Below are 72,089 nucleotides of genomic sequence, written 5' to 3' on the forward strand. Positions count from 1 at the left end.
ACTCATGTGGATGAAAAACTTTGCTACCAAATTCTACATGAATACAAGATCCATAATGCAGAGGTAATCTAAGATTTTTTTTTTTTTTTTTTTTTTCCGAGTAAAGTGGCTGAATGGGTAATGATGTCTGTCTGGATAAAGTAAAGTGTTGTATACATAAGGTCTGTGTCTTTTCTAGACTGAATAAACCGTCTGAAATGACCATTTTACCCTCACATTCCAAAAAACAAATAACACAATATTCATTAACTTTTAACGTGAGATGAGTTTGGAGGCAAAAAGAAGGGCAAATAGGTAAAGGGTTAGTGTCTTAATACATTAAGACAAATTTTTTTGCTTTACCCACTAAGTCAAAAAAGTCAACAACTAAAGTGGCTTTACCTCAAGAATCTTTTTTGATTACTGAACAAAAAAAAAAATTTATTTATTTTTTCAGATTTTGTTTCGTGAGGATGCGACTGTGGATGATTTGATTGATGTGATAGAAGGAAATCGAAAGTACATGAAGTGTATATATGTCTACAACAAAATAGATGTTGTGGGTATTGATGACGTGGACAAACTAGCACGACAACCCAACTCTATTGTCATCAGTTGCAACTTGAAGGTATATTTTGTACTTGATATTCATATTTTAATGTATGATCTGAGGCTAAATTACTGATTTGCCCTTGGTATTATGTTGCAGCTGAATTTGGATAGACTGCTTGCAAAGATGTGGGATGCAATGGGGCTAGTTAGGGTTTACACAAAGCCACAGGGGCAGCAGCCTGATTTTAGTGATCCTGTCGTTCTTTCTGCTGTATGTATATAAATAATTTATTTATTTATTTAAAAATTAATTTGGAATAAATGTGATTAAAAAACGGAGTAAAAATTTACAGGATAGAGGTGGATGCAGTGTGGAAGATTTTTGTAACCACATACATAGAAGCTTGGTGAAGGATGTTAAATATGTGTTGGTGTGGGGGTCAAGTGCAAGGCATTACCCACAGCATTGTGGCCTCAGTCATGTTCTTCAGGATGAGGATGTTGTTCAGATTGTCAAGAAAAAGGTATGATTACATTTTTGAAATTAAAATATAAAATAAAAATGAGAATTTATTTGTTTAATAAATTTGTTGATGTGATATTACTTACTTACAGGAGAGGGATAGTGAAGGAAGAGGGAGGTTCAAGTCGCATACAACTGGTCCTGCTCGAATAGCTGATAGAGAAAAGAAGGCTCCACTCAAGAATTAAGTTATATATATATATATATATATATATATATATATATATATATATATATATATATATGCATGCATGCAGATCAAAAGAATATTATAAATTTTGAGAGGAATGTTAGTTATATTACGTTTTGCCAGATGTTTAATGCATGCAGCTTAAATGTTTTTTGTATTGTTTTGATTGAAATTCAGACATAGGTTTTGTTTTTCAAATGGTATTATGATATGTAATGTGGACAATGGAGGAGACATGTGATATTATGTGTTTCTGTTGGTATTTCATATTTGGATGTTGGTTTCTTGTTTTGAAAAGATTTGTGCAATCTCGGTAGATGCCTTACATTTTGACACATCTGTTTTGTTGAATTATGTTAAGGGCTTTTGAGTTTTGACATGAAAGTCCTTAAGTTCCAGAGTTAGCACGTCACCCCCTAATATTTGCAAACTTTTATTCATATTTGCCATGCCATCTAGCGGTTCTGTTGAAAAAACCGAACCAAACCAAACTGGAGAGGCAAAAAAAAAAACATTTTTTGATCAATTATGGCTTCTGGAAACTAAATAAAGAAATTGAAACCGGTTCTACCTTTTTGATCGATTCTTCACCAAAACCCTTTTTTGTGATCTTCCACCATTAATGGTAATAGAAAATTGGCCTCCCTCATCCATGGAAGATACTCAAACTCAAGTAAGCCCTTTATTTATTTATTTATAATGTTTTGATGTTGTAAATCTTGATTCATGTTGTAAATCTTGATTCTTCAATGTCATTGACCTTGTAATCTTGATTATTGATGTTGTAAAATTGCAATCATGATTCTTAAATGAAATTTATGGTGTAATTTTGATTCTTGAATCTCCTTAATGTTGTAACACTGATTGTTGAATGCCTGATGATGTTATACTGTTGAATGCCTAATGTTGAATATCTCATTGATGTTGTAGTCTTAATGCCATTGTTGTTGACTTTATGTATTGTGATATAGGTAAATGTTTTTTATTTTATTTTATTTATATTTATTGTAATATGATATATTTGTTGAATCCACCCCACCATGTTTTTGTTGATGATGATGATTCCGACAAGGGAAAAGAAGAGAATATGCCATTGTTATATAAGTAAATGTAAGTTTTGCTTACCTATCCTTATAGCCGATACGGACAAAAACATAATGTCTACTTGTCTAGTTTAAATAAACACGTCATGCAAAACAAATCCGAAAAACGATAAAGGGCAAACCACTTTGCAATTTTCAAAAAACAAGCTTGTGAGGATGGTAGTAGTGTCACAACTTGGAAACATGATGTTAGGATTAAGAAAACTTTACTTAACCTATTTGTTGTAGGTGAACTACCGTGTAAGTTTGTAGAAAATGAAACTTTTATTGAGTACAAAAGTGCTTTTAACAAGAAAATTACTATAGTGGTGATGTTTCTAAGTATTATGTTTGACGAAATAAAAAAAAGTAGTTACTTACTTTAGTAATCCAAGTAAAATAATACACTTGACTGCATATAACTGGATTTTCTCTTGTCAAAAAATGAATTATATGGTTGTAAGTTGTAACAGATCATTCTGTTGATGATAATTGGGTAATGCATAAAAGAATTCTAAACTTTAGAACCATATATAGCCGCAAAGAGGGAAGACATGGGCCGCTTGCTACTTGATTGTATAAGCGGGTTGAGGATAAAAAATGCGATGACCATGACCGTCAACAATGTCACTTCAAATAATAAGGCAATAGAATTTTGATTAAAAAAGTATCCAACTTGTATGATGGTGGAAAAAATTTATCCACTAGGTGCATGTCCCATATTTTGAAGCTAACCGTCAAATATGGGCTAAAGGAACACAACTATCATGTTGAATGTGTTTAAATAGTCGTAAGATATATTAGACACTTAACCGGTAGAATTACAAAATTAAAAAGTGTATGAAAAAGTGACTTAGAAGGGGAATAAATTATTGTGTGGTGATTATCTAACGAGATGAAAATCCACATATGTGTGACCACATTCGGTTTGAGAGAGACGTTTTTCAAGTATTAAGTTCAAGGTAAAATGTTGTTTTTTTTCTTAAAAAAATTGTAGTTCTTTTTTTATATAAAAAAACTTTTTTTATAAAAAAGTTAAGTGCAATTTTCTGTATTTTTTTCTATTTTTTTTTTTATAAAAAGTGTTATTTTTATATAAAAAAAATGTTTTTGTAATGTTTTTATTAAACAAATTTTTATTTAGCTTATGTGTTTTATATGTTAATAGGGTTTGTGTTCTATTTGTAAATACTTCATATACATAAGATTTTTAGGTAGAGTCCAAGAGTCTGCCGATTTCCGTATCATAGAAGATATCGTATAATTCCTTGAAAATTTTAAAACAAAAACAGAGAATATGTCGGCTTCATCAAAACCATTGTACGAGAATTTTTTGTTGTTTACAAACATCTAAGAGAGTATTCAACAAAAGTGAGAATTTGCCACATGATCCCGGAAATGCATTCGAAGTACGACAAGTATTGAGATTCATTCGACAAAATGAACGATTACATGCCAGCTTCATCGTATTGTTGGACCCACAATTTAAGACAACATTTTCGATTTTTTATCACGTCTTTAAAAAGATGCTCTTATACATGGTAACGGAAGAAAACCAATCATCGGATTCTACCGTAAACTTGATGGTAATATCTATGCTTCAGGAGGTTGAGTAAAGGATACAACTTATAAAGGAAAACATGACAATGCCAGATTGTCTTAAAAAGAAAAAAGAAATCGTGACTTTTGATGTCGATAACGATTTTATGAATGATTTCTTAAACATAGAAGGAACCAACTCGGTTTCAATGGAAATCGAGTTAAGAAGGCATATGAGTGAACTAAAGTGTCTTTCAGTAAATAATTCGATATCCTAGATAGATGAAAAAACGCATTGTGTTTCCCTATTGTTTCTTATGGAAAAATATAATTTCTAATACTTAATTTAGTATTTTATAAGTTAAATTATAAATTAACTAACTAATAATTTTATAATCGTTTGTTATTACTCCCCCCGTCCCATATTTATTGTCCAATTTTGATTTTTGAAGTATCTATTCAACTTTGATCTTAATATCTTTATTTGTGTTATAAATTACTTGATGAAACTTATAACAATGAAAAGACATTTAAAACATAGTCCATTCATATATTTTACATCAAGTATTGTATATCAAAAGGGCTTCTAGCCCAGCGGTACCGGGTGTTGCCCTCTCCCTCTTAGAGGTTGAGGGTTCAAGTCTCATTGGAGACATATGTGGAATTATGAGTAGTTTAGGTCTAGAGTAGATTTGCCGTTGTAAAAAAAAAGTATTGTATATCAAAAACAAAAACATTTAAGGTTAAAATTGAAGAATAAAAACTTCAAAAAGTCAAAAGTGGACAATAAATATGAGACGAAGGTAGTACATATTTTGGTCATACAAGCCATCCGAATCCGTATTTAGCACTTGCGGTTGAGTTTTAGATGAGTATCAAACATGTTTGACAACACCCGTTGTAGAGGCGTTGACGTTTACGTAAAATTGTGGAGGTTTGGAAAATGATTTAATAGGCTGGCACATAACTTAATGGCTAAAAACCAATTTCAGAACCGAAAAGGCGAAACCCGACACCGACATCGAACAAAAACATTTAAGGTTAAAATTGAAGAATAAAAACTTCAAAAAGTCAAAAGTGGACAATAAATATGAGACGAAGGTAGTACATATTTTGGTCATACAAGCCATCCGAATCCGTATTTAGCACTTGCGGTTGAGTTTTAGATGAGTATCAAACATGTTTGACAACACCCGTTGTAGAGGCGTCGACGTTTACGTAAAATTGTGGAGGTTTGGAAAATGATTTAATAGGCTGGCACATAACTTAATGGCTAAAAACCAATTTCAGAACCGAAAAGGCGAAACCCGACACCGACATCGAACTGGTTTAGTCCATAACAATGCGGCCAATTCTTTTAAAAATAATTCTGATAAGGCTGCAAGGAGTGACTCATATTAGAGTTCGACACATTCGATGTGGCTTCAGCGCACACCGTGCCACGACCTCGACAGAGGCTACTCAACACTCCTACTCAACATATGTCTACCAAGTTCAATTCTCAATTAACCCCACCCACTAACCAATCAACTGCTATTTTTTGTGATTTTTTTTAATTCTCAAACTCTATAAACCACCCCTCCTAAATGACAAAAGTTTTATATAGTGTGGCAAAGATGATATGACGGCTATGTATTGTGTGACAGTAGTGACATCATCCCCTCTATGTAGTGTGTGTGTGTGTGTATATATATATATATATATATATATATATATATATATATATATATATATATATATATATATATGAGAAATTTTCACAAAAATTATTATTTTTTTAGAAAAAAAACATTCATATTTAACTTATTTTCTAAAAAACATCAATTTTTAATAAAAAGATTTTTTTTTCTTTTGGAATACAATGTAATTCTTGCTATAAAACATAACTGCTGTTTGGCAGGATCTGAATTTTTAAGATCTGAATTGCGAGGTGAGAATGATTAGATTTTTTAATAAAACCAAAACCGAACCAATGATTTTTTCGGTTTTAGTTTCTCTCTCTAGGTATTTTGTTTTTATTTTTATTCGATGATTTCTTTATCAACAATGTTGCTAAATTTAATAAAACACATAATATAAGACGATGTCAATATATGCTTAATATTTTAATTTTCATAAAAACATAAACGCATAATAATTATTTTATAGAAACACGAGTGGTTTTTAGGAAAATTTCCAAAAAAACATAAATGCATAATATTTATTTCATAGTGACATTCAGTAGCTTAAATCAAATGGTTATTACTTATAACAAACTGGTTTACTTTGATATCAAGCGTGCGTTTGGTAAGGAGAAATAGAATTGGAGCGGAGAATGAAAATGAAGAGAAAGAGAAAATGAAGAGAAAGAGAATTGATTCTTCTATTTGGTACAACATAGAATTCACTAATAATCAATTCTCTTGTTTAACTTTAGTAAGAAATGGACTAGAAATATTTTTTTCCGGTGATTTATCATTTTCAACCAACATTTCAAATGGCAATTATGTTTTGATTAACATATTAATTTATCAAGTTTTAATTAATTTCTAGCAATTAACTTTTATTATCAATAAACATTTTGTCTTATTTAAAGTGTAAAAAAATTGCATATCGAAACATAATTCTAACATGCTCAGTATCGTAGAGGTCATTTACATGACAGTTTGAGGCCAATTTGCACCTACATGTAATCATAAGCACAACAGAAAAGGTACATTTACCTTTTCAACATGAACCGTAATCTGTAATGGCATTTTCTATGAACCATAATCTGTAATGGCATATTCTAGCTTTTGTTCTTTTGTTTTGTTTGAACGAGAAACTGAATTAAATTAGAAAGTCAGCAGAAAGCTGGACAAATAAAGATTCCATTTCTTTCCTTTCATTTCACTATACCAAACATGCCCCAAGAGTCATGCATGATACACCATAAACTTAGCACATTTGGAGGAGGTAAATAAACTAAATCACAATTCACCATTCACCATTCACCAATGCAAATATGAATAATAATACTTCACTTGAGAAACAGCTAACGATTCAAGAACCAGAGTTATATAAAATCCTGACCAAACATTCTTCCAATTCATTAAAAACATAAATCACAAAAAACATTAAACCAACCCAACACAAATCTAGTCACGCTCACTGATGGCAGTCAAATGTTCATCAATTTCCTCAGTTGACAGCACACGAAAAACTGCATTCTCTTTTCTAACAACTCCAACCTATTACCATAAAACATACCAATTAATGTGTGTCAAAAATCATTTTCTTTTATTTTTGAACAAAATTTGATTTTCTTTTTGTTGGCATACCTCAATCTCATTGGCCTTGAAGTCTTCTTGTAGAACAGATTGCAAAGCAGAAATTGCAGTCTGCACTCAAACATGAGATGCATCAAGCATATGTCAATGTCAAATACAATTAGTACAAAAAAGTTGCAACTCAAAGAAAGTGTAGTAATTCACCTGTACAGTTTCATCATAAGTAAATTGAGGGTCATTTTTCATTTTCTTCTCAAGGAAATTAATTGCCTCTTGCTCTTTCAACCCAGCACTTGTTGCCTACAAACAAAATTGAAAAACTACATCAGATAACAGATTTATATCTTTTTCTAAATCCATTAAAAAAATTCCACACACCTTATGTCCAAAAAAGTGTCCTGCTGGATCACATTTGAAGAGTTTAGGTCCATTCTCATCATCAATACCCAACACCATAGCCACTGAAGTTCAAACAAATCAAAAAAATCATGCACATTCACAAAAACAAGCATCAAAGTTAACTCCATAACAACTTCACATGTAGAAACTAACCTACTCCAAGTGGTCTCATGTAAGCATGTTGAGTATAAACTTGTGATTTGTCAGCAATCCTGCAACATATAGATTTATCAACATACAAAATGATATGACATAATCTGATAAATGGAACCCAGGTAAAACAATAGGATTAATACCATCTTGCCAATACATCAACAGGCATCTCATAACCATATTTATAACGAAACTCAGCTGCTTCATTTCTTGCTTGTTGAACCAATGTCCTTGCATCAGCTGGAAAGATGTATAAAACACTACTTATTAGTAGTCTTGGATACACAAAATATATTTGATTTGATGCTGCAAATCATTGGAAAAACAAACCTGTAGTGCCAGTAGCTAACAATCCAAGGAACTTAGTAACGGGGAAAAGATGTGTAACGCTGGTTGGATCCAAGAGCTTGTCCTGTTTGTATCAAGAAAAAAAGTAAAAAAAAAAAAAACGTGAAACTCTTAGGATTTGAAAGCGATTTCATCTCAAACTGAGTCGCAGACACTCACCGGAACCTTCTTCTGGGTCACGACACATACGGAGTCTTTGCCTCGAACACCGATTGAGGTGACTCCAGCTGCTTTAACAGCTTTAAAAGCATATTCTGTTTCAATTCACAACATTCAACATAATTCATAAGGAAAAAACCCTAATTCAAATCAGAATCGTATAAAACTGAAGTGAACCATACAGAAACGTAATTTCCTTATCCAATGATCCATCGTAGAAGAGCATCAATTCTTAATAAGAAGATATATGGAGACAATCGTGGTGAAATAGGGTTTAGGAATTCATACCGACTTGAAAGAGACGACCTTCGGGCGAAAATATAGTAATGTGACGATCATATCCACCTCCACTTCCACGACTCATGATGATGATGCTCGGATCAGTGTTCTTCGGTGAGTATTAGTAATGATCTTCTTTGCCCTTTTGAATCAAGAACACGAACACTTTTCTTTCTTCTCAAGACAAGATCCTGAAGGAGGACTAGTAACCTCTTGGGGCGGGGTAAGTTGGACCGAAAAGATGAAACGACATCGTTTTGCAGCCCAATAAATCTTTCACGACATTGGGCTTTCGATAGTAGGCCACGACAACAGCTAAGGCTCAGGATGAAAACTCTTTGCGCTTGTTGGGCCTCCTCATTAGAACACTATTAAAAAGTTTTTGCCTTCAAAATCAAACTGCAAATCTAGGGTTTAGAATTTCTCCATTTGTGTGCTCGAGCTCGACGCCAACGCAAGAAGAAGAATGGGTCACTCGAACATCTGGAACTCGCATCCTAAACTATACGGACCTGGTTCTCGAACTTGGTTAGATTCATGTTCCTTTTCTCGTTTTTTTGCTCAATTTTAGTGTTCGTCTAATATACTTGAAGCTATTTTTATATAACAAGAAGGTAATGGTTATTCAAATCTCGCATCAAATAAATGCATCATTTTCAATAGATTAAATCTAGTTGTTGATGTTTTTGGTGATTGTTTGTTAAATTTTATCGATCAAATCTGAGTTATGATTGCACTTGGTGCATTTGAAGATTATGTTTACCTTGGTTATATCGGGTGAGTTTATGATCTGATATGATTTTGGTTGTGGTATATCAGCCGTGTATGTGGTAACTCGCATGGACTTATCAGAAAGTATGGGCTCATGTGCTGCAGACAGTGCTTCCACAGCAATGCCAAGGAAATTGGCTTTATTAAGGTTAGTTTTGAATCTATGACAGGTTTCGACTTTTGAAATTATCAATGATTTTGATGAAAGTTAAACATATTGTTCAAATTCTATCCTTTTCAGATTTTTGCTTAGTTTTGTTGTTAGCAAAATCTTGTTTTGTAAAGTTGTAACTTTTCTAACAGTATCGTTGATTAATGGATGGTGGAACAAGCGGAGGTTGCAATTTTCAAGCAGAAGCATGTTATGAAGTAGCTGTCTGTAATCTTTTAGCCTTGAAAATTTGGCATTATTATTTCTAAACTAATGTTATGTCTAGTGTAAGACTTTGTTGATGAAGTTTGGTAAGAATTGTTTCAATTTCACTGTTTTTCTTTACACATTTTTAACGCCACAACAATCAAATTTAACCTAAAGTTTTAAAATTGAACTGTTCAACAACCTTTGATTTTCAAACTGTCTTCATACTTTAAAACGTTCAAAAACCTTCTTTTAAATCATATCGTGTTTTAATTGTATTTTTTTTATCATGTTACTAAAGCAAAATGCGACGTTGTGTTATATTCGTGGTATATAAAAATTATTGCATCGTTGTAGCTAAATACTTGCTACCCCTACCAAATATAATTAATATAATTATGAACATTATGTTTTTCTTTTTGCGTTGTGAGTGCATTTTATAAACAAGAGAAATTAAATTGGCTCATAATTTTTTATGTCTATAAATATTTCTACCCATTAAAATTATGACAAATGTCACTATGGATTGTGTCCATGGACGTATTGTGTTAAAGAGACGAATTGTGTTAAAGAGCAACGGATTGTGTCATGGACGTATTGTGTTAAAGAGCAAATGAAGAAAGTTCAAATTTCCTCTATAGACAATTTAGTAGTCCCTCAAGGCAAGTGATGAAATCAGTTGAAATTTCCTCTATAGACAATTTAGTAGTCCCTCAAGGCAAGTGATGAAATCAGTTTAACCATTTCAGGAGTTTTGTTATGCAACACTTCTAAATGAAATTGACACATTTTAAAATTCGACATGTTTCAAGCTTGGGTTGCCTTGCCTTTCAAAAAAAAAAAAAAAATACAGTCACGGTATAAAGAGATTATGGCAAAGTATCGGGAAGACACATTCAAATCTTATGTAATTATCAAAATAAATTTTATTCGGGTGACTTAATTCTCAAAATAACTATAATTGTCAATATTTGAGTATGATGATGTGCCTAGGGCAGCACAACAGAAGCACGAGCCGGACACGCCAACCGGCCCTAGCCCAGCAGGCTTAGCGTCCGCTGGCACCCCCGGGAGTGGAAGGCACAGGCGAAAGGCTCACACACGCCAACCGGGCCCAGCCCAGCAGGCTTAGCGTCCGCTGGCGCCCTCGGGAGCGGAACGCACAGGCGAAAGGCTCGCGCCCGCCTAGAGACGCTCCCAGCTCCAAGACAAAAGAAACGGTCAGGAGACAAGCAGGAGGATCAGACCATTACCGTCAGAGCCAATAAGAGCGCCCTAACAGTTAAAGGCGCATGACTCTCCAATCAGCGCCCCTGATCCTGTCTCCCCAAAAAGCGATCTTGTCTGGTACGGATCAGGCAAGGGAGCTAGATATAAAAGGATACGCTCTCAGACCTACGAGGTAAGCTCTCTGGACTCTCTAAGAGCGCACACCCAAAGACCCTAAACACTCTCTAACTTGACCGACGGAGCGTTCTTCCGGGAGCTCCTCCCGGAAAGCGGCTGACGGCCTTCTTTCTTTGTGATCTTGCAGAGGCAATCGAGAATCCAAGTGAACAATACCGATCGAGCCAGACCAAGGTCGCATCAGAGTAAATAATCAAATGATGATGTAATTATCAAATGGGTCTATTAATTATCAAAAGGAGTTAACTTAAACGAATGATTATTAACAAACCTTTTATCATTAGATTTTTTACATTCCTTACGTGCCTTCGCTTCCTATACCCAACCCTCATAAACGTTGCATGCGGTTTACAACCAATTCAAATTTGGGTTTTTGACCTTTTTCACCACCTAAAAGAAATTGGTTCATCTCAAACCTTTATTCGAGTTGAAAATTCTTGAATCGAAAATCCCCGTATTATATACCTTGACCTTTTTCTTGACGTTAATGTTGATTTAGTTGTGTAGAATAAGGCAAACTGGCAAAGTATGGCAGACATTAATGAGACTTTCCGCCATGAGTAGTCATTAACAATCAATGCTTCTTATTTGTTTTAGAAGTTATTATAATTTATACAATATAATTTATTACATTAGTTTTAGTTCGTACGTATATTTTCTCAAATTTATTCTACAAAATGCTATAATGTATACAATAGTAACTCAATTTTTTTTACCGCAAATCTAATCTACTTCTAATCTAAGTTATCACATTCAATAAAACAATATTATAAGCTTGACATGACCTCAAGTTCAACAAAAATACTTTATTATTTGTAAATTTTTTTTATTAAATTAAGACTATATATAAATAAAAACCTTGAAATTTAAGCTCAAAATTTCTAATTTTAAATACAACTCTTGATGGTCAACATAAAATAAACTACCGGACTTGGTAACGAGCTGAACCGAGTGAAATTTTGTTACATGAAATTTGATATTCTCAACGTAAATAGTTGATACAAATTACAAAGTCACACATCCATTTTATTACAAATTACTTTAGGTCTTTGTAGCATAAGGACATGGTTCTAAAAGAATATCATAGGACCTAACAACAACTAAAATGCTATGATACTATACAATTTAGATAGATATAAACACCAAATTATATTAGTTTTCAGTTCTGTATTTATTTTTGATCAAACACGCATAATTATGATGGGACTAAGTAACGATGTATCACTGTTGATAAAGACAAGAAGAAGGATTATGTCTAAAAAATATAGACTTTTTGGTAGGTGAAATTAATTCATATCATGCATTTGTCAATTTTTCATCCTAATGTCTTGTTTATAAATCAATGAGAGTTTGATATTATTGTGTATGGAGGACTCAAATAATGAGGTATCCCTTACTCTATTATTCGAGACTTGGGAATTGTTATAGTTACTGTTATATTCTTGTGGACGAGGAGCATGCACGTCGTATCTAAGAGAAGAAATTATTGATTAACAAGGAGATGTTTTGTATAACCTTCATGATTATTTTTTCTAGATTAACTAAGCTCAAACACTTACAAGATTATAATCATAAATTGATTTCCTAAACAAAAACAATAATCGAAAGAAAGTAGTTGAAGTTTGTTAGATGAACGTACATTTGAGTTTTCATCACTTTCAAAGTCGTAGTAGGTTGACCGATTTTCAAATTAAAGTATATTTGAGTTTTGAAAATAACCAAAACTTTGTTTGACAAGTCTACAAACTTAGTTGATGAGTTTTAGTTTTTACAAAATCAGGTTTTAAAACATGGTAAAAACTGACAATACATCAACATGTCAAATTAACATTCTTTTTCTAGTTTCTTTTGGATTTATATCATGAAATGAAGGTTTTTTTAACCTTACAAAAATGTTTTACCATTATTAATCTTAACCTTTTTTCTATAAAAATCTAATTATATTATAAAAGATTTTTTTGAAATAAAAATCTTGGTTTTTACAAAATATAACTTCAAATCCTTTTCCGTCAAAAGACAAATGATAAATGAGTTAAATTGCCTCCAGAAAACGAATTATAATACAAAGAAAACGAATCATAATACAAATAAAGTTATCTGACGAAGACAAAAATGATGCAAATCTTTGTGTCGGTGGACGGACACCCACGAGTGCCCTATTCATATGGTCACATCTTTTTCTATTATTATGTCAAGGTCCTTTGTACTATCTAGGCATCTAAAATGAACGTTCTCGTCAAATATCAAGTCATTTTGGTACTTTATTTGAGTCTTTTATGTCGGTCGGCAGAGATTCATGTTTTAAGCTTTTGCATATATATGTAATAACTCAGTTGTAAGAGATATCGAAAAGAACAAAATTGTAAAGGAGGTTTTCGTATGTTGTAACGACCCAATTTTTTTCAAATGTAACGACCCAATTTTCAAAACAAAATTTTCATTTTTAATTGTCCAAAATGCATGTTTACCATCCACAAAACCATTTACAATTGTTTTCAAAACATATCAATTACAACTTTGTGTTAAAACATCAGAGTGTCCCGTAACATAATAATGAGAGATAGAGTGCACGCCGCGCCATCAAACCTTGCCTTTGCCCTTGGGCTCAGATGTACCTGAAACAAATCCACAAACTGTAAGCGAATGCTTAGTGAGTTCCCCAGAGCATACCATACATACAATTCAAATATCATATATCATACTAGCCCTAAGGCTACATACATCACGTAAGTCATGCATACAACCGATAAGGATGTCGTGGGCTCGTCCCCAGGGTCTTACTCCAGGATGCCATGGGCTCTCCGCATGGTCTTACACCTAAGTGTCATGGGCTCTCCCATGGTCTTTGATAGGAAAGCCATGGGATCTCTACATGGTCTTACATCCAAGTGCCATGGGCTCTCCCATGGTCTTCCATACAACATACCACATATATCAAAGCATACTTCCTAGTTCATACCAACTAACATGTCACATAATACAATCTCAGCTAGGATACTACACATCATAAAATGGGTCGGCCTTGGTGCCTTAGACCCATTGGTATGGTGAGGAGACTCACCTCTGTCTGCTGAATACAAAGCTGTTCTCCTAACAGTCCGTAACCTCCCGCGCTGAATAATAATATTAAACAATGTTAGGACTTTAATTAATCAAAGGAAACCCAAACTCCAAACCCTTCCATAAGGTCCAATTATCCATCCCTTGCTAATGGGCCCAAAGTCCAAGTCTAAAATCCTTAATCGGCCTCTTGGCCCAATAAGGCCCAATCAATATGTCCATGGCCCATAACCGATGATATGACTCATAATTCCCAGAAAACAACCATGCCCAATAATCAAATGAGGCCCAATAGCTCTAAGGCCCAAAACAGATTCGGCCAAACTGTGATGCGTACGCTCGGCATACCACCCTGGTACGCGTAGCGTACTGGGGTGTTGGGACTACGCGCGGCGTACACTGGGTTACGCCCAACGTACAACCAGTTTAAGCACTTTCTCCATTAAGTGCTTAATACTCGTTTCCTTTACGTCCAAAAGTGTCACACCCCCAAAACGGAACGGCGGAAACGTTCTGGGGTGGAGGACGTCATGTCAAGTATCACAACACATGCATTATAGAAATCAAAGTAACAACAACCATTGTATTGATAATATAATATTTACATTATGTTTAAAACATTACTTGAAATACATGAAAAGTACAACAAAAGATAAGACGTAAAGCTCCGTCTTCGCAACCCTTGGGAGAGAGTACCTGTCTACTTACGACCCTGAGAATACAAGTGAATTGAAAAAGTGTCAACATTAAAGTTGGTGAGTTCATAAGTATTTTTGTTATAGAAAGTATATCCTTTATTCTTTTGAAAAGTTCATCAGTTCCTCCAGAAAATCTTATATTTTCTGCTGTATATGAATGATAAGTAAAACAACTCGTGACTATCCCTTCAATGTGTACTTAGTGAATACAAGTCATATACATTTAGATCGAACAGATAGTCGATTGTGTGGTTCTGCCCTAAGCCCACAACCAAACAAGGAACAGGAAATGAGGCGGAATCCACACATCCCACTATCTGTCGGATCTTCATGTATCTAACTCTGATGTATTTACTAAGTACATTAAGTTTAATGATCCTTTAATTTGAAAACGTTCCCTTAAGAAAATCCTATATTTTCTTAATAAGTAATATGATTGTAGTTAATCCTTCTGTAATCATTCAGTGAATACTAATTATATATAATACATATCGATTAGACAGTTGAATGGGTGAATCTGCCTTAAGCCCACAACCAAACAAGGAACATAAAATGAGGCGAAAGTCACACATTCCACTGTCTACCGGATCTTTATTATATATAATCCTAATGTATTCATCAAGTAATTACATAATTAACAATTATGAATCTCCGGTAAAATGGTAACCACAATAGTTCCTTCTATTATTTCTTGGTTTATACTAACTATATATAACCTAATATCGAGCAGACAGTTGAATGTGTGGATCTGCCCTAAGTCCACAACCAAACAAGGAACAGGAAATGAGGCGGAAGTCACACATTCCACTGTCTATCGGATATTATTTAGATATAATTTGAATGTATAAACTAAGGAATTATAAAATTAACCATAAAGGTCCTTTATGTAATATTAGTTTAATAAGAAGTATTAAACCTTTTGTAAATAAGTTTCTAGTTTCACTAACTCTATTGTGAAACATTGATTTCGGAAAGTTCTATCGAAAACTGTTTATCTTCCAAAATAACGATGTAAACCATAGAAAATCCTATATTTTCTATAAAACCGATTTGTAGTCTTAAACGCTCCAAGACCGAGAAGCACAAGTGTAATTACCATACTTAGCTTAATGATACCCAATTTTGTTTATCAGTAATCCCATCTGAACATGTAATTACCCTGAAAGTTCAACGTGACGATACTACCCTCCTATGATCACTTAGTACACACGAGTTGTATAATACCGAGATCGAATAGACAGTTGAATGGGTGAATCTGCACTAAGCCCACAACTAAACAAGGAACATGAAATAAGGCGGAAGTCACACATTCCACTGTCTATCAGACTTCAATTTTATCTAACCCTATTGTATATACTGAGAAATCATATAGTTAGTATCCCTTGGGAAAGTTTGGGAAAAGTATATCTTTATGTAAATAATTAGTTAATACTATTGTGAATATTCATTATAACCATACTAATACAAAGTTAGTCCCGTATAGATATATACACCAACTCGCGCTCTCCCTTATGAATACTCTGGTTATAATTAAGATTCGAACGGGTACCTGAGTGGTACATCGAGTGGTTCACAATCCTGTATTAATTATTTACATAAAATGTAAAACCTTTTTATAATTAACAAGTAATTTCGTGAAAGATTTCCTTTTGTTTCCTAAACTATACTTATTATAGTTTATAAGTTCATTTCGATGTTTTAACCTGGATTTTTGTAAAATAGTTCCTACGATCCATAAACTATACCTATAATAGTTTATAAGTTGATTTCCCTGTTTTAACAAGTTTCAAGTTCAAATACAATTAAACGACAAGAAAACATAATAAATAAGTTATGTTTTTAAACACAAGCGATCTTGTGTTTTACTTGTATTCCCCCCCCCCCCCCCAAAACATTTTAAAAAGCTTGAAAATATGGGGGTATGAACTCACCTTATGTTGGAGATTTGATTGAAGATATGATATCGGATATTTGGTATGCCAAACGAAGTCCCGAGCACAATTGGATCCTAATTGGCATATATATGTGTATATAACAACTAATTATGATAGGGAACCACCTTAGGGACTACGAAACACTTGAACTAAGTGTTACAATCATATGTGATTGATTAAAAGGGGTTTATGGCCACACAAGGGAGTGTACGGCCAAGGGGTGTACGGTCATGGAGTGTATGGTCGTACACTCATGGGAAAACATGCAAAAAGAGGGTGTTTGATCCATGGGGAAACTAGTGTGACAAATGCACAACAAGAGGATGAACAAAGTTTTCATTTTGGAAGGACTTGAGGTGTGTACGGCCGTACACACTCTAAAATGGATGAATTTTTGGGTCTTGATTCATAGGGATTCAAGGGTTCAAGAGTTCTAATGGATAACAAGTGCCTAGCAAGTGTTTAAGGCCTTAGGTTATGAACTTAACAAGGGTATACGGCCGTAGATAGAGTGTACGACCGTACACTCTTGATGTTCTTGAGTTTGATGATGTTTCATGGATGAAATCATGGATCTTCACTAGATAAAGCAATGTATCAACTAATCAATGGAAGGAATACTTACGTTTTTGAAGATCAAGGTGAAAAGTTTGATGTTAGTTGAGAGAGAATTGACTTTCTTGACTTGGAAGTGTGAAAGGTGTGAAGAAATGAAGGGATGGCTTATATATGGGCATGGGTTCACGGCTACCTTGGGTGTACGGCCGTACACCCATGTGTGCGGCCGTACACTCCTCTTGGTGGAGTGTTTGGCTCGAGTGCAACATGAAGAACCTAAGTTAACTCATCCCTAAACTCAAAACTTGAATATACTATGCTTAGAACACTCAAACAGACCCTAAACAATGCTAAAAGATAGCAGAAACGAGCCTGACTGTGATTGAATTGATTGACTTACAAGAAGAAAATAACGGGGTGTTACAAAAAGTCAGATCTAAGTTTGTTAAGACGTCCTAAGGCATAAAGTTGGCAACTTTATGCCTTTGCATGCCTCATAAACACCCAACAATTCCATTAAGACCTTTCCAAGGTCTTTAACCCATGCATGAGGCCAAAACTCCCATAAAGACTCAATTTTTATGGTTCTAAAGGACCAAGGGACCTCAGATCTGTCATTCCCATCTTTTGGAGTTACTTAGCTGACAAGAGGAGGTCCAAAACCAACCAAAGGGACAAAACTAGAAAACCCTAGCTAGATCTATTGATTTAAATGGAAAAGTGCAAACTTTATACCTCCAGAAGCTCCTCAAGGTCGACAATATGCAGGTTTTTGAAGCCAAATGACACTCCAAGCTTCCTTGCCAACTTCTTCTTCTTGGATGAACACTAAAAGGACCAAAAATGCACTCACAAATGATATTAGGGTTCTCAGAGGCGTTTGAAGGTGAAGGAGGCTGTTAAGGGTGATGCTCAAAAGAGTTAAGGGTGTTTATATCAAGTCCGGATTTTAGGGTTTGAACATCCTGGCACGTACGCCCAGCGTACTCCTGGTACGCCCAACGTACGTGCTGCCTCTCCGCGATCCTCCTTGCCAAGTACGCTAACCGTACTCATAAGTACGCCCAGCGTACTTAAGGGTCTCTTATGATATAATAGAAATACTTCAAGGGTTACAAGGTCATATCTGATTTGGAGTGTTACATATGTATATCTAATTAAGGGGATGTTTGGGATTTCTTATTTAAAACAACTTATACCTATTCGTAAAATGTGTTTATTAGCTTATTTGGTGTCAAAACGTAGTTTAAAAAAATGTTTGGATTAGCTTATCTAGTTTCAAAATGAAATAAATTGATAAGTTGTTTTTAGTGTTTGACAACTCTTATTTATTTATAATAAAGAAACAACTTATAAAAAATTTCTTAATAAGTCAATAAATAAGTAGAAAGTGACTTATAAAAAAATAAGTGTTTATGAAATCTTTTAATCCAAACACTAAAATTCTTTATTATCGGCATCAAAATGAAATAAAAATAATCATTTTAAATAAGTATCCAATCACCCCTAAAATAAAAAATTTAGGGCTCACAAGCACACAAGAATTTAACAACTTGGTGGTTAATCCTTGAACTTGAAGCTCCACATTTAGTAAACATGTGCACAATTGAGTTTGACCGATTTAGATTTCAATAATATAGTTTGACCGGTAAGCTTATCTTTTTACTCTTTATATTTTTACATAGGAGACCAACTAGACTAAAACAAAACAGAAAAAAATAACAGAAGAGGCCCCCAAAGCTTTAAAGAAGTCATCAACATACATGAGGGTCAAAACTATATATGTTTAAGCGGTTATTTACGTAAAAAGAAAATAGTTACTATATTGCTATTCAATTTAATCTCAAATCTATAAATAAACAATTAAAGTGTACTTAAAGTTCATGAGTATTTTTCTTTTATATTTATTGCATAAACACCGGTATATTACAAAGTTAAAACTCTCCACAAGATGAATCCCAAATCACCCTAGCTATATTGACGCACCATGATCATCGTTCTATCATTTGACTTGTTGTGTGCCAATCACTCTACTACGCTACCTTTTAACCAATTTTTTATTTTCGAGCAAATTGCATTAAAAATATTTTGACAAAACTTCAAAAATGGTCCCTGTGGTTTTCGAAAATATCAAGTTTAATCCCTAATTTACAAAAACCTCACGGATGGTCCCCGTGGTTTCAAAACTTTTGACAAATGGTCCTTTTAGCTGACGCCGTCATCTTTTGGTCGTTAATAAAATAGCATTTCCGTCATTTCACAAAACAGGGACCATTTATGAAGTTTTTTGTTAATTAAAAAAAAATAAAAGAAATATAATTACTTAATATATAAACTCTCTCTCTCTCTCTCTCTCTCTCTCTCTTAATGCCTGCATCTTATTCCCATGGTCTTATTCTTTGTGTTCACCTGCATCTTTCACACACATACACACTTGAAAGACCTTCACAAAGCCACCGATTTAACCCAATGAATCTTTGTTTAAACCCACGATTACAAGTTCATCAGCAAAAGAATGTTCATCAAGAAGAGAATGACGAAACATCATCTCCAAAATATTTATATGAATCCACGATTACAGTAACAAAAACAGGGGAACTAAGTTTAAATGAATCAGGAAAATGATTTATTGGCTAAGCAAAAAATATTTATATGCACTAGGTTTGATTTATGCTCAAGCATTTCAACAAACACATCGTGTGCACACGTTATCTGACCAGTTCTTACCCGCTCTGCACCACCCATTGACTAAATTGGTACATGACAACAGACAATATTTGATTTAAATTATGCTTTGTTTCACTTATACTCTGTTTAATTCGATTTTGTAAACCTCCTGTGAATGATTATGTAACAGTAGTGAAGAAGACAACTTGTGATTTGTTTCACCAGTTAGGACAATGTAGTAAGTTTTGTTCACCAGAGAAGAAAGATAGCAGAGAACCTCCGACTTCCCTCCTATTTTCGAATCCCAAGCAGATCCCTCGCCATATCCTGCTTCATCCATCGAGTTTCAGGTGAGATTTTACTGCGAAATCACAGGGCAACAACCCCTCTTGTTTTCCCTTTTTTCACTGATTCCCCAGAAAGCCAAAACAAAACCCCTCACCTGCTGATGCTGATCGTGTCGCCCCGTCAAACCACCTTTCCCCTCCCCTTTCGCATTCCTTTCCGAGGCAGAAAGAAAGTAGCCTCGCTGCTTTGCCCCTTCACTTTTCTTCGGACCAACTGAGCAAATGGAGGCGCTCCATCCTATTTGCGATTAAATCCCTCCACGGATCCATCTGATTGGGCCTCTGGGTTCCTCTTCCCCTTTGCACGAAAGATGAACCACCGGAGCTTTATTTTTTTATCTTCTTGCAATTTGATCGATTTGGGGATGAGAGAGAGAGAGAGAGAGAGAGAGAGAGAGAGAGAAGTGGATGGGCCCCCTTTATATTAAATAATTGTATATATTTTTCTTTTTTTTAAATGAGGCTAAACTTCATAAATGGTCCCTGTAGTAGTGAAATGACCGAAATGCCCTTCACTTAACGGCCAAAAGCTAACGGCGTTAACGAAAAGGACCATTTGTTAAAAGTTTTGAAACCACAGGGACGATCCGTGAGGTTTTTTGAACTTAGGGATTAAACTTGATATTTTCGAAAACCACATGGACCATTTTTGAAGTTTTGTCAAATATTTTTTTTGTATAGTTTTATTTTGACAAAAAAAAATGTGTATTCTTCACCGGAATTTCTATAGTATATATGTTTCTAATTAGGGGTGTCAACTCTCGACCCAACCCGTAACCCGACACTGACCCAACCCGAAAATAGACGGATTTGGGTTGAGATTTTTAACCCGCCAACCCGTCAACCCACCAACCCGTTTATTTCATGGGTTGGGTTGGGTTATCTGTTTAGGTTCGCGGGTCAACCCGCCAACCCGTATATATATATATATATATATATATATATATATATATATATATATATTACATTTAAAAAAATGATATATTTAATTATTAATGAAATTTGATTTCCATCCGTATTCGTAATATTCTGTATCATTGTATTCCTTTCGTATTCGTATGTGACTAATTTGTATTTGCGGTTCGTTAATCAAAAAAAAGAAAAAATACATGTCGTTATTTTCACGAGTCATGAAGGAAGAACACATCCACTTTCTATGAATGTTTTCATTTTTCATTTTTATTTGGATGTTATTGACTTCATGAATTTATGTTGAAAACCTTTTTTTTTATGTTAATTACTTTAATCATTTTATGAATTTATGTTGAAAAAACCTCATTTTTTAAAATGTGTTGCTTATTTATTAAACGAGTTATATGGGTTGGGTTTAACCCATTAACTTGTGAACCCCCGAACCCATATACTTAAATGGGTTATATGGGTTGGGTTGGGTTGAGGTTTCCAACCCACTAACCCGTGACCCGCCAACCCGTCAACCCATATATTATATGGGTTGGGTTGAGTTTATGTTTTCTGACCCGCCAACCCGCCAACCCGTAACCCGCCAACCCAAACCCAACCCAATTGTCAGGCCTATTTCTAATGTTAAAACTGATTTGACAACGTGTTTACTTTGTACACATATTTTGGTGACATTTCAATGTAAAGTGTTTTTATGGTTTCATTACTTGATAAACAATGTTTATTTTTATGATTGTTAAAGAAATATAAATGAAAGATACTTTAGCTACCTTAGTCTATTTTTATATAGCTTAATACAAATGACACTAATTAAAAATAATAATTAAATAATATATTTCAACTTATAGTTTATAGTTTGATAGCCTATCAAACACTTACAAATAGATGTGCATGATAAAGAATTATAACATCAAAAGTCATACACATGCATCCAAAAAGATATTGAAGTCTATTACCAGTACATAACATGGCCCCCAACACCAATCATCATCATCATCATCATCATCATCATCATCTCCCTTCTCTTAAAATGATCTCTTTCCATCTGTCATTCACACAGTCACTCTCTCGCCCTTCAATCTAATCTTCAGTACTCTCCCTCCGGCGATGGCAGTTAACGAGTTTTCCAGATCAGTCGATATGGGAATCAGACTTTCCAAGCGGATATACTACGGAAAAGACAGCCCTTCCCCTTCCAGGTCTGCTCCGAAGCCGCCGTCCATGGAGAAATCGTTATCGACGTCTTCCTCCGCTTCCTCAGTTCGGATGCCGCAGAATCACCATCCTACATCGCCGATGGCCTACGCCGTCATAACTGAGCCTCTTGTTGTTGAGAATCCGGATATTCGGAGCTATCAGCCGTACATCTACGGACGCTGTTATCCGCCGGCGTTGATTCCGTTGCACATGGTCGGAGTAACGATGGAGGTTGACTGTTATTTGGACACGGCGTTCGTCACCGTTAGCGGTGTTTGGCGCCTTCATTGTGTATCTTCAACCACATTATGCGATTGTCGTATCGCGATTCCGATGGGAGAGCAGGTAATTACTGATTATGCGTTTGAAATTCTTACGACAATTTTATCTCATAATAGCTAGCTTAACTAAGCTCCTTAATTTCGATTAAAAGTTTTCATCCGAATACTTTGCAAAAGTTTACATATCGTATTTAAAAAGTATAATATCTAAAATCAAAGATTTAATTTATATTTTATTTCTGTAAAATCGTTATGTTTTCGACTATTAATTAAAGAAGGGGAAAAAAGGTGGTGCAGCTGCACCATTTATCAGCAACAGGACCATTTCAAATCATCAACCATCTCATCTGTACTATTACTATACATATACATTATATGTTTCTAATTAAAATTATAATTTAAAAAAAAATCCATGTATTGTGTATTTTGTCAAAAAGCTTGCATGTAACTTCCATAAATAAACTATTTAACCGTGTAAAGAATGCAGGTGTACGAGTGAGCATCTATGATTTATTTTAATATCATTTTATAATGAATTTAATATAGTTCTTAATTATTCTCAAATTTATTATATGATTATAAGTCATTTACATTTTATAATCTATATTCCATACGTTCTCCAGCATTTATGAATAGTGATATACCGTGTTATATTATTTGCTTTTCATCGAACTATCGAATTTGGTTTGATACACAAATCGTGAAATAAATATTTATTTAGTATTTGAATTTAAAATACTTATCATAAAACATGTTTTTACCAAAATAAATAAAAGATATATTCTATGATCAGTATGATGTATGTTTTTGTAGGTAGTTATTTTGGTCAAATGTTATCATTTTCTTAATTCTTAATATATTATATATTTTATTATTAAAATATTAAAGATATATATTCTATGACGTATGTTTTTGTAGGTGGTTATTTGATTTTGGTCAAAGCTTACTTTTTTTCTGATTTCAACCATAGATCGAAATACTGTTTTTTACATCACTTCTTGAATATTTATGCCATTTCTATACGATATTGGCTCATCTTTGATGTTTAAATTTCATGTTTAAGTTCTAAAAAATGCATGAATTTGGCTTACCAGGGTTCACTTCTAGGTGTTGAGGTTGACACCACTACGAGATCATACTTTACTCAACTCATAATCCCAGAAGATGAAAAAAACGACGTCCAACGAGAAAACAAAAAAGATGGCTTCTTAATGAAAGGCAACACCTACACTTTTCAAATCTCACAGGTTCCCCCCAAAACTTTTCAGCATTAAAATATTTGTAACCTTATTTATATCACCAAATAAATTACTTACTTACATTTTAATTAACTCTTAAAATTCCAAGGTTGAAGGAGGATCCAACATCCATGTGAAAGCTAGATTCTCTCAGAAACTATTGTATCAAGACCATAATTTCTGCCTCAGCGTTCCTTTCACTTTTCCCCCTCATGTATTTCCAGTGTTCAAGAAAGACTACTCTTGTACAGAAAAAATACTTCTAAATGTCAATTCTGGTACTTGCACTTCCATTACATGCAACAATGCTAGTCATCCTTTAAAGGTATATTAACCTTTTTAATTAATTATTCTTTCATAATTCATATCATATTTGGTTAAAATTCTATACTAATAGTCATATTACACCTCTCTTTGTTTTTAAAGGAACTAAAACGACAGGCTGGCCAATTAGTCTTTTTGTATGAGGCAGGAGTTATCAAGTGGTCTTCTCAAGATTTCTATTTTTCATATTCGGTAACATCATATCTATGATCTTAATTATGTCTCAAATTAAACGTAGTTTAGTGTTAAACTAATTAAGTTGGCTACATTTAATTAATTATCAGGTATGCTCAAATGAGATATTTGGTGGTCTTCTCCTTCAGCCTCCATCTTTACATGATTATGATCAGAGAGATATGTTTTGTTTTTATCTATTTCCAGGGAATAACCAAAACATAAAGGTGGGTATATATCAAAGATTGTAACATGTTCATTGGTATATTGGTAATAAATTGATACGGTGTTTATGGATATGTTAAATAGCCTTTCAGAAAGGAAGTGGTGTTTGTAATTGACATAAGTGGCAGCATGCGAGATGACCCTCTTGAGAAAACAAAAGATGAAATCATAGGATCACTCTGGAAGCTCAATGAAGGAGATTCATTCAACATTATAGCTTCGAATGAAAACATTAAATCGTTTTCATCTTCGTTGAATTTGGTAACAGAAGGAATGATTACAACTGCAATTGAATGGATGAACACAAATCTTATTGCTAATGGAGGTACCAACCTCATGCTTCCCCTAAAACAGGTAATTTAATTTGTGCGAGTTTTGGATCACTCTTATATGAAACTGAGATTGAAGAACCCGATGATCATAATATTCAGGCAATTGACATGGTTGGTAGAACTGGCGATTCCATTCCGTTCATTTTTCTGATTACTGATGGGTCTGTTGAAGATGAAAGAGAGATTTGTAATATGGTGAAAGGTCATATTGTGGATGGAGAACTAAAATCTCCTCGGATTTGCACATTTGGAATAGGTTCATACATCAATCAATATTTCTTGCAAATGCTTGCAAATATTGGAAGAGGACATTATGATTCTGCATACGATGTAGGTCAGTTTCATCAACCACAAATCCATTTGTCAAGTTATATGAAATATCCACAATTAATGACTCTTTTTGTTACCAGATTCAATCAGCATTCGTATGCGACAACTGATTGACAATGCTACATCACCTCTGTTTTCAAATGTAACCCTTGATGCTCTACAAAATCTCGAGTCATATGAGGTATAAACTATAAACTGCCTCATTTTTGGTAATGTATGTGTTTTCTAGGCTCACGTTCTTTTGTGATTGGTGCAGATATTCCCATTTTGTATTCCAGATTTATTGTCTGGAAGTCCTCTAATTGTATCAGGCAGATTCAAAGGGAGCTTCCCTGACACTGTTAAAGCTAGAGGTCTCTTAGCGGATCTAAACACTCATGTGATTGATGTCAAAGTGAGCAAAGCAAACGACATGCCTTTAGAAATGGTAAACATTTTGATCCGGATTTGTGGCTTCTCTTTTCGTTATTAAATTCTAAGTTTCATTTTATATATCCTGTTTGAGGTATGTGCAAGGAGGGAGGTTGGTATGCTTACAGCACAAGCATGGTTAGACCAAAACACAGAACTAGAGGAGAAGGTTTGCTTTTTTGTTCTTGAATCCTGATATCGTTTACATTTCAATATTCAATTCAGTTGCTTGAACTAATATCGTTATTCTAGGTTTCAAAAATGAGCTTACAAAGAGGGGTTCCTTGTGAATATACTCGCATGATACTAGTTCAACATGATAACCTAAAACAAGCAATCGAATCAGATCCACCAGAAGAGGTACACCAATTTTCATAAACCATTGTTTTTAGGCAAGTGAAATCAAATAACCAGGTTTGATTTGATTGCAGAAGTATACGAAGTTGAAGAACGAGAAGATAACGTACCTCATGAATCTAAACTTTGGATTTGGTAACTTGATTGCGACCGTTGAGAATTTACCTCCAAGGAACGAAGAATTGAAGCTAAGTGAACCACCTGGAAAAGTTGCGCAAGCAGCTTCGTCTTGCTGGATTATGTTTGTTGATCGATTTTGTTGCAGGTGCATGATTCAGGCATGTAGTCAAATGAACAACCAATGCTCCATTGTAATGACGCAACTATGCGCTGCCCTTGCTTGCTTTCAATGCCTAGAATGTTGCTGTGAGATGTGTTACCCGTGTTTTGAAATGTGTTTGTGCCTGTTCATGTAGAAAGTTTGTTTAAAAAACACTTACGATGGTTTAAAAAGTGTGTACCTATATAAATATATAAATGATACATTATATATAAACATTGTTAGAACTTGTTAAACTTGTATATTGTATGTGCTAAGTGCTAACGTTAACGTGACTAATTAATACAACTTGCTTTTTATTATTTTGTCTGCAACGATCATTTGTTAACATTTTCCGTTATTTAGAGAGGCAACATGTAGACAACGACTATTTTCAACCATCTTTTACTTGTTGAAACTAAATTTATTAAAAACATGTATACGATATTTGTTGAATTTGGTAATGTAGTTGATAGGAAGGAACTAGTTTAGATCCATAATTCCACATCCGTGGACACGAATCGGAGATGGATTAACCTGACCCGATTAGAGTATCCAAATACTTGACTGTACAAAGTTGTGTTGCCCCCACCTTCTTTCTAATTCACAACATTTTGTTTTCTAAGTTAGTTTTATTTGTTTGAAGTTGTCAAAGTAGTAAGGTAGTTATTTGAATTCCACAAGTGTATGAAACGTGGGGTAGAAGTGTTGATGTCGTGTCTTTCTTTTCACAGTTATGTACTGAAAATTTGAGGAAGGAGGACATATTTGATTTTCATGAAATTTATTCTCTGTAAATTGGAGGATAGTCTATTCCTTGCTATTCTAATTTTTGGCAGGAAATTAGAAGGTGATCTTGGAAGGCTAATCTAGATTCTCGTGGTGTAACTGTATCGAGAGTCCTGATTAGAGAATTTTGCTTATCAATAGTTTTCAAAGTAGGTGTAACTGTAACTCGTTAAGAGCTGTTGACATCGGCTTTCTGAATAGGGTTTTTGCGATCCTAACTGGGAACTTCATTTACCCATCATTTGGTATCAGAGCAACATGGAAACCCGAAGTACTACTGATTTGAAGAAGATTTTAGAGACAATGGAAGCAGATAAGAGAGAGATGGTTGTAACATCCCAAAATTCAAGACCAAAAATTTCGTTTTTAGTTTAACAATTCATAAACCAACAATATAAAAGCATTCATAATAACAACACATGTCAAGACCAAAGTGTCAATAATCAAAACATGTTATCATAAAATAATATCAGAGTGTAATCCCAAAGATCTCATGTGCAGAAAACATAGTGTGATGCGCTGCGATCAAGCCGACTCATTTCCTTTGAAAATGAGTACCTGAAACCAAAACTGTAAACCGTAAGCACGAAGCTTAGTGAGTTCCCCCATCATACCACATACAACATAATACCCTCGGTATCTTTCAACCGGTAACTGTCTTCTTCCAACCGGTAACTGCCTTCGGTATATTTCAACCGGTAACCGGGGACTATTTCACCCCCTACCACTATCATATCATAAACATACTGATCACATAATAACATATCGTAAACATACTGCTAGGCATGCATTGGTTCTGACGACCCCTTCGGTATCTTTCAACCGGTAACCGGGAGCTAACCTCCCCTCCGGTATCTTTCAACCGGTAACCGAGGACTATTTCACCCCTACCACTACCACATAATAACATAACATAAACATACTGCTAGGCATGCATGGGTTCTGACGACCCCTTCGGTATCTTGCAACCGGTATCCGGGGACTATTTCACCCCTACTACTACTAACATGTATCATAGAGCATCCTAGCACACAAACATAACAGATAATGGCATACCAGATAATTATCACAAAGACAATCATCTAACAAACAACTCCTACTAGTGGGCCGGCATTGTGGCCGTAGACCCACTTCTACTAGAAGGTAACTCACTTCACACTGCTGAAGTCCCGTAGACAAAACTCTAGCTGCTGGATGACAGGTTCTCGAACTGTCAATCATCAAAATAACACCCAATCAGCAATTGGGTTCCAACATATACCCATAAGTCCATGCTTGGGGTAAAAGACTACTTTACCCCTATCTTAGCTTGATTCAAGCCCAAGGCCCAATCCAAAGGCCCAAATTCAACTATGAGTCAAAGCCCAACATAGGGCCCAATTTTCCAAATTGGGCCCAAACTTCTACATGGTCATACTCTGAGGCCCAACCATTTAATCCAGTCCAAAAATTTGGCATTTCTAATGGCCCAATATCTCATAATCATAAAGGCCCAATTATGGCCCATCTATGGCCCAATTTTCCAAATTGGGCCCGAACCTCACATATGGGCCTTGCCCTAAAGCCCATCTAAATATTCTAGTCCATATGATTATTCTTGGATGGCCCATCAATAGCCCAATCATCAAAGCTCAATAGAAAGGCCTAACTTAAGGCCTCTCGTGAATTCCGACCAAACATCACCACATACATCACACAAACAAACTGTTTTCATTCGCAAAGGAACCCCGCCACCCACCTGGTGGCGTATGGCGATGGCGGCATCACGGGAAGGCGGCCGAAGCAGCGTTGACGGCGGTAATGGGACAGTCGGCGATAGTGGCAGCGAATGGAGTGGAAGAAGGAGCGAAGAGGGTGGGCAACTCCCACCGGAAACTACCGCAACGACGACAACCCACAAACGATTCCCTCCGGTCACCCACTACCATGGTGGCTGATGGTGGCGATAAAGCGGCGGCCATCGGCAACAGAACGAAAGGAAGAAGGAAAAAGAATGGCGGCAGCGAACGACGGCCACAGTTGCGCCTACAGCCAGCGGCAACAACACGAACATCGACAATCCCGACTACAACGACGCCTCAACGGCGGCATTCGGATTTGACGACGATGGCGGCGACTGGTCACGAGCGACGGTGGCAACAACATTCTTGTCGGCATCCACAGTTTGAGGTGGTTGGCGACCTCAACGGAGGTGGTGGTGCGGCGCCGGAGGTCGAAGAAGCGAGTAGCGGCTGTAGCTTCATTTAGGGTTAGGGTTTCCGGGGGGGGGGGGGGTGACGGTTATATACCCGGGTCTCAAAACTTAATCCCATAATGACATAAATAGTCCCTCCCTTCAGAAATATTTTCAAAACTGACCCATAATTTACCCTTTCAGCCCTTAGCATTAAAATCCATTACAATTTAGGTACAATATTTACCAATTACACCCCTGCTTCCATAATTCCTCTCAAATTTGATCCCTAATTTACCAAACAGCCCCTTAGCCTCCAAAATTTCTTCAAATGAAGTCCCAGAAGTTGCCATTTAGTCCCTGCCTTCATAAATACTTACAAAACCAATCCGGAACTTACACTTTTAACCCCCAACTTCTAAATTATGTGAGTTAACTCCTCGAAATCAACACCTTGTTATATAATTATTGATTTTAGGGCTATTATACATTCAATAATTTGTTTATTTGTTTATTTAATAAACGGGATGTAACAATGGTACAGAGGATGCAGGAAATGCAAGAACAGATTCAAGGACTGATTATTTCCCAGAATCGAGAAGAAGATTCCACGTCTAGCGGATCAGTTAACAAAAGAAATACCGGCAATTGGCATCCAAACGAAATCAAAGTTGATATTCCTGAGTATGATGGTAAACTGGATCCAGATGAATTCGTGGAGTGGCTACGAACGGTGGAACGGATCTTTGATTATAAGCAAACGACGAAGGATAACAAAGTTAAAATTGTTGCCCTCAAACTTCGAAAATACGCATCGACATGGTGGTCGAACACTTGTTTGAAGCGAGAACGTGCAGGGAAGGAGAAAATCCAAACTTGGCCAGAAATGAGGGCAAAGATGAAGCAAAAATTCTTACCCACATTTTATATTCAAAACACTTTTTCACAATTGCATTCGTTAAAGCAAGGAACCGGTACTGTTGAAGAATATTCTCGTGAATTCGAATATCTCTTGATGAAGTGCGACGTACCAGAGGATGACCCACAAAATCTCGTTCGCTATTTAGGGGGACTCGACCCTAGAGTTGCTAACATCATTTAATTGCATTCTTATCAAACCCTAGATGAGTTGACTTTATTATCCCACAAGGTGGACTCTCAACAACGATCCAAAGGAAAGTTTGAGTCCATCCGCCAACCCTTTAAGCCCACTTCATATTCTAAACCCACTTTAGCCCATAAGCCCACCGCTACTACCAATTCACAGTCATCCATAACCATCAATCCTAAATCTGAAACCCCAAAAGCCCCTCGTCGTTGTTTCCGATGTCAAGGATTAGGACACATCGCCTCTGAGTGTCCAAATAAGCGCATGATTTCGTTGGCCGACTTCGAATTGGCAGGAGGATACGAATTTGAGTCTAATCTTGAATCAAATTTCACTGTTATCCCAGAGACGTCGCTTGAAGATGAAGTAGAAGTAATCGGTCCTGATGAAGGTTCGTGTCTGGTCGTTCGTCGAACCCTAAGCACTACGCCAGTTCAAGAGACAGAGCTTCAACGGGAATCAATTTTCCATACCGGATGTACAATTACGCAGAAGGTGTGATATGTGATAATAGATGGGGGTAGTTGCACCAATGTCGCTTCCCAGAACTTGGTCACGAAGTTAAACCTTCCCACCCAACCACATCCTTTCCCTTATGTAATTCAGTGGCTTAATCAGGGTAAAGGTATACGCGTCTCCCATCGAGTATTATTATCTTTTAGTATTGGTAAATCATACAATGATGAACTGTGGTGTGATGTTATTCCGATGGATGCGTGCCATGTATTACTTGGGCGTCCCTGGCAGTTTGATAGACAAGCAATTCATGATGGCTATCTCAATACGTATTCTTTTACTCATAACAACCGTAAGATTGTTCTTACTCCGATTACCCCTTCTGCAACCTCCCCAACTACCTTGAGTACATTACTACAATCTGAACACCATGAATATCAGTCCATCAAAGAATTTGTTTTATTGGGACTCGATGAAGAAGAGAACCAGCACCAACCAATTCAGTCCCCCCCTTGTGCAAGCCTTATTAAAATCCTATTCCCAGGTCTTCCCCACCGAAATTCCCCCTGGATTACCACCTAAACGGTCCATTCAACACAAGATTGATCTCATACCTGGTTCAGCTTTACCCAATAAACCCGCCTATCGAGCGAACCCCCAAGAAACCATCGAAATCTGAAAGTAGGTTGACAAATTGTTGGAAAAGGGCCTTATTCGTGAGTCACTGAGTCCATGTGCAGTCCCCACTTTACATGTACCGAAGAAGAATGGTGAGTGGCGGATGTGTATGGATAGTCGATCAATCAATAGGATCACTATAAAGTATCGATTTCTCATTCCGAGACTAAATGATCTGTTGGACGAGCTTCATGGTTCAACAGTGTTTTCCAAGGTCGATTTACGAAGTGGCTATCATCAGATTCAAATTTATGAAGGGGACGAATGGAAAACAACTTTCAAAACTAAGGAGAGGTTATATGAGTGGCTCGTTATGCCTTTCGGGCTGTCGAACGCACCAAGCACTTTCATGAGGCTGATGAATCATGTGTTGAAGCCATTCTTGGGAAGATTTATTGTCGTCTACTTCGATGACATCCTTGTGTATAGTAGGACCACAGAGGAGCACCAATCCCATCTTTCATAGTTGTTCAAAGTTCTCGATCAAGAAAGGTTTTACGGGAATTTGGATAAATGTGAATTTTTAACTAACCAAGTCACTTTTCTTGGTTATGTTGTTTCTGAAGAGGGTATACAAGTAGATAACAATAAGGTTCAAACAATTCGCGACTGGCCGGTACCCCAATCCATTCAACAAATCAGAAGTTTTCCCGGCCTCACTTCTTTTTACCGGCGTTTTATAAAGAATTTCAATACCATTGTGGCGCCAATGACCGAAGTGACCAAGTTCAAGACTTTCACTTGGACACCACAAGATCAAAAAGCTTTTGACGAACTCAAGCAACAACTATCTTCTACACCGGTCTTAGCACCACCCTGTTTTCAAGAAGTGTTTGAAGTTGAATGTGATGCATCTGGGGTAGGAATTAGAGCTGTACTGTCTCAATTAAACCGTCCCATTGCATATTTTAGTGAAAAGTTCAATGACGCCAAGCGACGATACTCGAACTACGACAAGGAGTTTTATGCTATCATTCGGGCCTTGGATCACTGGCAACATTATATGATTTCTAAGGAGTTTATTCTACATTCGGATCATGAGGCGTTAAAATACATCCAAGGACAGCATAAGTTACAACCTCGTCATGCTAAGTGGGTGGAGTTCCTTCAAGCATTCACCTTCACTATTAAACACAAGTCTGGAAGATTCAATAAAGGAGCCGACGCTTTATCTCGCAAGTACTCCTTACTTACTTCACTTCTGTCACACCCCCAAACCGAAACGGCGGAAACGTTCGGGGGCGGAGGACGTCATGTACAGTATCACAACAATTGAATAATAGTAATCAAAGCAACAACAGTCATTGTATTAATAGTATAATGTTTACATTATATTTGAATCATACATGATTGACTCCAAAAGTAAATAACAAGTAAAGACTCGAACTACTATGCTCCATCTTCTTGAACCCGGTGTGTGTACCTGTCTACTAATGTCCTGAGATTACAAGTATGTTTTGAAAGAGTATCAGCATAAAGCTGGTGAGTTCATAAGCGTTTTTCTTTGGAAAACAGTTCTTTGTTCTTTCGAAAAGTGCATTATGTTTCTCCAGAAAAACCTTATATTTTCTGATGTAATTAAGTAAAAATGATTCTTACAAGTTCTTCCTGCGAGTACTTAGTGTATACAAATCATATACAATCCAGATCGAACAAACAATCGATTGTGTAGTTCTGCCCCAAACCCACAACCAAACAAGGAACAGGAAATGAGGCGGAAGCCACACAATCCACTGGTTGTCGGATCCTCATGTACATAATCCTGAAGTATTCACTAGATACTTACAAAGTTGATTATATTGATCCTTTGATATCTATTGAAAGTGTTCCTCAAGAAAATCCATTATTTTCTTATTGAATGCATGATTAACCAATTCCTTTTTATAACTACTTAGCTCATACTAGCTATGTATAAACCAATATCAAACAGACGATTGATTGTGTGGATTTGCCCTAAGTCCACAACCAAACAAGGAACAAGAAATGATGCGGAAACCACACATTCCATGGTCTATAAGATATTCTTCATACATAGCCTGTATGTATAAACTAAGAAATTACAGAATTAACAATGAATGTTCATGAATGAAATGATAAACCGGTTGTTTATAAAGTACTGATGTTTACCCTGGAAAATCCCATATTTTCCCTAAATGTAAGTTATTGAATTATTCGTTCTAAATCGAAGAGTACAAGTATCTACCATACTTATATTGTTAAAGCATTGTTCTTTTTGAAAACCCTGGCTACCTCCAGTAATGTATATTAGTCTTATTACATAAATAAAACATGTTGAAAATGTAGTATCCTATATCCTGAAAGTGTTGTTAATACCCTCCTGTGATCACTTAGCACATACGAGTTATAGAAATCTAGATCGAACAAACAGTCGATTGGGTGATTCTGCCCTAAGCCCACAACCAAACAAGGAACAAGAAATGAGGCGGAAATCACACATCCCACTGCAAGTCGGATGTTAATTTCATATTACCCTGATGTACATACTAAGTCATCACATAGTTACTAACCCTGTTGACTGATTGATAAGTACATTATTACGTGGACGAGTCGTTGTTTCACCTGTGGATTCTTATAACCATACTATGGACAATCAACATTACGACGTACTCGAACATACGTCGTGAAAAATGACATTTGACACCCTAGGTTGACTGTAGCTAATAGTCAGGGTGCGAGATTGTCACTCCCGTATAGATCTATACACAAACTCACGCTCTCCCTCCAGGAGACTCTGGTTACAAGGCGTCTCACACTGTAGTTCTCTCAACGAATCCACGAATAATACTATGAAAACCCTTTTTGTTATTAACATGAATCCTTATAAAATAATATCTTTTATTTCATAATTCATAAGTTCGTTTCCTTAGTTCTGAAAACTGCTTTTGCAAGGTTTGTATCCTAACACGTTTTGTAAAACTGATTTCTATGTTCGATGTATACTAATGATGGAAAAATATATTAAATCAAATAATATTTTCGAACACAAGATTACTTGTGCTTTTACTTGTATTCTCCCTGAAAACATTAAAAACTTGGAAAGTATAGGGGTATGAACTCACCGTTAATTGTGTGCAAGCGTCGAATCAATGAACTGGATACGAAGACCCTTGAGTTGTTGTACGTGGCACCCTACGGAATCCTAATAACAATTTAATACATATATGTATCTAAATTAGCGATTTCATTAAATAAAGTGTTGGAAAACACTTGCTTTCGGTTAAGGAATGTTACCGGGACTTGATTGAATCGAGGAAAACGGGTTTTCAGCCTAATGTACCACTTAAGGAGTGTGTACGGCCGTGAAAGGGAGTGTACGGCCGTGAACCGTGTACGGACGTAAACTGCCTTGAAGGGGTGTACGGCCTTTGAAGGTGTACGGCCGTGGATGAGTGTGCGGTCAACGATCTTGAAGGTGTACGGCCGTACACTCAAGAACAAGAGTGCTGGAATCGATGAATACGTGTCGTAGATGCTCCGAAATGAACCCCCAATGGTGTTTTTCGATGTTTTACGGAAGAATAAAGGTGCTTTAAGAGTGTACGGTCGAGAGTCTAGAGAGAGAAGTAGAGGGTGTTCGGCCAGAAAAGTGTAAATGAGGGTTAGGGTCTCGTATTTATAGGGGTTTTTGTGGTCAGTGGAGGGGTCCACCCGACATGGGCCGTAAACGAGTGTACGACCGTACACGGGTGTACGGCCGTGAACCCAAGTCCGGCCATGAATGTTGTTTTGGTCGAAGGAAAACTCGAAATTTCGCGTAGTTTTGGTCCCGACTCATATATGAAGCTAAATTTTATAAGAAAATGACTTTCCAGACCAAAGGAATTCGACGGAACTCAATAAATTAAAATCCAAATTTTATTAACGGAAATGGAAAAAGGTTTGGGTTGTCACATCATCCCCCCGTTAGAGGGAATTTCGTCCCGAAATTCGGATTCCGAGTGGATGGTTAAGGATAAGGAAAAGAGACGGTTACTTTGGTTCCATTCAATCCTTGTGTTCTTTTTAATGAATTTCGATCCTCGCTGGTATTTCAGCGGATCATCACCGTTGTATCTGTTGTTCTGATCTGTGATGGGCGTGTACGTTTAGTTTGCTCAACTATGTTCATCCAAATGGTAGAATGTCCTTTCATAGTTCTAAGCAGCCTTTGTCCTGAACTTCATGGTAGGACTCATACCTGGTCCATCTACCATTGTCTCATGTACACAAGTCGTATATAATCAAGATTGATATGATGGTCGGATGGGTGACTCTGCCCCAGGTCCACAACCAGACAAGGAACAGGAGATAGGGTGGAAACACACATCCTAAGTCCATAGAATCTTAATTATATACCACCCTCGCGTGTACATTTAACATCGATAGGCTAACCGTATCTGTCCCTAGCCTCTGTGCTTGAACTTGACTTGCTGCGCGAGTGGTGTTTCTAAAATGGTCTGCTGGGAATACTTAAGGAAAGTTACAGGTGGATACCATACTCCTCGCATGAGTATTTTCGAGGGTTTGAAGCGAGATGAAATTTCGAGGTTCGCATCTAGTTTGTCGTTATGAGTGACGAGAGTTTTGTTATTCGGTCGGTTTAAGGCAAAAGAGTCTCTTTGGTGACATGTGGGTTTGGTATAACGTAGAATCAGTCAGACTAAGCGGAATGACGTCGTGGAATTGCATGTTAAGTTAGTTCAGAAAGAGTGCTTTGTTAGAACATCGGTGCATCTGGGTGTATGTTTCTGGTGCTTTCTGTTTTGATCCTGATATTACTACTACGATAGTTTTGCATTGCCTTACGATTGTATTAACTGAAAGATTGTTCTAGTGACTGATACTTGATATTATGGTCCATATCCAGTCCCTCTATAATCGCTTGGTGTCTACAAGTCATATATAATTAAAGCTGATAAGACATTCGACTGAGTGACTCTGCCCTAAATTCACAACCACACAAGGAACAGGAAATAAGGCGGAATCACACACTCTAAGTCTATTGGTCCTTAATTATATATGGCCCTAATGTTTACACTTTACACCAAATCATTATAGCTTACCAGAAAGAGTATTTAGTTTCTACATAAACTATGTGCTTGTTTAGACGAGTAAGAAATTATTATGGTTAGGATTTAGTTGGGAAACGTACCGCTGTTCTAAGGTGGTTCTGGGGTAGACTCTCATGTGGTGATCATTAGCACTCTTCCTTCTTAACCGGGGTTTCTGGCCAATGGACAATCTATCCTGTTGTTGGATTAGTGTCTAAGCCCATAACTATTTTGGTATGTACTTGACCCGATTGCGAGCATGGTCCTTTTGGGTTGCCTTCACCAAAGCAACTTGATAGGATGATTTATGGAGAAAAAGATTAATTATGATTTATTAATATATTATATGAATAATATATTAAGAGAGAAATCATATTATTTAATTAATAATAGTCAAGAATTAATCAGAATTAATTTTGTGGCTAAAAGATATTAATTAAATAAAGGGGACTAGAACTGTCAATTGTGTGATAGTTGGATATTGGGCTAATGGACTCCATAGAGGATGGAGTGGACGAAATCTATGGGGAAACCCATTAGAATTCGTCCAAGGCCTCTAAAGGAGGAGTCAATGGGCTGCTTAGGGCCTAAGCAGTCAGATTAGGGTTTACTAGTTCAAAACCCTAATAAGCCTCACATATTTAAGGAACCCTAGGGCACCAAAAACATGGCTAACTGATTCCTTAAGGTTTCTAGACGTTTTTGGTTTCTTCTCTCTCCTCCTTCTTCATCCTTATTGCTTATGGTGTTTGTGAGCCATTAGAGGAGTGACACTTGTGACTCTAAGCTTTTAGAAGCCAATTACAAGAAGGAATAGATTGTTATTACTACATAACAATCAAAGGTAAGATCTAAACCCTATTCTTATGTTAATGTCGATTATCATATGCTAGATTTAGGGTTTATGGCTTTGGATGATTATTGCATGTTCATTAGACAAACTAGATCCAAAGCTTTAGGGTTTGTATGTACACCATAGGAATGTTGTAGTGCACAAAAACCCATCAGTGGTATCAGAGCCTAGGCTGTTTGTTTGATGTATTTGATGCTTAATTGTTCATTGTTTGCTTGAAAATCGAAATTTTTTGGTTTATGACTGGCAGAATCGCCGAGTCCATGAATGGACTCGACGAGTTCCATTGTGGACTCGACGAGTCCAGGGCTCTGGTGCCGGGATTTTCGAATTTTCTGCCAGATTTTGTTGAGGATAATTGCCAAAACTCGTTTTTCTTGCCAAAATCCAAATTTTTTAAGTTTGGAATGATTATCCTCATCAAAATTAATGGATTTGGTTAAATATGGATAATATATGATTATTATTAGTCAAATATTTGACCTGGTAGGTTTGAAAAGTTTCAATTTACACCCCTTAGGTTTTATAGTTTAAATTTGAACTTTAAAAGTTTTAGTTTTGAAATTTAAATAGTTAAACCTTAATATTTTGAAAGGTTTCAAAATTTGTCCTCAAGTTTTGGAATTTAAATTTTTGATTAAAAGTTTAATTTTGAAATATTTAAATTCTAAACCCTAATGTTTTGAAATGTTTCAAAACTTGCCCTCAAGTTTTGGAATTTAAATTTTGATTAAAAGTTTAATTTTTTGAAATTTTAAATTCTAAAACCCTAGTTTTGAAAAGTTCAAATTACACCATTATGGTTTTATTAAGTTAATTAATAGTATAATTAAAAGAGAGCTAATAAATCCATAATCATATGGTTTATATTTGATTAAAAGTGTAATTTATTAAATTAAACCACCTAGTATTTTAAAAGTGTAAAATACACCCTATACTATATATAACATTAAAAGTCTAATATTATATATGTACAACTTAAACTGCTAGTCTTACCGTTAGTAGGCCTCATTCACGAAGCCGATCTATAAGGGGGGTATAAGGTTATGGCCTATAAAATGGTCGTTTAATGGCTGTCCACTCTCACCCACCGCTTCCTTGATTGGTAGAGGGTCGTTAGCCGAACGGGTAGGATAGGGCAAACCCTCTCCTCATTAAAAGTATAATAAAGTAACTAAATGTTTTACAAAATTCACAATCTTAGTTACTTTAGGAAAAAGTGAAATCGATGCAATTCCATGGAATTACACTTTGTACCCTTGTCGAGACAATTAGTGGGCCGTGTGTGGTTAACCGACACACTAAGTTGGGTTTGGCATTGGTAGCGAAGGACGACTCGATGTTTGTCATAGATCGATGGAGCGTGTGTGGTTAACCGACACGTCGATTAGGTGACTGTAACATTGAGGGCACCACGTACATTCGCATGGTTATTCACACCTTATTTGTGATCCTCGGCATCCCAGTCACAAATGAAGGGCATAATCGAGATTAAACATGACATTGAAAATTTCAATGAATCTCAAAAGATCTAGGAGTTTCAATTCATGTAAAACTTAACCTTCTTTTCGTTTTTCATGGTGGAAATTGGTAAATCGTCATTTACCTACCTTCAAATGTTCTGCGAGTTGGATTACGGCATCCCTCTTCCAATTTGTAGGATATTGTGTTGGGTCCTAGCCTTAATATCTCATTTGGGTGTTTTATTAAGGACTCAATCAACTAAACTTGAATTTTCTCCCGTTTCATAGATGTCAAAGTCTGACAACTATGGTATTCCTAAATCCGTTGGCAAAAGTTTTCCACGTGAAGATGATGTTCCACGATTGTATTGTGGAAATGGAAATCATGCTTCATTTCCTCCACCTCCTCCAATAATTCTCCCTGAACCACGTGTTCGAAGACTTGAAAAGTTCAAGGTCACTCAAGCCCTATTGGCAAAAGACATGAAAATGGAAAGTCTATATGTGTTCATGTCTTGGATAAAAGGTTACATATTGATAGATTGGGATTGTTGGGTGTCGATGTTTAAAGGAAGTTGGCTATTGACTTGGTTCTTCAGTCACTTCCCGAATCATATGGTAAGTTCGTTAGAGAGTACTATATGATGGACCACGACATGACCCTTATTGATTTGACTTATTTGCTTATTGCTGCTGAATCAGAAATGATTTGGCACACTGGTCAGCAAATTTGTCTGGTAAATCAATATCCCAGCCCTCTATGGGCAATGGTAACATTGGAAGTCCAGAAAAGTTTTCTCTACGCAAGAGAAAGGTTGAGTCTGAGATAGTCCCGTGTACCATTCCATAAGAATCCATGTGTTTCTACTGCCAAAAGAAGGGGCATTGGTTACGAAGCTGCCCTGACTACCTGAGAGATCTAAGAGATGGGAGAGTCAAGATGTATGACTCTGCTTCAGGTAAAATCCACTATCTAACTCCATTAAGTTCCTATTTGGAGATCCTTAATACATGATGTGATAAGATTACATTTTGATGTTTTGAAGGATCGAAGAAAGGAAAGGAAGCTTAGAGGAAGGAGCGAGTTGAGTCTGATCGTGAAGAAATGGATTATGATCGCATGGATTCGATGATCGGATTTTTGAGCTGCTACTTAGAGTTATGATAGATTGCTTAGGAATACGTAATAGCATAGTTTTTGTTTGCATTGTAAGGATATATTTTTTCCGCAATAAAATAAATTTTGATTTTATCTTATTTATATTTCCTTGCAATGACAATTGTGAAAATTGATGTCTGTGTGTTTCTATTATAAGCAATATTAAGTGGATGTGATTCTTATTTATGTTATTTATGGTAGTGTCGTGATTTTATAAGTAAGGAAACATTCCCATCGCCCAAGTTTCAATTGGACAGAAGCTTGGAATCATATGATTTGAATCATGTGATGTATGGAAATCTTGGTACTTAGAAACTTTAAAGGCCAATTCCTTGACAAAGAGTCAAGTTAAGGACTAGGAGATCGAGTTCACAATGATGTGCACTGGTTAAGTCCACCATAAATAACAAATGAGATTATTCGTTATGATTTACTAAAAGTCTAGTAAATTTGATTATGCTTACAAGATTAAGTGTAATTCTGAAGCATTGAAAAGTTTCAATGAATGGCAGAACGAATAAGAAGAATCAAAGATAAAAGTTTCTCCAATCTAAGAAGAAGGGAGAGTACTTTTGTATCATGTTTTATGATCGTCTTAAGAACCATATTACAATTCATCCTCTAAGGACATCTTAGTGCACTAGTATGGCTAAGAAGAGGAGTCGGGAATTGTCAAAATGGGTTAAGTAAATAAGATGAATCGTACTTCGTTCCAAAATCAAGTCTTAGAGTCAAACTCCAAGATTGTGACTTGAGTGACATAATCTTAAGTAGGAATGTTCTTACATTTGCACATTTTGGTAAGTTGTGATGTCTTGAATAAGACAAAGACCAGCTAGTACCAAATTGTGTGTAGGTTTGTCTTGATAAAGACACACACACTAACTCTTGAGTATTTGTTTGTCAATAAATGTTTCTTGACAAGAGAATATTATATGTCAAGAGGTCAGTGGGAGTCTAAAGATCTTGAAAAGTTTCAAGAACAAATCAGGAAGTAAACCTATTAAACACTAGCACACGACTTGAGGATTGTAACCTATCGTGTTGACAAAATTTTATTTCTATGCCAATCCAGTTGAGTGATTATGCATATGAGTTCTACGAGTTCTCAATTGAATGCATAAGGGCAAACACCTTGATCAATGAAAGTACATTGACTGACATAGGTAAGCTGCTAAATAACTTGGAAGCAATGGTGGGACCCTTGATGGCAAGAAATTAAGAATGAACAAGTTCTGTCCATAAGAGTTTGAATTTGTCACAAACATTATCTTACGATTATGCTTATAACAAATTTGCATGGATAGGAACACATGCACCATAAAATCTAAGTGTCATAAGGTTTCTCTCCTTCATGAAAATGAGTGTGAGGAAACGCTTTCACTAAGAGAGATTTTAAGGAGATAGCGATTATGTAAATTGCATTCTCAAATTCGATTATGATTACGGCATCCCTCTTCATAGTTCGAATTGTGAGATTTGGCAGTTAGTCTGAACATTTAGGACTTAGTAATATAAGTTCTGAATTAGTTTAGACACACATGTGAGCTATCTAAGGAAAGGTGTGTGAATTTGAGAAGCTTAGATAAAGGCATATCGAAGTACATCGTATTGGAAATATGAACTTAAGAAATTCAATAAGCATTGTTTTCTAGAAGTTCAGCTGATTTCTGAATACATGTCAAAGCTAGTGGGAGCATAAGTGTTATGCTAGTAAGGAGATAATCATCATGTTAGTGGGAGCATGATTATTATTGCAAGTTAGCAATATTAATTATAGAAAACAAAAGTTTCACTTTGCAAAGTTGCATAGGTTGAAAAGTTGTTTTGCTATAATTAAGGGAGAGAATATTATACTTCGTTTCAAATCTAAAGGTTTAGATCAATAAATTTTGATCAAATTTAGTCAAAAAAAGAAGATATATGAATGTTATGTTGAAAGGATTCAACGTAAGAGAATTCTATATATGGAAATAATTGTTGCGTTCTCACACTCGATTATGATTACGGCATCCCTCTTCATAGTTCGAATCGTGAGAACATGGCAAATAGAAATAGAAATATTATAGCAAAAGACTGGTAAAGTATCATGTCGTTGTAATATTCGACCGTTCTAAAAATTTCCAAATGCCTAGGGTATTAAGAGGGAGAGAGGACTAGAATCGGATTTGACTGAATTAGTTAAACAACTGTCAAGGATAATCTAAGGTTCGCCAAGGATTAGTCACTTGTGGACAGTTAGAAGTATAGTCATGGATGGACCATATTGACATTATTATGAATAGATAAGATTCTATTTAAAATGAGTTGTCATATGGAAAATATGGAAATGTTTCCATATTGGGAGTTGGACGTTAAGAGTTTATGTCTAGATTAGAAACTTTATGCAAGAAGGATGTTCAAAGGAATGTACCTTGAATGTGAGACTTCACATCTATGGAATTGTCTTGTAACAATCTCCAATAGAGCATTTTGTAATTTCATTGGCCGAGTCTTGGTGACTTTTGTGCCGTGACATTACAAAAGGACCGTTGCATAAAGTGTAAGAATATAACATATTCTAGTAGTGGCGAGAATTTTGTAATCTTACACTAATTGATAAGGATTAGGAATTGTGAAATAAGTTTTGTTGAAAATGTTCTCAATAGATCTATTTCACAGAGTAAGGACCATAAGTAAACAAAGTGTGCAAGCTAAGAGCATGAGACAATTGTTGTTATAATTCAAGTAAAAGTTTATTTCCCGAAACATTATACAATGAATAATGTGTAATCAATATGGTGACTAAATAAAAGGAGTTTTATTTATACTCAAAAGTTTGGGGCCATATTGGATTCGATTATTATTGTGTTTCACTTTGCATGTTTTGACTTCCTGAATAATAAGATTATTCGAACGTTCCACAGTCGCTCATACTTTGGGAGTAGGTATGAAAGAAGATTGTCATGAATTGGTTGTAGATTGTCTAAAGTGTATTAGACATAGCAAAGGTTTGCTGCAACGTTCATGAGTGCTTACGAATATGATTTGAGCATTGGATTAAACCCACGCTCACTTGGATCGCTTCATGGATTTTATCACGAGTGATTGGTGAGATGATAATATCTTATGTTCTTGAAACCGAGATGTGTGAGTTGTATCTTGCGAGTCGGTTACACATTGATAATATGTAAACGCACCAGTAACTTGGTGTTATAAAACATATTGTTGTGTGTGATTCGGTGAGTAAGTACAAGCGAGCATTGAGTCGAAGTTTATCCGTTCCTTTTACCCAATGTAGGATAAAAGCGATATATGTGGGCCCCTCGATGATTTAGTGATGACAAACATAAAGTGCTCGGCCGGGCCAGGACTGATTTGATTTGTTCAATTAGTCAGTCGTCATAAATCAGAAATTGGGAAACAACACATAGACTGAGAGAATGATTTCAATCCATGTCTCACGTCTATACGATATCTAGAATGGAGGAATATATGATCCCTTATCTAAAGGACGCGTATCTGATAAGATCAGAGTTGACAGCGGCTTTTGAAAGCTATGATTGCTGATCAGGATTTGAAGTCATACGCAGAATAGTTATTAGACTTATCCAAGTGGGAGACTGTTGGATTAGTGTCTAAGCCCATAACTATTTTGGTATGTACTTGACCCGATTGCGAGCATGGTCCTTTTGGGTTGCCTTCACCAAAGCAACTTGATAGGATGATTTATGGAGAAAGAGATTAATTATGATTTATTAATATATTATATGAATAATATATTAAGAGAGAAATCATATTATTTAATTAATAATAGTCAAGAATTAATCAGAATTAATTTTGTGGCTAAAATATATTAATTAAATAAAGGGGACTAGAACTGTCAATTGTGTGATAGTTGGATATTGGGCTAATGGACTCCATTGAGGATGGAGTGGATGGGGAAACCCATTAGAATTCGTCCAAGGCCTCTAAAGGAGGAGTCCATGGGCTGCTTAGGGCCTAAACAGTCAGATTAGGGTTTACTAGTTCAAAACCCTAATAAGCCTCACATATTTAAGGAACCCTAGGGCACCAAAAATGTGGCTAATTGATTCATTAAAGTTTCTAGACGTTTTTGGTGTCTTCTCTCTCCTCCTTCTTCATCCTTATTGCTTATGGTGTTTGTGAGCCATTAGAGGAGTGACACTTGTGACTCTAAGCTTTTAGAAGCCAATTACAAGAAGGAATAGATTGTTATTACTACATAACAATCAAAGGTAAGATCTAAACCTTATTCTTATGTTAATATCGATTATCATATGCTAGATTTAGGGTTTATGGCTTTGGATGATTATTGCATGTTCATTAGACAAACTAGATCCAAAGCTTTAGGGTTTACATGTACACCATAGGAATGTTGTAGTGCACAAAAACCCATCACCTGTAGTGTCCCGTTTCACCACATTCATAGCAGGTCTGGCTTACTTCCTCAAATGGGACCTGAGAGATTGGTCGTGTCGGTGCCCTACAGAAGCGGATGGTGTGTCCTCTTCGGAGGCAGTTCTTGCAATGCAACTTCCGACACCTTTCGGTATGATGGAAGTTACACTTATTGCATTTAGGAAGGGTTCCGGCGTAACGATTGTCGGGTGCTGCTGTGGCTGGGATCGTGGCAGTATAGGCTGTGCCTGTCTGTTGTTCCTCGGAGGGTTCTTGTGTTGATTGTCTCCTCTTTCTGTTCCCGGACCTTTGATTATCATCACCTCCTTCGGTTGACCCATGAACGGGGTCCATTATGCCTTGGCGGATCCCATAATCCACCAATGTTCGAGCCAGGCGTTTGGCACTGTTAAACGTAAGAGGTTTCGCTGCCAACAACATTCGGTTGGTAATTATACAGGAAGCTCACGAAGGAGGTTTAGCAGGCCATATGGGAATTGATAAAACAACTCAGATTTTGCGCAGTCATTTCTTTTGGCCCCGTATGCACCATGATGTTGAACATTATATTCGGCGTTGCCTGCAGTGTCATAAGGCCAAAGGGAAATCTTCGCCCCATGGATTATACATGCCACTTCCGGTCCCGGTTGTTCCTTGGGAAGATGTTAACATTGATTTTATCACCGGGTTACCTCGTACCCAACACCAAAATGATTCTATCATGTTCGTGGTCGACCGCTTCTCTAAGATGGCCCACTTTGTTGCATGTCACACGACTTATGATGCTGTCCAGATCGCCACTTTATACTTCAAAGAAATAGTCCGTCTTCATGGGATTCCAAAGACTATGGTTAGTGATCAGGGCGTTAAAATTTTAAGCCATTTTTGGTTGACGTTGTGGAGGAAGTTAGGCACAAAACTCAAGTTTAGCACATCGAGTCATCCTCAAACTGACGGACAGACCGAAGTAACTAACCGAACCCTTGGATCGTTACTAAGAGCTCTTATCACAACTAACTTGAAGCAATGGGAAGATATATTGCCTCGAGCTGAATTCACTTACAACCGGGCCCCTAATAAGACAACAGGAATCAGCCCTTTCATGGTTGTTTATGGTTTAAACCCAACCACACCACTTGATCTTGCTGTCCTTGATACTTCCACAAAATTTAGTAAGGAAGCTAGTGATGTAGCTGCTGATATCAAGTCAATACATCAGCGTATTCATGACAAGATTGTCAAGACTAATGACCTCGTTAAGTACAGACGTGACCGGGGGAGGAAGCATGTCCTTTTTAAACTAGGTGACCTTGTTTGGCTGCATTTTCGAAAGGAAAGATTTCCATCTAAACGTCGTTCTAAGCTAAGCCCTCGTTCTGATGGACCGTTTAAAATCCTTGCCAAGGTGAATGAAAATGCATACAAAATTGATCTCCTAGGAAATTCATCCGCTTCAGCCACCATTAATGTCGCTGATCTTCAGCCTTACTACGATCCTGATGCACCCCTTCCAAGTTTGAGGTCAAACTTTTATGAAGACGGAGAGGATGATAGGAAGGCACTAGTTCAGATCCATAATTCCACATCCGTGGACCCGAATCGGAGATGGATTAACCTGATCCAATTAGAGTATCCAAATACTTGACTGTACAAGTTGTGTTGCCCCCACGTTCTTTTTAATTCACATCATTTTGTTTTCTAAGTTAGTTTTATTTGTTTGAAGTCGTCAAAGTAGTAGGGTAGTTATTTGAATTCCACAAGTGTATGAAACGTGGGGTAGAAGTGTTGATGTCGTGTCTTTCTTTTCACAGTTATGTACTGAAAAATTGAGGAAGGAGGACAGATTTGATTTTCATGAAATTTATTCTCTGTAAATTGGAGGATAGTCTATTCCTTGCTATTCTAATTTTTGGCAGGAAATTAGAAGGTGATCTTGGAAGGCTAATCTAGATTCTCGTGGTGTAACTGTATCGAGAGTCCTGATTAGAGAATTCTGCTTATCAATAGTTTTCAAAGTAGATGTAATTGTAACTTGTTAAGAGTTGTTGACATTGGTTTTCTGAATCGGGTTTTTGTGATCCTAACTGGGAACTTCGTTTACCCATCAGTAGTAGTATAGTAACAAAATCGTTCCAGATTTATATAACTAATGGCAATTAGATGCAAGGAAATGGGGTATCCTCATGGTCAATCCACCTCATCATCAAACCATTTCATAAGGTTGTAGAACAGTAAAAATTAAAAAGAGAAAAAAAGACATATTCATTCACCGAAGATCCGTGACCACTTTCATTCCACATGACACTTATTATATTTTGGGACAATTTTCACTAATATAAACCACCTCAACATCGGATTTGTGTAGTTGTGCGTTTGCTTCGATATCGGATAGCCTAACCGAAAATAATAATTAAATAATTAATCAAATAACATATTATGACAACAAAAAAACTTATAGGTAAAAGCTTTGTTATTATCAATGTTATAATCTTGTCGCAACCATGGTTATCAAACTATAAATCAAAAATTGAATCGAACAGTTTAATTTTTTCAAAACCAAAATCAAATAACACATTACATATCATAAAAACATTTTGATTTGGTTTTAAAATAAAAAAAGAACACTTAAATTTTAGTAACCATTGTCCATTTGTCCTCAAACTTTTTCCTATAAGTTTTTTTTTTTTTTTTTTTTTTTTCACGTGAGAAAACTAAAAATCTTAAACTATATCCAATGTATTAAAGTTTCTTTACAAAAAAGAACTTTATATTATAAAACTCATAATACCTTTTTCTTTCTATTTTACAAAGTTTATTCAACAAAAAAAATATTTTCCAAAAATTTGGCACGTGCCTAACGCGTGCAAGTTCCGTCAACAGCGTTTCTTCCGGTCCTTCACTACTCATTCCCGCCTATTCCTTCCCTGAATCGACACCCTATCACGCTTCCATTGCACTCGCAATTACGGTTCGTCGACTCAAAGGTTCCATTCAGTAACTCTTAACTTCGTATTGTTCTCCTTATGTTTTCTTTTGCAATTGTTTTTAAATTCATATACGGTTTTCTGTCCATAAGTGATTGACAACTTCGAATTTTCATCACTTGATGTATCTGATAGCTGATTTTTTTCTTCATTTAGATGCTTATGAATCTCCGTTGCGGCCTTTGCTTTGGGGATGCTGTAATAATTATCCTTCTGGCCTCTGTTGTTGCTCTATCGCACAGGTGAATCGTGTTAGGGTTTCTAATTTCTGAATGATATGCTTAATGAATTTCAATGAAATTACAAAATTGAAGTCTATAGATTTAACTAATTTATTCAAGTTGTTGCATAAGCTGTCTATTCATAAATGTGATCTCAGGTTGAGTAGTTAAACAGAATAATATTAGTAGAGCTGCTATGTATATCTAGTAATTGACGAGTTGTTGATGCCAAGAGCTCCCTTCTCTCTCACTGTACTTGCTTATAGAACTTGCTCTACTGCTGTCTTATTGCATATACTTTTAGATCATTGGCAAATGTTGAATTGGAAACGGAGAGGACATTAGCAATAGTGAAACCAGATGGGGTTTTTGGTAACTATACTAGCTTGATAAGGAAGATTATTCTGGATTCTGGCTTCAGCATCCAAAGAGAAGCTACAGTACACCTTGATGAAGATAGTGTGAGAAGTTTCTATGCCGAGCACTCAACAAAGAGTTTCTTTCCGAACCTTGTTAAATACATGACAAGGTATTTTCTTGTCTTCTTAAAACAATCTGTTCAGCTTTCATAAAAGTTACAATCTAAGCTCATTATTCTTAATATTGGTCTCTTGATTTTTATAACTTGTCAGTGGTCCAGTTTTAATAATGGTTTTGCAAAAAGCTAATGCTATTGCTGATTGGCGTACTCTTATCGGACCAACTGATGCTCACAAGGCTAAATCTACTCATCCTGACAGGTTTTTTTTTTGTGTTTCTCTTATCATGTTGTATTCTTGTGATTTAAGCCTGAAAACTTTGTATCATTAAGGAATATATAGTTAATGGCACCTTTTTTACTTTCCATGGTGGTGTTGTTAATTGTTATCTAAAGTTTTGTCTTGTATAGCATCAGGGCCATGTGTGGGCAGGATTTGGAGCGGAATTGTGTTCATGGTTCAGATTCACGTGAGTCGGCTGCAAGGGAAATTTTATTTTTCTTCACAGAGACATTTTCAGGTTAAATTTTTTGTCATGTTACTTTCGTTTAGCTTATGAACTACAATTATCACATGAACATAAATAAATTATATAAAGATGAATGTTTTTTTATAATAGTAAAACACAAAAAAAAAATGTTTGATGGAAGATGAGTGACTTATGCTGGTTTTTGTAATTGTGTAACACAACAGAAGGAACTATTCTGAAGCATGACGAACTCTAAAGAAAAAAGCATATACATGCTTTCAAGAACCCAAAATGTTGTCATGAATGGTAATCGGGGTGTTAGAGCCTGTAGCAGATAAATTATTATTTTTGTTGTTTAAGTTATGTCTATGATCTATTTACATATTCTTGCATTTTCATTAATGGTTTATGAAAAAAGTTTATTTAGAAATTTATTGATTGGTGAATGGTGACAGTAGATATCATTAGCCCTTTTTTTCTTTATTGTAAGAAAAGAATGAACTTCCTAATTAGGAAAGTTGGTTCCACCAATGCTGATATAAGTAGGCTGTATTTATTAACCCAATGACAATAGCAGGGAGCCCCATCACATGCCTTTATTTCCTCTTCTCTTCTGTTAAAAATTCAAATTACTATTAAGTCCTTGGTTGTAGTGATAAGTGATTGCTACTGTCCTTTTTTTTTTTTTTTTTTAACATGCATCTCGAGGGAAGATACCAACTCTCAGTAAAAAATCTAAATCCCAAATTGATGATGTAGGGCATGACGTTTTTTTTGCATGCAACAAAACCATGTCTACTACACAGTTTCTATTCTAATCACCCCCATTATCCAAAATTATAGACCCCATTCCATACAAAAATCACTTATGATTTTCTTTTAGTTTTTGTTTTATGAGCCTTTTCACATTATATTTTATAAATAAGACGCAATTAAAAAAAAAAAAAAGTCGTCAGTCATCAAAATATATGGATGTTAGATAGCATTGATTTATAGAAAAATCTATGGTTGTAAGGGGTGGGGTTGATCCATTATTAAAATTACTGTATTGTTTATGATATCTTATTATCTCCAAGAATATGGGGGGTGGTTTAAGTGGAAGCAAGAAGCGTAATGAAGGGACGATGTAGAAGATAATTTAATTGGATATGGAGGTGGAAGAAGGAATAACACTTGTTTTAATCATAATTAACTTCTTAATAACGCTTTCGCCTAATCTCTAGAAAGAACCTGCTGGAAGACGTTCACTTATTCCCATTACTACGTGTCGTCCAATTATCCATTAATCCATCCGGCCCATGCACTAATTAATATTCTAATTGCCTAATTATATATTAATTCTTCTTTTCATAAGTCCTTGGAAGTCAACACACACACGTCTACATTTACATTCATCGACACACCTGCTTATCTAAATGCCTTTACCCAATAAAATACTACAATTTGTATCTTAATTACTGCTATCCGTATTTCAATCATATGATTATGAGCAACATTAGCTAAGCAATGACATATTAGGCACCTTGCTTTGAGATTAACTTAATTACGATTTACGACCGATCATTAAAAAGATATACAAACTGTTATTATCCTAAAAATATTACCGGAGCTACAAGTAAATGGGTTTTATCCTATATACAATTTATACTTGATTATTATGTTTAACATATATTTAAGAATTAAGGTTGCTTCAAATGGCTAAAAAAATATGAAAATATATAATTTGTTAAGAGCTCAAATAGCTTAATTAAGCCATATCTGTTTTATATTAAGAATTAATAATGTTTAATAAAAGTATTGATTAAACCTGAAAATCCCCGAGAAATTTGAAGATGGTCCCTACGATCCATGAGAGGTCAAAAGTTGTTACAAACGGGAGTATTTTGCAGAGAATTTTTAAAATAATAAATAAAATGATCCACGTGTTGTCCGGTGGGAGTTGATTTGCTAACGACGTTAACACTCAAGTCAATGTTTTTTTCGGTTAATCCCTGAGATGAGTTTGCTTAATTTTCCTCATCGACCCCTTTTGATTAATAATAAGTTCCACTTTCCGCTATTTTTTTAAATGTGATTTTTGATAACTAGGTTACAACCCATGGGAACCACGGATAAAAAATTTATAAAACATAAAACATTTATATTATTAATAAGAGTTAAGTTTGTTTAAAACTTTTTGTATTGATTATTTAAAATTGGAGGACTGAATTGGGTATCTTTTTCAAACGTATCACATTAAATTTAAATAGAGATCATATACCATAAATACCATAAAAATCGGATATTAAATGCTGATTTATTTTGACCTGGACATTATAGAATGTGAAATCAAAGAGGGGCAAAAACGATATTTAACATTGAATGAAATTAATGTTTTTGAAAGAACACATGACAATTTACTTTTGTTTATTAGTTAGAGAGATGCATATAATGAATATTATTATTTCAAATAATTAGAATCATATTAGCCAAATATATCATACAGTTCCCTTTGTTATCTTTTAAAAATAAAATAAAATTTATTATGAAGTGGATCAATGCTTTTTTTTTAACGGCAAAGATATATTAAAGAAAAAGCATGCAGAAATTTGACTTATCAAGCTAATTATATTTTTATTTTGTTCATATCTGGGTAACTTTTTTTTTTAAACGTTTAGATAACAAACCTGTAAGAAGTGTTCACATATGACCTTTATGATCGGCTGTAGCAAGTTACAACCGGTCATAATGGTCATATTTGAACACTTTCAACAAGTTCGTTACCTAGATGTGTACAGAAAAAAAAGTTACTCAAATATGAACAAAATGAAAAAGTAAATATTTTTAAAACCACACCATGAACATTATGACCGATTGTAACTTGCTACAGCCGGTCATAATTCAATTTCTCTTCTTTATTATTTTACCTTCTAATTTTTAAAATTTAACCTAAATGGTAAATATTTTTAAAACCATACCATTTTGGTAAATATCTTTAACTTAAATGGTAAATATCTTTAACTTTAGATTTGACAGGGAAAAACACATCATTATTTTATAGAATTTTATTGTTTAAGATATTAAATATAAAAATTAAAATTATTACATGCTAAAAATACCAGAGATAAAGAACAATAACATGAAATAAAACATCATATTCAATGAAGTTTGCTCTATGTATTACAAGAATTTAAAATACAAAAAATAGAAGTAGCTTTTATTTACATCGATAATATCGCTCGTCTTATATGTGTGTGTGTGTCTATATATATATATATATATATATATATATATATATATATATATATATATATATATATATATATATATATATTATATATATAGTGATTTGATAGTTATGCTACCACAAGTAGTTCCCAACATGTCATGACCAATTTAAATGCTTATAAATGGTCATAAATCTTGTTTTATGGAAATTTAATCGAATTTATTAATATTACAAACATTATGATCGACCGCCTTAATAAAAAGGGAAATTAACTTATCAGGATAATTACATTTTCGTTTTGTTCACATCCTGGTAACTTTTTTTGTATACATCTAGGTAACAAATTTATTGGAAGTGTTCAGATATGAACATTATGACTGATTGTAACTTGCTACAGCCAATCATAATAATCATATGTAAACACTTCTAAAAAGTTCTTTACCTAGATGTATACAAAAAGAAGGAAGTTACCCAGATGTGAACAAAAAAAGATAATTACTCTGATAAGTCAATTTTACACTAATTAATTGCATACTCGTAATCAGGAAAAAGACCGTGTGACAATAAAATTAATCTTTTGGTTTGACCTGTAACACCCTGTTTCAAATCGTTTCATAATTTGGGGTCGTGACCCGAAGATCAACTATCATAAGGCTTCAGGCTTTGGGGAAAGAGAGGTTTGGACCCATTTGGATGTGGGTAATGTAGATTATGTGATCCAAGAGTTTGGGTGTACTTTGGAGCCCAAGGGTATAACGGAAAAAGTGATGGTTCGGGCATTTCATGAATTAAGGATTCTAGTTCGAGGTTTTTTAATCCAAAAGTAATTAGATATGGTTGTAAAGCTCGTCATTACCTTTCTGTGGATATAAAGATCATCTAAAACGGAGTTGGGACGCACAAGTTTTGGTCATCGGAAGATAGATTGGTTGGGGGTTTGCCGAGTACGCTGGGCGTACAAGGGATGTACGTTGGGGGTACTTGGCTAGAGTAATCGCGAAGGCTCGTACACGACTCACTTTCAAACCCTAATTTAAGGTCTTGGACCCAATTTAAAGGCCTTAACTTATCCTCAAACCCTCTTATCCAGAGTCTTTATCAATTTTTCTACACTTTGAAGAAGAAGGAACTTGGTTTTCAGGCATTGGTTGGAGTGGAGCTCCTAGATCCAAAGTCTTTATCAATTTTTCTAGAATCTGAAGGTACAAAGCTTCTATCTTGATGACTTTATGTGTTAGATCTAGTTTAGGGCTTAGTTTTGGGCATATTATGGTCCCTTAAGTCACCCCTGTGAGTATGAGCTACTCAAGGAGCTTAGAATATTAGATCCTAGCATTTCTGATGATGTTAGTGCATAAAAATGTCATCTTGATGGGTTTGGATGAACCATGTAAGAGTTGGTGTTCATATTATGGACTTAGATGGATAAAAATGGGTATTGGGTCCCATTAACACATGCAAAGGAGTAAAGTTGCCAACTTTACCGTTTAAGACCTTAAAATGAGGTTAGATCTGAGTTTGGACGTTTTGGTCTTAAGCATTAAGTTCTTATTATGAGTTTTGGACATTTGGTGAGTACGTTAGGCGTACGTATGCGTACACTCAATGTAATGCACAAATTTCCTTTTTTCAAGCTTTGGCGAGTTGTACGTTATGCAACAACAGGTCGTATGTGGGGCGTACCCAAGTGGTACGCTGAGCGTACTCAACCAGGAGCCATTTGAGCTTTTTGATTTTGGGCCACTTTTGGACTCTAGGGTTTTGGGCTCTTTTTGGGCCACAAGTATTGTAGAGATGGGCCATTGTTAGGCCTTGGTCCTTTATTGAATTTGGGCCCATATTGGGCCTTGATTTGTCTTTTGGATTTGGTCCATCATTGGGCTTTAAGTGCTATTGAGTTTGGGCCACGGTTAATTGGGCCAATTGAGGGGAAGGGTAAAATGGTCTTTTACCCTAGGAGTCGGGTTTAGTAAATTAAAGTCCCAAATATGGGTTATGACTCAATTATTGATTTTGGTTGTATTTGATTGGTTTGCGTGGGGATTCTCCGGTCTAGTAGCCTGAGCATCTGTTGGATTTTCAGCGAACTGAGGTGAGTTTGCTCACTATACTATAGAACACTAGGGATTGTATGTGCTTGTAGTCTTTGTGAATCATGTTGTATGTGTTGTATGCCTGTTTGCTATATATATACGGGGGGTGAAATAGACCCGGTACAACCTTGTGCTGACATATGAATTGAAATAGACTCGGGGTTGAAATAAACATGGGGTTGAAATAGACCCAGTACAACCTTGTACTGACATATGAGTTGAAATTGACTCGGGGGTGAAATAGACCCGGTACAGCCTTGAGCTGACATATATGTATAGTATGCGGTATTTTGGGGAACTCACTAAGCTTTGTGCTTACAGTTTTATGGTTATGGTTTCAGGTACTTCTGGTTCGAGAGGAAAGGGCTCGGCTTGATCGCAGCGTATCCACCCATGTTTTCTCAACTTTATGATTTTGGGATTGTATTCTGATAACTATTTTACTTTGATATGCTTTTGTATGATTGAAATGGATTAATGGTGTTTATGGTTGAATTAAAAATGAAACTTTTACCTTATAATTTTTAGGACGTTACCTGACCGTTTTAAAAAGCTTTTGATTATGAAACTTTCAAATCGTTTAAAAAAATCATAAGGGTGACTTCATGAGAACACTGTAAGGATGTAAATCTGAGTTGAGTTTCTCAGTTGGTATATTTTAACAATTATGAATGATTATAATTGTCTTGAAGTACTGTTGGCAAGAGTTCGAGTCAACAAAGTTTGACTAGGCGTGTTAGGCATACAGTTTTTGGAAGCTTTTAGTTTTTTTTTCTTTTTAAAACCCGGAAATTTTTTTCGTTTAATAGCAGGAGTTTCTCTCTTTTAGCTAAAACAAAAAGTTCTAAATCTAAAAGTTGCGTTTAACAGAAAACATTTTTTTATAATTTTGCAACTTGACTTGGTAAGGCATGTGGAAGATATGGTGGATAACCTATTGACTCATGTTCAAATCTTGGCACCACTCAGCCCTTGTGGCCATGGAGGTTCGCCTGCAGTGACTCCAGGGCATGAGGCAAAGCCTCATGTTTGCAGCGGGGGATTAGTCGGTGCGCGAAAGCTGGCCCGGAAACCCTCGTTAGGGAAGTTCCCTTTCCAAAAAAAAACATTTTTTAAAATCAGTAACGTGTTTTAGATAAGTATTTTGATGTAATTTTAAATGTTTTAAAAGTTGAGTTATTGTCACTGTAACCCAACGAACTTTCGGGTTTTGGTTTAAATGGTCCCTCATGATAACTTTTCGCATTATAAGGGAACAGATTCAACTTTTACCGGCTAGTTTGGTCCGGTTACCTATAATAATAAGTTACTGATGCCAAGAAGAGTGCCACGTAGGAAATAATATGTTGGTTTATAATTAAATACGTCTACGTCCGTCCTAGTCAGCAAATCTAGGTCCCCAAGATTGATGGTGGTCCATTTGAATATACCACCACCACTATCAGCACCAACACCACCACCATCATCGGCATCTACCACCACCACCACCAACAACAACCACCACCAACAACAACCACCACCTTCTTCCCTTCTTCCGATCATCTCATTCCCTTTTTCCACCCTAATTGGTTTTCTTTCTAAAATTGATGATGACAACCGAGTAATTTGAGAAACTTATAGTGGATACTAGATAATTTGAGAAAAATAACAATGTTTATAGATACCTCTCGGCTCGCAAATCTATGTCCAGAAAATAACTGCCCCGACTCCAATGGAACCTGCAAAGAGGAGATAAATCCAAAAGTTCTTATACATACATAGTTGATGACTTTCATCGAGTCGAAACCCTGTTGCCTTCATTGAGGACTTTCATTGAACATGTGACATATGCATATATAGTTTACTGTTTTCTAAGAGAAACAACAAGTACATATACATACATCGTTTTTGCTGGATTCAAAACGAAAATGACACATATCCAAGGATTAACAACATATAATAAGGAAAAAAAACATGAACTGCTTTCACAATCTTGTAACTACCAACGAAACTAGGATTCAGAAGGTTGTGGCGTGGTGGCTCAATTGGACCACCAAGGATGCTTGTAACGGGCTGCAGGAAGTAAAATTCATCATCACCGATTTGAAGAAGATCATGCGAATCGAGCTTTACCAGTGGAGTATCTAGCAGGTAGGTGGATGACGCCTTCAACGAAGCAACCCTTCACAATTTCTGTAAAAACAATCGTTTCATTGTATAATTTTAGGGTAGATACATACAATGGATAATCCGAGCATCGAAGAAACCACCAGAATCTAATGCCTCTGATCAACACGAACACCCCTCAGGTGACGCCGGAACCCACAACGAAGTCATCCGTCAAAATCGACAGTATCGATAGGAATAATTCCGCCCATTTATGCATTTGAATTCCGATAGTCCTGTTAGAGGCGTGATTAATAGCAATTACATTGATACGAATCATAGAGCTTCAGATTCAAAACAATCGTTCGATACCGATGATTCAGGTGAAGGAAATCATTACAAAGAATCAGGCTTCAACGTCGTTGTTGCTGTTTCGCATCTCTTTTGTTTTGTGCGTAATTGAGAACAACAATGGATCGGATGCAATCGATAACTAGTCGGCTATTATTGGTGGAGGAATTGATGGGGCAGCAGACAACAATGGATAACAAGGATTTCACTGCAATTTCCACCCTTTTTAATTTCCTTTGGTTTTGCTAATGATTTTCTTGTTCTCGTTATTCTATAGTTGTTTGACTAAATGACTTCAAATTGTATTGTGTTTCTGTGTCTTCCTCGCTCCTCCCGGTCAGATTTCAAGAGGTAAAAGGGATTACCATGGCCAGTAAGGAAGAAGAAGCCAGGTGGCAAGTGAGGTGGCCTTATTTTAATGAATTGTCAAATGGTATCTGCTGAGTAGGAAGGGGTTTACTCGGTGACCCCTTCACATTTTTCATAATGACATTTTAAAACTTTAAAACATGAATTCGTTCCCTTATAATGCAAAAATATCACGAATGACCATTTAAACCAAAACCAATAAGTTCGTTGGACTACAGTGATAATAAACCTTAAAAGTTTTCAACTATTTTTGTCAAACAATCATATAAAACATAAAAACTACCTGCTCCCAAATAGTTTTTGCCGAATACACTATGATTTTATTATAGCCAAATGATATTTCACATATCTATTTAACGTGCGAATATGCATTTCCATCGGATTAGAATGATAATATTATAACTTTTATGGTAAATCGTTTTTTACGTTAAAAATAAAGTTATGTTTTACATTGAAAATAAAATGTAGGAAAATGAGACGAACAAATAAGGCCAATCTTCTTGAGTTCTTGTAAACAACTTCAATTTACTTGATAAATATAGAACGAATGCCAAATCTGATTTTAGATAATATAGTAATATACTCCAGGTAAATAATGAATAAAAGGCCATATAATAGTGGGATATTCCATGAAATATCATTTTTTTTTCTAATCATTTCAAACAATATAACCACCTGTAAAAGAAAATTATTAAACGATATGACCACCTACAAAAGAAATAGTGAAAACGATTATATATCATGTAATATAGTTCGGGAACAACTTTTATGACAAGGTGTTCGGAAGTTTTACTCCCGTTTTAGTCAAGGGAGCTGATCCGTACACAATAAATTTTCTCTATACACAACAATTGGTGCTTTAAAATATTATATTGTACAACTATATAATGCATAAATTGTTGTGTATGACAAAGAAACTATTGTGTATGAATCACTTCCCTTTAGTCAACGATCGATCGCCTCGAAGAACCCTAGCGCAAGTTTTCATAATCCTTATTGTATTTTAAAAAGGGGAAATTATACGCATTTGGTGAGTTATTTTTTGTTTTTTACTTTTTACGAGCAAAATGAGATGAATATGCATTTAATGATGTATGTTGTTTTTGTAAATTATTTTTTTGTTAGTCAAGTGTATATTGGTCGTTTTACATTGTTTTTTTTTAAACGACAAATATACTAAACTACTTCTTAATTATTTCAACTATGTTTACTGCGGAATTTGAATCTTCGATCTCAATGAAAAATGACAACACCAGATACCGATGGACACGTTGGGCAACACCGGATACGTGCAAAGCTAGTTTTACTCACTACATCTTTTAGACGGTGTTTTTGTCGGCCAAAATTACATTTTTATGGTCCGTAAAAAAGTTTTTGCTTACCTTTTTTATCCTTTCTAAATTTTTATTATATATATATATATATATATATATATATATATATATATATATATATATATATATATATATATATATGTTTAGGTTATTCTATTTAAACTAATTATTGTGTTATTGTATGCATAAATGTGGGCCAGTCATTTTACTTAATTTAAAAAAGTGATTAATATATATTATTAAATTAACGATAATTGAAAGATACCATCTAATTTCATTCTAAGGGTATTTTAGACAATTGAGATAAATTTAAAAAAGGAAAATTCCATATTTTTTGGGATAATTAACTCTCTTGATTTTAAAATTCTAATTTTTTTTAATTATCTTTAATTTTAATAATAACGTAATTTTTTTTAATTAAACCCGATTTTATTCTGTTAGAATCATATTCTCTACGAATTTCAGGATAAATATTTCTATTAGAATGATATTCTATGAGAATGCCAACACCGACTAATAACACATTTTTGGATACAACTTCAAATTTTTCATTACATTCTTAAAAAAGTAAAAACTTTATATAACAATCTATGACAATGAAATACTCACTAATAACAAATAAAAAAATATGTATATTATTCGACCTGAATATTCTAGAAGAATATATTATTACATATATTCCTATCATTCTATTGTAGATTATTCTATCAAAAGAATAACTATTTCCTTGATCATCCATGAAATTAGACATTTAACGAAAATAACTGCCATGAATCAAATCATGTAAGAATAATATTCTCTGAGAATGCTTAGAATCACTTTCAAATTTGCGGTCCGTTCTTCAAGCATCAACTTCTGTCAAAACAAAACCAGATTGTAGTTTGGATTCCAACAGAATTGGAATTCATGATTCCATTCCAACAGAATTGGAATTCATGATTCCATTCCAACAGAATCGGAATTATGTGCATCAACAGAATATGGCAATTTGCGAATAGGTTCACCATCTCCAATATCCACATCAAACACGTATTTACAAGTTTTTGTGGTATCAGTACAAAAGGGCAAAACTGGAAAGATACCTGCTGCCCTTGTAATACGAAAGTAGAGAAGCATATCCCTCAAGTTCTTGGGTCTCAGCTATCAAATTTTTATGTGCAGTCCAAACACGTGCAACCCCATCCGATCTACCTTCGATCCATTCTTCTTCCCCTTGATTGGACCGCCGATGACGAACAATGTAATAAGGAGGGGCTCGCCAAAGATCGATTCCTACCCTCGTTCATAATTTCCAGCCACCGCCGGAACTTCCATCGACCGCAACTACTTCACCCTCCTTAATATGTGGTTGCTAGAGATGAGATCAAGAAGGCCTAGGGCAGATCATCGAAGATTGATGCCACCTTACCTCGCGAGCTGCTTCTACTTATTTGTCGACGAAGATCCCGTCGATTGTCCCCATCGATCGACTAATCCCTTAGCTCGATCTAATGAGCGGTTGAAGAGGAATGGGTACATTCAGATTCAGAAACTGATTTCAATTATTGATGGGGATCGGTGGAAGTGGTGAGGCGTTGTTGTAAATCGAGGTGGTGTACGTCGATGGAAGTTTTTTATGGTGGAATAGGGTTTTTGATAATGAACGGCCGTGTATATAAGAATGAGAAGAAATTAGGTCAAAGTCAAAATAACTAGCATAATTATAAGAAGTATTTGTGGAAGTTATTTATAAAATTACTTTATTACCCTTATTTATTTATTTAATTATTTAATTTTTATTTAATTTTGATTGGCCATATTAATGCATACAATAACACAATAATTAGTTTAAACACCTAAACCTAGCGCTCTCTCTCTCTCTATATATATATATATATATATATATATATATATATATATATATATATATATATATATATATATATATATATATTTGTTTACTAGGAATTTCTATTATATTTAAGCGTTTTATCAACAAGGTTTTGAATACTTGGGCATTAATAAATTCTTATCCATGCACTTTCTTTTTTATAGGCCGGTCTTTACGACAAACTACCCATGGTGGTTTGGCCCAGAATCCGGGCTTTGTTTTCAACATTTTTTATTTCTTATAAGTTTTTTTTATATCATTATGAATTTCTGATATTATAAGTATGCTTTTCTGTAAATCTGAATGCTTTTCAAATAGTATTTACTAGTTTTATGTTATAGCATGTGTATACAGGGAGTTTTGATAAATTATTAAAAATGGGTCAAATATTTTATTTCATCCATCGATGGAGTTTATGGTTCCTAGGACGAAATCTTAAAGAAAAACATAAAAAGAAAATGCAGCGTTGGTGAAAAAAAAAACTTTGAGACTTAATTTGTGTGGTTCTCTTAGATTCATAATTGACCAATTGTAAATCAAGAAATCATAGCACACAAACCCATATCTGAAGATGGATCCAACGATGTGAAATCATGCCACGTATGCCTCTGAACTCGACATTGTTTGGCATGTATTATTACAAGGAAACATAGAACGATTATTATATTCAAAGAATGTCCTAATGCATTATGATTTATGCATGAGAGATCAAATATTAAAATCCCACTTTTTTATTTTATTTAAAAATAAATAAAAATGGAGGCAAATAAAAGGGGATGTTTGGATGTTGAATGTAGACAAGAATTGAACTCGTTTTGGAACTTGAAGCCTCTTGGTCGATTTTCTCCCAAATCTTTATTTATTATTACTTACAAAAGCTAAAATCTTATTGGCTTCTAGGATCTGCTTCCATTCAAGTATTTCAAGACTTCTTCAAAACCACTTTGCCTCCGGCCATCACCCCTCCACCGCCTCCACTACCAGTCTACCACCACCTGCTGTCCTTCTCTTTCCATAACAACCACCATCATCATGAAGGTGAGATATATGACATTTTCTGTAGGTTATGATCACTTTCATGTTTAATTTGCGAACTCATTTTATTTGTTCTTTTCATCTTCTTACAGTTTATCAGTTGGATGCAAAGTAAAATTAATGGCGGACAAGGGTGTAAGAACACTAATACTCCTCGTAAGTAACCTTTCTCTTTCTTTCATGTCTTTTAATTAGGCACACAATGTTTCCTTTTTTTAATCTGTAGTTATTTGAGAAACCCTTTAAAGATTTAAAAAGATGGAAGCTTGAATTAATTTGGAATGCATATGTTGTTGTTGTAGATCACACGAAGCACGAACCCCAAAAAGAAGAATTTAGTGATTGGCCACAGGGATTGCTAACAATAGGAACATTTGGAAACAATGATCTACCAATTGAAAATGAAGAAATTCAAGAAACTCGAGGTACAGAAACAATATCATCTCCAGATCTTTCTGAATTCACACCTGAAGAAATCGGGAAACTACAGAACGAGTTAACAAAACTCCTGTCAAAGAAACCGGCTGCTTATACACAAGAAGCCATTGATCTCCCATTGGATAGATTTCTAAATTGCCCTTCAAGCTTAGAAGTTGATCGTAGACTTTCTCTCACAGTTAATGATCATGACGAAAACAATAAAGAGGAAGATATTGATCGAACGATTAGAGTTATTCTTGGTAGGTGCAAGGATATTTGCATGAATAACAGTAGTAAGAAAGCAATCGGGAAGAAATCAATTTCTTTCATTTTCAAGAAGATGTTCGCATGCAGCAGTGGCTTTCCAGCAATTCCTACTTTACGTGATCCGCTTCCAGAATCAAAAATGGAGAAGGTAATCAATCAATCAATCAATCTTGTTAATTCAATTTATCTCTCTTTTTTTTTTGTTTCTGATTACGATTCTGATGATTACAGCTGTTAAGAGCTATGCTTAAGAACAAGATCAACCCGCAAAACTCTTCTCAATCATCATCAAGAACGAGGTTCATCGAAGGAAAACGACAACCCAAGAAAGTGAAAGTTACAGAGAATAATGAAAAAGATGGGTCGAAATGGGTGAAAACCGATTCTGAATGTGAGTGCTTTTACATTTAGAAAGTCTAGTACTTGTTTTGAGTTATAAGCTCGTGAAAAAGAGTATTGATGATGTTGATTTAATTTTGCAGTTATTGTTCTTGAGATATGAAGTCGATCCTGTGTTACTAAAATCTGTAAAGATCTCCTGACATGATGATGTATCGTTTTCTTGGTGATGTATTTTTAAGGTAAAATTTGCCTTGTTTTTTTTTCTCACGAGAAGGATGGATGACCAAAAGTTGAGATCTTGTAAAATGTAAAGGAAAGGCATCATATAGAAGAAGAAGGCTACCCTTCTTACTCTGTTTGCTTTTTTCATGCTTGTATCCATTTTCATGGCTGCAAATGCATGTTATGTCTTGTTTTGTTTTTATAATATTGGACTATTTGTTATAATTAGGAGAAAATACTTTATATGAGTTTGTACTTTGTATGTATATAGCATATGAATAAAGTTAATAAAAATTGTTATTTATCGACCTGTCTATATGAAATGGACCCCAAATTTAAAACAAGTAGATTATACAAATGATTTGAGGTAAAGTTCATAATATTATTTAATGATCTTGAAAGTTATAAGGAAATGGCCTTATAAGAACAGTTTCATTTTTAGACAGGGGCAATCAAATTTCAAAATTGTAAATCATATCAAAAGAACCTTTAACAATACCAAACCAAGGGCATCCACAACATCTTTGGCACATCAACCATTAAAAATATATAAAACTTTGCTCTTTAAAATCCATAACCCATTAAACAACTATTCAATCCCAATTACCATCTTATTCATCCCATTGAATGGATGCATGATTAATGCATTTAATACAACATGAAATCATATTCAATCTTAATCACCACCTTTGCTCTTTCATGTCATCATTCACACTCCACTGAAATCATATTCAATCTTAATCACCACCTTTTTAACTTCTATTAAAATTGCATTATTAATGCATTTAATACAACATGATTAACAGAAGCTAAAACATACAAGAATAGAAAGTATGGACATATAGAAGGAATTCTATCCAAGTAAGGTCACAGAAAGCTAAAAGATGCAATGTTCAAACATGGTATGAGATAAAAATCAAAATATTATTCAATAACTTTAAAAGTGATATTGACAAAATTTTATATATTTTATTACATCATTAATTCTAGGGCTGCCAAAATTGTACCATGGAAAACCAACCAACATGTTACCAACCAAACTAAGAAACTTGGTAGCCAATACATTTGGTAGCCAATACATTTGGTAGCCAACATGTTTGGTTGGTAGTACCGTACCAATTGATCAATGTTGGTACGGTAATGGTACAAAAATTTGAATACCATGGTAATACCGTACCAACCAATTCATTTATTATATATATATATATATATATATATATATATATATATATATGAAATCGTATATTTCAACTATTAATTGTGTTTAGTGTTTACAGTTTTAATAACATTATATTAATCATTTGATTGTATTAGTCAATAGTTATTACCACGTTAAAGCACAAAATTAAAACGTTACTTTAGCATTACTTTAGTATAATTCTTTTGTAAACAAAAAGAACTACGTAACTAATTTCTATACTAAACATCAAAATTCCGATGTCTTTGCTTTAGTAGAATTCTTTTGTAAACAAAAAGAACTACGTAACTAATTTCTATACTAAACATCAAAATATCGATGTCTTTGCTTATTTTTAAATCTTACAATAGAAAATTAAAAGAAGTTGATATACCATTACCAATTTGTACCAACCAAACATGTTGGTAGCCAAATAAATTGGTACCAAGTATACTTAGTACGGTATCGGTAGAAATTTTTTTATACCAATTAGAGTTGGTACGGTACACGGTTTAGAGAAAAATGAATTGGTACCGTACCAATTCCACCCCTAATTAATTCATGTGATATGCTATAGCAGGTTTTATTAGTTGTCCATTTTTGTATTTTACAATTTTGGTCCAAATTTTAACTTTTCTTACGAATAATTGTTCCAAACTTTTTTTATAAGTACTTTGAATTTTTTTTTTTACAATTTGGTTTTTACATGTTTTTAACATCTTTATTTTATTAAACACACACACACACACACATATATATATATATATATATATATATATATATATATATATATATATATATATATATATATATGAGTAAATTATAGAAATGGTCCCTATGGTTTGTGAATATCACACTGTGTATCCTTGCTCCATATATATATATATATATATATATATATATATATATATATATATATATATATATATATATATATATATATATATATATATATATATATATATGAGTAAATTATAGAAATGGTCCCTATGGTTTGTGAATATCTCGTTTGCTTCATATAAAAAGACCAAATTATCATTTCTTTCTTTTGTCTTTTTCTTTTAACAATTTATTAGAGAAAAAACATCATAAATGGTCCCTATGATTTTTCCAGATCTGAAGTTTAGTTCATGTGGTTTAAAAACATCATAGATAATCCTTGTGCATTCAAAACTTTTGACGATTGGTTCTTATTGCTAACTCCGTTAAGTTTTGCCCGTTAACTGAATGACATTTTCGTCATTTCACAACCACAGAGACCATTTATTATGTTTTCTCTAATGTTTTTTAAAAAAGAAAAAATTAAATATAATTATTTAATAAATAAAAGGTCTCTCTCTCTCTCTCTCTAACCCGTCAAAAGAACTTCTTTCCCTTTTTCTTAATCTGATCAAGATCGAGACCTCCATATGTATCTCCACCCACGGTCGCCGCTGAATCACCCACATCCGTCAACGAACGAAACCCACTGTTGCCAGTTGTATCTCTTCTTCTTATCCGACAACTCCATTTCCAAAATTAAAGAACCCCGATTTAACATATTGGATTAGAGTAAATTTGATTCCTATTTTCCAGCTTCAACTCTTCTTGGGTTTTAGTTTGATTTCATATGGAAAGCACCATTGAAGAACACACCATCATATCATGAACTGTTGCAACTTGATGATTCTCCACCTTGCACCTAGCATCATCCAACCATCACCTTAATGTCACCATTATGACACTGAGCATCATCTTCTACCAACCTGTAATTCGAAGAGAGCAGGAGGGATAATAGACAAGCTTCGATTCAAAAGATAAGGAAAAAAAAAGGTTTCGATTTTCACAGATTTATAAGAAATGGGTTGATTTTTTAGGGAAACCATTTTTTGTGGGCTTCCAAACACACAAAGAACATACATGGGAGTCAAATAACCTCAAATTCCCATCTACAATCGATTTTTGGAGCCAATATATGATTTCATTGTGTTTATTGTCATCTAATATGAGCCCAAACAATTGAATTCAATCATTTTTCTTTTTGCCTACCATGTGTTTATTAAAATGCCAATTTAGAATTTCTTATGAACTTTGATACTTATGTTGGGTGGCGTCCCAGTTCTTCCCGACCACATATGGTGTATGCCCTTGTTCTTGATTTAAAAACATTTGTGAGATAGATACATCCATACAGGCGGTGGTCAAATTAAGAGGCAGAGGAGAAGATAGATTGTTGGGTCTATTAGTTTCGGTGAATCGGCCTTAAATCTCGACGCATATATACCAAAATAAGAGTGGTGGTGATCGTTACTTGTTGTATTATCGAAGTGGTGGTCAATGGGTGGCAAGAGGTGGTGTGAGGAGGTGCTAAAAAAGATGGAGATTGTGGTAGCAGCGGCGGAGCTGCGGTGGCGGCTTTGCTGCCTCGTCTTTCTTTTTGTCCGGCGGTGATCAGCGAAAGAAAGAGACAGTAGGTGGTGGTGATCGGAGTCCTCACGGTGGTAACGATTGGTGGCGGCATGCAATGGCAGTTCCACTGCCTTGCTCGTTTGTTTTCTGCCGACGTGAACTCAAAGGGAGGGGCATTGAACGGTGACAGGTGGTCGGAAGGAGCTGGTCCGATGGAGCCATGCAAGCAGTAACAGCAACACATGTGAGGGTGCAAAGAATGAGAAACACGGTGGTTGTGGTGGTGGTGGCTGGTGATATAATAACGAGAGGAAGAGAGGGGTTGAGAGGTTAGAGAGAGAGGGGGGAGAGAGGCGTGGACCCCTTAGCATTATATTTCATTTTTTTTATTTTTTTTAAATAAAGGAAAACATCATAAATTGTCCCTATGGTAGTGAAATGGCGAAAATGTCCTTCAGTTAACGGACAAAACTTAACAGAGTTAGCAAATAAGGACCAATCATCGAAAGTTTTGAAAGCATAGGGACCATCTATGTTGTTTTTTAATCACGGGGACTAAACTTCAGATCTGGGAAAACCACATGGACCATTTATAATGTTTTTTCTTTATTTTATATATATATATATATATATATATATATATATATATATATATATAATTTGATCTTTATTTTAACAGAATTAATATAGATTATTTATAAAATTATTTTTATTTTTTTTCCAAATCAGTTATCTAAGTTATATAAAATCACATTCTTATTTATTTTTAGAATTATTTATTTATCTTTATTTTTGTGATTTAAAAATATTTTAATATTTTTGATGTTTTATTTGAATATATTATTTGATGACGTTTTTTAACATTTTGTTCGTTTACATTATATGATGTTTTTTTTACGTTTTGTTTGAATGAACAAATTAAAATAATAAACCACATAACTATAAATCGTCCAATATTATTCTTTAATGTTGTTTTTTCTATATGTTTTTGTTTACGTCATTCACTTATACATTCGTGTTTGTTGTTTTAATAGGTTTTATGGTTTTAAGTGTTTTTCGTTTACATCATTGTTTTATATGTATGTGCTTCTTCATTTATTGCCTAAATAATTAAATTTTTTTGTATAACTATTTTTGAAGAAAAAAAACCAAAATAAAACTATTTAATGTAATATATATATATATATATATATATATATATATATATATATATATATATATATACTAGATGTGTGCCCGCGCAAAGCGGCGGCTATAAATAACTCTTTTGGCGAATAGTTTTCTCACTGGAAAATAATTATTAGATTTAATTATTAGTTATTATATAATAAAAATTTACCACTTTTAAATAAAATATTTTAGTTTAGACCTTATATTTATATTATCTATTTATACATTTGATGTAAATTAATAATATCGGTGTCTGCTTTAATAAATATAAATTAATTTATATACATGAATTTAATATTTTAAATTTGTCATTTTGCTCAAAATTAAGTTTTTTGAATAACCTTCATTAATTCAAGTATTCAAACTTTTGGCAAGTATTAATGATTTATTTATGCATAATTAATTTGTATAAAAAGCTTTATAACTTATACCTCTTAAAATTCAAGATATGACTAAAATGTTTTATATATAGTATAAGATATATATATATATATATATATATATATATATATATATATATATATATATATATATATATATTATCGTTAAAGAAAAAAGAAAGAAACGAACATTAAATAATTTTATTGTAAGATTGATAGTTATCCAGGTTATTATTTGTATTTATTTATTCGAAAAAAACGTTAAAAAAATCATTATATAATTTAAATAAAGAAAATTTAAAAAAAAAATCAAATAATATATTCAAATAAAATGTCAAAAATATTAAAAGATTTTTAAACCACAAAAACAAAGATAAATAAATAAATAAATAATATGAATTTCAATAATTTAGATAATTGATTTTAAAAAATAAAAATCCTTTTATAAATAATATATATTAATTCTCTTACATTAAAGATAAAAAAACAATAATATATATATATATATATATATATATATATATATATATATATATATATATATATTGTTAAAAGAAAAAAGGGCAATTTGGTATTTTTTTAATGGAGCACGGACCTTTAGTGTAATCTCTCTCTCTCTCTCTCTCTCTCTCTATATATATATATATATATATATATATATATATATATATATATATATATATATATATATATATAGAGAGAGAGAGAGAGAGAGAGAGAGGTAAGTTAAATCGAGAACACTTAAAAGGTTGACAATGCGAGAACAAATCATAATCTTTTAAATATTTAGATCTATGACTACTATTAATCGGGTCATTTATGTAAATTAAGAAAACTAATGGGATAAATATGTAAGTTTTAAATAGAGACAAGGGTATAAAGGTAATTCCAAATTAAATCAAATATTTACGTTTTGTACAAATCAACCATTATAGATATAATTTTCTATTTTTTAGTGATTTGGAAATCTTAGTCTCTTATACAACTATACTTACGTTGAGAGAACACGTCACAATTTCATTGACCTAACATCACCCACACAACCGCCATGCACCCACATCCACGGCCATCACCGCCTCAACGCACCACAATTAATCATCTTGATTAATACGTATCACAACTCCAACGCCTCCGTCCATCATCTGGTCGTAGGTTCTAGCCGTAAATGGACCATCCATTGCCGATTCGCAACTCTTCACGTCGCCACCATCGTCAGCCCTTTTCCATCGACATACATTCACACATATTGTGTTAATCATCATCGGGCAGCCAACAAACTTCATCACGATATTTAGACATCTGATTACACCCATCACGACCAGCATGTCACACCCTCGAACCAAACGGCGGAAACGTCTGGGGGCTTAGGTGACTTCATTCTTGTAGTATCATCACAGAGAATATAATTGAAACATAACATCATCATCATCACACATGTAATATTACAATTGTCATTGGTTTACATCAAATATTGTATTTCAATATTACATGCCAAAATATTCAAAGCATGAAGAAAACAAAACATAACAAAATATCCATGTAATCTTGCTGACCAACCTGCGCAACGATTTCCTGAGAATACAAGTTAATTTAAAAAGGTCAACATATATAATGTTGGTGAGTTTATATGCATATTTTAAAAAAAAGTGTTTTGTATTACTTAGTAAACACCAGAAAATCCGATATTTTCTAAAAAACGGTTTGAAATGTTTGTGTTCGATCTTGTATTAATGCATGTGTGTTGATGTTTATGAGAACATAAAGAGAATGAACCCAGACAACCCGATGTTGTCCGTTTATGAAAAGGTTGGAATCTCAACACCCGAGGTTGAGTACCAGTGCGTGTAGGTTACCGTGTTTCCATAAAAGAATGTTTCCCGTCAATTTTATAATGGTGTTAATTCCTCTAAGTGAGTCGTTATAACCATACTTGATAATGACAATTTCGCCTGTCATGACGTCTGATAGACGCCGACTTGTTTAAGGTACGGTTTTTCATCCTAGACTGGCCTAGTCTAACTGTAACGAACAGCTTAGGTGTGGGGCGTGACCCCCGTATAGATCTATACACAAACTCACGCTCTCTCTCCGGGAGACTCTGGTTATAACTACATGTTACGTTTGTACACTCATTTGGTGCCAAACGAAACGTCTCACTAGATCCTTAATCGGATTTACGCGAATAAACATGAAAGGTATAATTCGGGCCCAATAAACATGTAAGGTACATTCCAGGCCCAATAAACAAGTAAGTGGACAACTAGGGCCCACTAAGCATGTAAATTATATTCCGAGCCCAATAAGGAATGTGAATGATGTAATCAATTCGTTTGTTGTTATGTTGGTTGTTAAGCTTAGTTGTTTACCAAATTGACATAAAAGGCCCACTTTTTGTAAAAAGACATTTTTTTTGGTCCTAAAAACCGGAAATTTACAATTATGGCATATTTTTGGTAACAATGACATTTTAGGTCCTTTAAGACCAAAGTTTGCATTTAAGGCTAGTTTTAGTAAAAGGAACATCTTTAACTCACTTTTGTCAAAAATATCATTTTTGGCTTAGTTTTTATGAAAATGTGCATCCTCGGCCCATTTATAATTAAATTTCTCTTTTTGGCCCAAATCATAAATAATTTTACATTTCCAACCCTTTTTATCGCAAACTTACATTTTTGGCACAACTTTGTTTAAAATGACACTTAAGCCCACCAAAGTGCAAAAATTTACAATTTTGGCCCAAAAGCCGTGAAAGCCCAAAATGAGGCCCAAAATGAGGCCCATTTGTGAAAATTTACACTTTTAGCCCTTTTAAAATCATAAATACCATAAAGATTCATATTTATCAAAATAAATTATTTTTGGTCCCTTAAAACCGTGAGTTACATATAAGTACTTCATTTTTTTTTGTTATTTTGTCATTTTGGCCCTCTTATGCAAATTTTCTTAGTTTTTAACACTTTGAAATGTTATAAACCTTTTCTTTGCATAGTAAGTTGTAATAAGTGTTATGTTCTACAAATATCATCATATTTTAGCATATCTTCAAGTTTATGGAGTTTATAGCACAAAATCAAACTTATATCATGAAAAACATACAAAATCATGCATATACACATAGATCTATACAAAACAACTTGTATTCTCCCCCAAAACATAGTAAAAACCGAAAATAGGGGGTATGAACTCACTTTGCTTTGGAGATTTCGGTTTTTGATGAAGAATGATGAGGATCTCGGCCCTAGAAGCTCCTTGAGTGGAGTTTTTCGAACTTAAGATGGATCTAAGGGCATGGATCATGAAATGATGTGTTAAGGAGTGAAGATTATCATAAAATGAAGCTAATCACTTTGATGAGAGAATAACTTACCAAAAATGATGATCTTTGATGAAAAGTTTGTTGAACACATCCTTGTTCACGAATTTTTTAGAGATGAAGATGAGAGATCTTTAGATGGATTTGAGAGGAGTTGTATGGTGATGGAAGTTTAAAATGGAGAGTGGTGAGTGAAGGGAGGTTTGGCCGTGAATAAGAAGAAGAAAGAGAGAAGAGTGAAGTGAGATGTGATGGTTGCATGGGTACATGAGACATTCATAGATATATGTTGTGTTCTTGCATGGAGATCCACCTTGTAATGTTGAGGTATCAAACCATTTATCCACCCTTTGATTTTTTTTTGTGTGGGCCGTGAATGAGGAGGAAGGAAAAGAGAAAGAAGTGTTTTGGCCTATATTGAGCATATTCGAAATTTTAGGGCCAATATGAAGGTTCTCGGCCCATTGGGCCCTTCTTATGGGTTTACGTCCCAAAGGTGGTGAATGAATGGGGTTTACGGCCCAACATGCTATTATTTAATGAATATGGGTCCATCTAGGGCCCATATAAGGATTCTTAGCCCATAATGACCAAGTTGTGAGTTTATTGGCCCATTAGGCCCAATAAGGGGATCCTGGTCCATTCTGAGTTTGAACTGGGATATTAGGGTTTCAAACTCATAGTTGAGTATATGAGATGTGTTGAATTAGGTTTTGAACTTCACTCAGGAGTTTTGATTCAATTGGTTGATTTTGAATGAGCATAGTACTTGACATCAGCTTAGATTACAAGTTATACAAGAGTTGATCTTTACATGAAGACAAAATTTCCTAGCCAAAAAGGCTAGTTGTGACACACCATCTCTCCACATCTTCATCATCTCCATGACAAAAAGCCAACCTATGTGCTTGTTTTATGTTACACACAGACTTGCAAATGGAAGGATGAAGGTGACTAGTAGGGGTGAGCAAACCCAAACCAAGAAACCGACTAAAAACGACGAAACCGAAACCGAAAAATCTGAAACCGGAGCAAAACCGACGGCTAGGGTTTGAATTTTTTAAAAACCGAAAAATCGGGTTCGGTTTCTGTTTTTACCCAGAAATCGACCCATCCAACCCGAGAAACCGACCCATATTTGATTGTGCTTTGGTTGTAATAGACTATTTCGGGTTTTGGTTGTAACTTGTAATAGACTATTTGGTTGTAAGATTCATGTTTTTTGAAGTATTTAACTTCAATTTGGTGTTTTTTGAAGTATTTAATTTCTTGCTTCATTTCTGGAAAAATGAGTTTAAACCCAAAACCCATGGGTTTAAACCCATAACCCATGAGTGTATGGGTTGAACCCAAGAAACCGAAAAACTGTCCAAACCGACCTCAAAACCCAAAAAACCAAATCGATCAGAAACCGATTATATTGGGTTCTGAAAACCAGAAACCGACCAATTATGGGTTGGGTTGGGTTGGGTTTGGGTCCA

General features: G+C 34.8%; 6 protein-coding genes and 1 long non-coding RNA gene across 9 annotated transcripts in view; 5 read left to right on the plus strand and 2 right to left on the minus strand.

Annotated features, from left to right (window-relative positions):
• The window catches only part of DRG1 (developmentally regulated G-protein 1), a 3,598-nt gene extending 2,057 nt beyond the window's left edge, over positions 1 to 1,541 (plus strand). For both annotated transcript variants that reach the window (XM_079074938.1, XM_079074937.1), the window contains exons 8-12: positions 1 to 63; positions 437 to 607; positions 689 to 802; positions 885 to 1,055; positions 1,147 to 1,541. The exon at positions 1 to 63 is cut by the window's left edge and continues 57 nt beyond it. In XM_079074938.1, the coding sequence (XP_078931064.1) occupies positions 1 to 63; positions 437 to 607; positions 689 to 802; positions 885 to 1,055; positions 1,147 to 1,242 (615 nt within the window). In that variant the 3' untranslated portion in view covers positions 1,243 to 1,541. The remainder of the gene's footprint in view (positions 64 to 436; positions 608 to 688; positions 803 to 884; positions 1,056 to 1,146) is intronic.
• A 5,308-nt stretch (positions 1,542 to 6,849) lies between these two features.
• LOC145145475 (proteasome subunit alpha type-6) lies at positions 6,850 to 8,648 on the minus strand. Its single transcript, XM_079074939.1, has 9 exons — positions 8,461 to 8,648; positions 8,173 to 8,267; positions 7,996 to 8,077; positions 7,809 to 7,905; positions 7,666 to 7,724; positions 7,492 to 7,574; positions 7,318 to 7,413; positions 7,165 to 7,224; positions 6,850 to 7,074 (listed from the first exon to the last, which is right to left on the minus strand). The coding sequence occupies exons 1-9, from the start codon at positions 8,534 to 8,536 to the stop codon at positions 6,982 to 6,984; spliced, it is 741 nt and encodes a 246-aa protein (XP_078931065.1). The 5' UTR covers positions 8,537 to 8,648; the 3' UTR covers positions 6,850 to 6,981.
• Positions 8,649 to 8,831: 183 nt separating this feature from the next.
• On the plus strand, positions 8,832 to 9,705 carry LOC145145491 (small ribosomal subunit protein uS14z/uS14y/uS14x-like). The gene is made up of 3 exons (XM_079074940.1): positions 8,832 to 8,979; positions 9,271 to 9,370; positions 9,526 to 9,705. Exons 1-3 carry the CDS (start codon positions 8,918 to 8,920, stop codon positions 9,532 to 9,534), a joined length of 171 nt encoding a protein of 56 aa, XP_078931066.1. The 5' UTR covers positions 8,832 to 8,917; the 3' UTR covers positions 9,535 to 9,705.
• A 4,911-nt stretch (positions 9,706 to 14,616) lies between these two features.
• LOC145145524 (uncharacterized) lies at positions 14,617 to 26,261 on the minus strand. The gene is made up of 2 exons (XR_013726497.1): positions 26,152 to 26,261; positions 14,617 to 14,759 (listed from the first exon to the last, which is right to left on the minus strand). It is a non-coding gene; the product is annotated as an uncharacterized LOC145145524 (long non-coding RNA).
• On the plus strand, positions 22,095 to 26,536 carry LOC145145507 (uncharacterized). Its single transcript, XM_079074941.1, has 12 exons — positions 22,095 to 22,714; positions 23,745 to 23,897; positions 23,998 to 24,213; positions 24,315 to 24,404; positions 24,497 to 24,613; positions 24,696 to 24,965; positions 25,043 to 25,277; positions 25,354 to 25,454; positions 25,530 to 25,700; positions 25,779 to 25,853; positions 25,937 to 26,044; positions 26,116 to 26,536. The coding sequence occupies exons 1-12, from the start codon at positions 22,280 to 22,282 to the stop codon at positions 26,455 to 26,457; spliced, it is 2,313 nt and encodes a 770-aa protein (XP_078931067.1). The 5' UTR covers positions 22,095 to 22,279; the 3' UTR covers positions 26,458 to 26,536.
• Positions 26,537 to 47,307: 20,771 nt separating this feature from the next.
• Positions 47,308 to 49,018, plus strand: LOC145105132 (Nucleoside diphosphate kinase family protein). 2 transcript variants are annotated; one of them, XM_079042266.1, is made up of 6 exons: positions 47,308 to 47,415; positions 47,572 to 47,657; positions 47,941 to 48,165; positions 48,269 to 48,376; positions 48,526 to 48,635; positions 48,809 to 49,018. In XM_079042266.1, exons 2-6 carry the CDS (start codon positions 47,572 to 47,574, stop codon positions 48,838 to 48,840), a joined length of 561 nt encoding a protein of 186 aa, XP_078898392.1. In that variant the 5' UTR covers positions 47,308 to 47,415; the 3' UTR covers positions 48,841 to 49,018. The 2 variants fall into 2 exon arrangements, with proteins under 2 accessions (XP_078898392.1, XP_078898396.1); XM_079042270.1 differs by having other exon boundaries at positions 48,532 to 48,635.
• An 11,709-nt stretch (positions 49,019 to 60,727) lies between these two features.
• On the plus strand, positions 60,728 to 62,404 carry LOC145105141 (protein DEEPER ROOTING 1). Its single transcript, XM_079042275.1, has 5 exons — positions 60,728 to 60,932; positions 61,022 to 61,085; positions 61,232 to 61,764; positions 61,848 to 62,007; positions 62,099 to 62,404. Exons 1-5 carry the CDS (start codon positions 60,927 to 60,929, stop codon positions 62,116 to 62,118), a joined length of 783 nt encoding a protein of 260 aa, XP_078898401.1. The 5' UTR covers positions 60,728 to 60,926; the 3' UTR covers positions 62,119 to 62,404.
• The last annotated feature ends 9,685 nt before the right edge of the window (positions 62,405 to 72,089 follow it).

The sequence above is a fragment of the Lactuca virosa genome, chromosome 1 (assembly GCF_052849685.1).
Source record: "Lactuca virosa cultivar CGN04683 chromosome 1, Lactuca_virosa_CGN04683_v6, whole genome shotgun sequence".
Classification (NCBI taxonomy): Eukaryota; Viridiplantae; Streptophyta; class Magnoliopsida; order Asterales; family Asteraceae; genus Lactuca; species Lactuca virosa.

Coding starts and splice junctions, on each gene's coding strand:
- LOC145105132 (XM_079042266.1), top strand. CDS start 47,572: ATGCTTATGAATCTCCGTTGCGGCCTTTGCTTTGGGGATGCTGTAATA. Junction 47,658..47,940: donor GTTGTTGCTCTATCGCACAG/GTGAATCGTGTT, acceptor ATATACTTTTAG/ATCATTGGCAAATGTTGAAT. Junction 48,636..48,808: donor CTTCACAGAGACATTTTCAG/GTTAAATTTTTT, acceptor GTAACACAACAG/AAGGAACTATTCTGAAGCAT.
- LOC145145507 (XM_079074941.1), top strand. CDS start 22,280: ATGGCAGTTAACGAGTTTTCCAGATCAGTCGATATGGGAATCAGACTT. Junction 24,405..24,496: donor ATTTCTATTTTTCATATTCG/GTAACATCATAT, acceptor ATTAATTATCAG/GTATGCTCAAATGAGATATT. Junction 24,966..25,042: donor TCATGCTTCCCCTAAAACAG/GTAATTTAATTT, acceptor CATAATATTCAG/GCAATTGACATGGTTGGTAG.
- LOC145105141 (XM_079042275.1), top strand. Junction 61,086..61,231: donor TAAGAACACTAATACTCCTC/GTAAGTAACCTT, acceptor TTGTTGTTGTAG/ATCACACGAAGCACGAACCC. Junction 61,765..61,847: donor CAGAATCAAAAATGGAGAAG/GTAATCAATCAA, acceptor TGATGATTACAG/CTGTTAAGAGCTATGCTTAA.
- LOC145145475 (XM_079074939.1), bottom strand. CDS start 8,536: ATGAGTCGTGGAAGTGGAGGTGGATATGATCGTCACATTACTATATTT. Junction 8,268..8,460: donor AGGTCGTCTCTTTCAAGTCG/GTATGAATTCCT, acceptor GAATTGAAACAG/AATATGCTTTTAAAGCTGTT. Junction 7,075..7,164: donor TCAAGGCCAATGAGATTGAG/GTATGCCAACAA, acceptor TTATGGTAATAG/GTTGGAGTTGTTAGAAAAGA.
- LOC145145491 (XM_079074940.1), top strand. CDS start 8,918: ATGGGTCACTCGAACATCTGGAACTCGCATCCTAAACTATACGGACCT. Junction 8,980..9,270: donor GGACCTGGTTCTCGAACTTG/GTTAGATTCATG, acceptor GTGGTATATCAG/CCGTGTATGTGGTAACTCGC.